Source organism: Bos javanicus, chromosome 26 (assembly GCF_032452875.1).
Source record: "Bos javanicus breed banteng chromosome 26, ARS-OSU_banteng_1.0, whole genome shotgun sequence".
NCBI classification, from domain to species: domain Eukaryota; kingdom Metazoa; phylum Chordata; class Mammalia; order Artiodactyla; family Bovidae; genus Bos; species Bos javanicus.
In genome coordinates this window covers 42404479-42476567 of record NC_083893.1, presented here as the reverse complement: position 1 = coordinate 42476567, position 72089 = coordinate 42404479, and the positions used below count along the sequence as shown (strand labels likewise).

Here is a 72089-nt window from a genome sequence, read left to right as displayed (position 1 = left end):
ACTCCAATAAAAATATTTTTTAAAAAAGAAAATTCATGGTCAAGAACATAGAAATTTGGCTTGACAGTGCCCAGAAACCCATAGATAGTCCTTTAGAGCCTGAAACACCTACACACTGAGCTCAGAAAGCAGGTGGGTGGACCAGGGAAAATGACCAGGGAGCAGAGGTCACCACCCTGCATGTGTGGAGGCAGAGGGGTGATGCCAGCTACTACTCAAAGTTCCCATGCGGTTCCTCAAACAGAACAGACAGCACCTCCAATCAACACCACTTTTGTGCTTTTCTTCACATGTTTCTCTGGGTTCCAGAAACAAGCATTTTGCCTGTATTGGCCCTGAGAATATAGATAAGATAGATACAGATATAGATATATCAGACTCTTCAAGTTCAAAACTTCACATTCTTTTCAGTCAGGTAACGAACATATTCAGTCTGTTTTAAAAGCTGAAGTTTGACATATGCCTTAAGAAATCTTTAAACAGGAACCCTCCTACACAGTTGGTGGGAATGTAAGCTCGTACAGCTACTATGCAAAACAGTGTGAAGGGTCTTCAAAAAGACTAAAAACAAAGCTACCATACAATTCAGCAATCCCACTCCTGGGCATATATCCAGACAAGACTGAAATGCAAAAAGATACTCGCTCCCCTGTGTTCATAGCAGCACTATTTACAATAGCCAAGACATGGAGACAAACAAAATGTCCATGGACACATGAATGGATCAAGAAGACGTGGTGCAGATATACAACGAAATATTACTCAGCCATTAAAAGGTCTGTAGCGACATGGACGGACCTAGAGATTGTCATACTAAGTGAAGTCAGAAAGACAAACATATCATGTGATATGACTTATACAGACAATCTAAACCATGACACAATTTAACTTATCTACAAAACAGTCTCATATACATAGAGCACACACTGCTGGTTGCCAAGAGGGGGAAGGGAGGAAGGATGGATTGGAAGTTGGGACTAACAGATGCAAACGATGGGCTTCCCAGGTGACGCTAGTGGTAAAGAACACGCCTGCCAATGCAGGAGCCTTAAGCGATGTGGGTTCAATCCCTAGGTTGGGAAGAGTCCCTGGAGGAGGGCATGGCAACCCACTCCAGTATTCTTGCCTGGAGAATCCCACGGACAGAGGAGCCTGGCGGGCTACAGACCATAGTGTGTGCGTGCTCAATCATGTCCGACTCTTTGCAACCCCATGGACTGTAGCCTGCTGGGCTCTTCTGTCTATGGAATTTTCCAGGCAAGAATACTGGAATGGTTTGCCATTTCCTACTCCAGGGAATCTTCCCAACCCAAAGACCAAATCCACATCTCCTGTGTTTCTTGCATTGGCAGGTGGGTTCTTTACCACTGTGCCCCCTGGGAAGCCCAGCTGTGGAGTAATCATCATAGTGTGTGCCTGAGCTGCAAAGAGTCCACAGGGCTGCAAAGAATCAGACATGATTGAATCGACTGGGCACACATGCACAATGCAAACTATTATATACAATATGGATAAACAACAAGGTCCTATTGTATAGCACAGGGAGCTATATTCAGTATCTTGTAATAAACTATAATGGAAAAGAATATGAAAAAGAATTATATTTATCAGTTCAGTTCAGTTCATTTCAGTCGCTCAGTCATGTCCGACTCTTTGCAGCCCCATGAACTGCAGCACGTCAGGCCTCCCTGTCCATCACCAACTCCCGGATTCCACCCAAACCCATGTCCATTGAGTTGGTGATGCCATCCAACCATCTCATCCTCTGTTGTCCCCTTCTCCTCCTGCCCTCAATCTTTCCCAGCATCAGGGTCTTTTCAGATGAGTCAGCTCTTCGCATCAGGTAGCCAAAGTATTGGAGTTTCAGCTTCAGCATCAGTCCTTCCAATGAACACCCAGGACTGATCTCCTTTAGGATGGACTGGTTGGATCTCCTTGAAGTCCAAGGGACTCTCAAGAGTCTGCTCTAACACCACAGTTCAAAAGCATCAATTCTTCGGCGCTCAGCTTTCTTCACAGTCCAACTCTCACATCCATACATGACTACTGGAAAAACCACAGCCTTGACTAGATGGACCTTTGTCGACAAAGTAATATCTCTGCTTTTTAATATGCTATTTAGGTTGGTCATAACTTTCCTTCCAAGGAGTAAGCATCTTTTAATTTCATGGCTGCAGTCACCATCTGCAGTGATTTTGGAGCCCCCAAAAATAAAGCCAGCAATTGTTTCCATTGTTTCCCCATCTATTTTCCATGAAGTGATGGGACCAGATGCCATGATCTTAGTTTACTGAATGTTGAGCTTTAAGCCAACTTTTTCACTCCTCTTTCATTTTCACCAAGAGACTCTTTAGTTCTTCTTTACTTTCTGCCATAAGAGTGGTCTCATCTGCATATCTGAGGTAATTGATATTTCTCCCAGCAATCTTGATTCCAGCTTGTGCTTCATCCAGACCAGCGTTTCTCATGATGTACTCTGCATAGAAGTTAACTAAACAGGGTGACAATATACAGCCTTGACGTACTCCTTTTCCTATTTGGAACCAGTCTGTTGTTCCATGTCCAGTTCTAACTGTTGCTTCCTGACCTGCATACAGGTTTCTCAAGAGGCAGGTCAGGTGGTCTGGTATTTATCTCTTTCAGAATTTTCCAGTTTATTGTGATCCACACAATCAAAGGCTTTGGCATAGTCAATAAAGCAGAAATAGATGTTTTTCTGGAACTCTCTTGCTTTTCCAGTGATCCAGCGGATATTGGCAATTTGATCTCTGGTTCCTCTGCCTTTTCTAAAACCAGCTTGAACATCTGCAGGTTCATGGTTCACGTATTGCTGAAGCCTGACTTGGAGAATTTTGAGCATTACTTTACTAGCGTGTGAGGTGAGTGCAATTATGCGGTAGTTTGAGCATTCTTTGGCATTGCTTTTCTTTGGGATTGGAATGAAAACTGACCTTTTCCAGTCCTGTGGCCACTACTGAGTTTTCCCAATTTGCTGACATATTGAGTGCAGCACTTTCACAGCATCATCTTTTAGGATTTGAGATAGCTCAACTGGAATTCCCTTACCTCCACTAGCTTTGTTCGTAGTGATGCTTTCTAAGGCCCACTTGACTTCACATCCCAGGATGTCTGGCTCTAGGTGAGTGATCACACTACCGTGATTATCTGGGTCATGAAGATCTTTTTGGTACAGTTCTTCTGTGTATTTTTGTCACTTCTTCTTAATATCTTCTGCTTCTGTTAGGTCCATACCATTTCTGTCCTTTATTGAGCCCATCTTTGCATGAAATGTTCCCTTGGTATCTCTAATTTTCTTGAAGAGATCTCTAGTCTTTTCCATTCTATTATTTTCCTCTATTTCTTTGCACTGATCACTGAGGAAGGCTTTCTTGTCTCGCCTTGCTATTCTTTGGTATTCTGTATTCAAATGGGTATATCTTTTTTTTTATCCTTTGCTTTTCATTTCTCTTCTTTTCACAGCTATTTGTAAGGCCTCCTCAGACAGCCATTTTGCTTTTTTGCATTTCTTTTTCTTGGGGATGGTCTTGATCCCTGTCTCCTGTACAAGGTCACGAACCTGCCTGCGACGGCACCGGAGCAGCCAAGAGGAGCTACCCTGCGTCCAAGGTCAGGGACGGTGGCTGAGAAGAGCTACCCCACATCCAAGGTAAGAGAAACCCCACAAAGACAGTAGGTGCTGAGAGAGGACATCAGAGGGCAGACAGACTGAAACCACAATCACAGACAACTAGCCACTCTGATCACACAGACCACAGCCCTGACTAAGTCAATGAAACTAAGCCACGCTGTGCGGGGCCAGCCAAGACGGACGGGTCATGGTGGAGAGGTCTGACAGAATGTGGTCCACTGGAGAAGGGAATGGCAAACCACTTCAGTGTTCTTGCCTTGAGAACCCCATGAACAGTATGAACAGTATGATATTTATATGTATAACTGAATCACTAACCTGTACACCAGAAATTAACACAGCATTATAAATCAACTATGTTTGATAAAATAAATGTTAAAAATTACAGAAACTCTTAAACAAGAACAATGTTTATGATCTTGGGTATTTAAGCAAATAGCAAATTTGTGATAATTACTCAACTCATATTTATTAAGCTGTGATTGTGAGCAAGGCACTGTACTAGGCTCAAACAAAGGCTCATAGAGCTTCTTAGAGAGAAAGATTCTACAGAAGAAGATAATTAGTAATGCAAAGCAATACGTCGTAAGACGTTCAAGCTGAAAGAAGCTTGAAGGTCATTTACTCTAATATGCCCATTTTACAGATGAGGAATCAGATTCAAAGTGACTTGCTTAGACTGTGGGACAATCAGAGCCACAGCTCTTCCATCGACCATGTACTATGATGCTGTGTGCCGTTTGTTGTAGTTCAAGTTCCAGAGTCTTTGAAACGACCCGACGGCAACCAATCTACAGGTGAGAAAACTAAAGTTCAGAGGGTTAAGTCATTTGTCTGAGGTCACACAGCTAGTGACAGAGGCCCCCACAGATTCCAACCCACCTCCATCTGCTTCCAGAGGAATGTCTTTCATCCGTTAGCTCTGCAAAGTTAAAGAAGTGTGTCCCATGTCCCCATCTGCATGGGGAACACCAATTTATCCTTACAGACTTGCTGACTTAGTCCTGTCTTTCATAGCGCCTCCCCCAAGTCCCCCAGGCCACCTCTATCTCACTGTGCTAGATTCGTGTCTGTGCCCCACCCGAGGCTCTCATGTTGTATACCCCTAGCCTGCTGCAGGGCAGATGCCCCAAAATCTTAGTGGAAAGAATCCAGTGGATCTGCCAAACTCTAACTCCAGGGGCTAATTCTGGGGGTGTGGAGCGGCCCTTGCCTTTAGGTTCCATCTAGACCTTCCACGCACACAGCACTCCGGGCAGGTGGGGACTTGAGACAGGCTTCCCGGCTCTCTTGCAGTCACAGCCCCTTGGGGGGTGAAGGCTATTACGTCTCAGGCCCCCTGCCCAACACACCTACGCAGTCACTAGAAACCAAACGCCCTCCTCCAGGAGACTCTCTTCTCCTTGTCCCCTTCCCCTCCTCTCCCTGGACCCCACCCCTTTCTTTTTCCCAGCCCCTGATGCACACCAGATGCCTTGACTCCTCTCCAACTCTTCCCATGCTGAGGGGAGGGAAGGAGACCCAGCAGAGAGGGGATGGGGCTCTTTGAAGGTCAGTGTTGGCACACCTGCCAGACCATCAGATTTTAACACCACAAGGATGGCTCCCATGAACACCTCTGTTGAGTCCTAGGATGCATCTTGCTCTGCCTTGAGTGACATTACTAAATGCCCTTTTGTTATCCTGACTTCAGTGAGTTCCCAAGAGGTAAGTGGATGTGTGTTGGGGGGAGGGGATGTGGACAGCAGGAAATACCGTTCTTCCACTTAATGAAACCTGACTAGTAATGAAGGCAATTTAAGGGCACAACGTTGGTCAGTTGAATGATTAAAAAGACAGTATTTTAGAAAAAGTAACTTGCCTGGGGTTTCAAGAAAACTAAATGCAATTACTCTCAGTAGTGATAAGTCATCTCCTGAAAATTCCAGCAGATTTGGAATAAATATTGATATGTCTACTTTTATCCACGATGGCGAAATTGAAAGCTCCTGAGAATATAAAATTCTAATATCAGTGTCTCACCAATTTGCTCAAGTATCAAAATACAATGAAGATATTTAGACTTAAATTACAAAGGTACAATGGGCTCCTTTTATTTCTTTTTTGATAATTCAGTGTGTGTGTGCATGTGCGCCCTCACTCACTCAGTTGTGTCCAACTCTTTGCGATCCCATGGACTATAGCCCACCAGGCTCCTCTGTCCATGGGATTTTCCAGGCAAGAATATTCCAGTGGGTTGTCATTTCCTTCTCTAGGACATCTTCCCAATCCAGGGATCGAAACAGAGTCTCCTATGTCTCCTGCAGTGGCTGGTCGATTCTTTACCATTTGAGCCACCTATGAAGCCCCTTAGACAAATCAGAACACAGTTCAAAACTTACCATTCCTCCAGGCAACCACTGTTAACACCACAAAACCCCGGACCTGAAATTGTTTTAAAGAGCCTGTTGATTGAATGCCTACATGCGCTAGCCTTGGTTTTAACCATTTAATGAAGGTTGTTTGACCTAATTACCCAAAGCCCTGACAGGAAGGGTCATTAGCCTGTTTACAATTGCAGAGTCTGGGTTCAGGTCAAATAACCAGTCCCGGTGTATGCAACTCAGTGGTGGAAGCATCAGGAGTCTAACCCAGGTCCGTCTATACATCCTGCTGCTGCTGCTAAGTCTCTTCAGTCATGTCTGATTCTGTGAGACCCCATAGACAGCAGCCCACCAGGCTCCCCTGTCCCTGGGATTCTCCTCCAACCCACTCTATCTCCTTAGAAAATGCCGATGTTTAGGAAGAAGTCATACCAACCCTTACACAGCCTGGAATAGTGAGTTTTTTCTATCACAGGAGGATTTTTTTTATTTTGTTTTCATAAATCGTCATCAGCCTACGTATCTGTCACTTCTGCTCATTCACCCGTTGCTGTCTCACCTCTTCATCACAGGATACCAAAAAAGTGTGGTTTGAAATGTCTGCTTTTGAGACTCTAGGTGAAGAGGCAAAGGTCATGACCACTTACTGGTGATATGAAACATGGTGAAGCCAAAGGTAGCTCCCTGCATTCCTGGTATCTTCCCATGAGTCCACATTTCTACCCAGTTACTAAGACAAACCCCAAGCTCCTGGCCTGAAAAGCCCAGCAAGGACCCATAGCACTAGCATATATTAAGGGAAAAAAGTGCAAACTTGAGGGGAAAGGGTCAGCCACAGTAGTAATAAAAAATGCAGATTAAAAAACTGAAAATAGGATTTTTGCCTATCTATCAAATCAGTAAAAATTTCATAAATAATAGGACTACATACTGAAAGGAAATGATAAACTTTGCTTGTGGGAAAATAAATTAGTACATCTCTTTTAGAGACTAGTTTGGCAATACATAAGTGTGTCAGTTGCTCAGTCATGTCCAACTCTTTGCAACCCCATGGACTGTAGCCCACCAGGCTCCTCTGTCCATGGAATTCTGCAGGTAAGAAGACTGGAGTGGGTTGCCATTCCCTTCTCCAGGGGATCTTCCAGACCCAGGGATCAAACCCGAGTGTCCTGCATTGCAGGTGGATTCTTTACCATCTGAACCACCCCGGAAGTAATACATAAAAGAAACTTAAAAATGCTCACCTTTTGAATCAATAAGTCATTTGGGGCCCTAACCCAACCAAATAATCTGAATTTTTTTTAATTTTATTTTTTAACTTTACAATATTGTATTGGTTTTGCCATATATCAAAATGACAAGCCACCTATACAAACCCACACAGCGAATAATCTGAAATTTTTTAAATGCTTTGTTTACAACTTTGTTTAATGAAATCATATTTACAGCAATATATATACACAAAACATGAAATAACCCCAAGCCACAATAATAGATAATGGTTAAGTAATATGTGATATAACACATAAAAAATAGAATATAATAAAATATTAGGCAACCATGAAAACAGTAACTGTAAAATGGTGTATGAGATTCAGTTTTTTAGTTACATGTGTTTACTATAAATACACAAATATAAGAAAAAAGAACACAAAGAAAAAGAAATACATTAAAATTCTAGCAATGGCATTCTCTAAGAACTTGTATCAGTTTTATTTCTTATATTCTTATTTGACCTTTTTACATTTCATCCTTACTGTCAAAAAAGAAATAAGCCTTTAATACTATATTTACAGAGCACTTATGATATGTAAAAATAGCTGTGCAGTTATATATTGTGGAAAAAACAAAAAGATGATTTCAATTTTTGTATTTAAAAGAAAGGAATTCAGATATTACAGTGGGTGGTCTTATGAATGATTATATTTCTTCTATTTTTTCTATACTTTTCATTTTCTCTAAAATATCAACACTATTTTCATATGTATAAAAAAATCTATAATTTTGAAAAGTGGTTTTATTAATCACAGGTAGCCATAAAGTGAAAATGAAAGTGTTAGTTGCTCAATCGTGTCTGACTCTTTACGACCCCATGAACTGCAGCCTCCCAGGCTCCTTTCCATGGAATTCTTCAGGCAAGAAGACTGGAGTGGGTAGCCATTCCCTTCTTCAGGGAATCTTCCCAACCCAGGGATTGAACCTGGGTCTCCTGCATTGGAGGCAGATTCTTTACAGTCTGAGCCACCAGGGAAGCCCAGAAAGCCATAAAGCTGACTGAAAATTCTAGCTCGAGGGGAATACTGGAGGCAGGCTCTGACCTGAGGCTTCTTTCTTTGTTTAAAAGCAAGAACAACAAACAAAATGGTGAGACACGGCAGCCCAAACTGAGGCTTTTTCCTTAAGCTGATCAGAAAATTTGAGAGAAGAGTAAGAAGGGAACAACTTTTCCCCACGTATGCATGTATTTGGGACGCTTGCAAACCCCACTGTCCTGCCCGCACCCACTCTCTGGAGACCCTGGCAGGACCAGCAGCTAGGTGTCTCTTGCAGCGTGTCCATGTGTCCAGCCTGACCCTCATGGACTGACCATTCTTGCAGGAGCTAAGCAAGGAGGGCATAGAATCACCTTCTCTCTCTTCAGGGTGAAAGTGGGATTCCCATCCCAAAGGGCAGTTATTCTCCCATGAGGAGGAGGGAAAATAATATTTTGCTTAGAAAATAATCTCATGATTGCAGCAAGTTGGAGTGCGTTTCCGTCTGTGAGATGCAATGAAAATGCTGTCTGTGTGATGGCAATGAAAATGCAGGAGACTGTAAGAGACTCGGGTTCGATCTCTGGGTTGAGAAGATCCCCTAGAGAAGGCCATGGCAACCCACTCAGTATTCTTGCCTGGGGAATCCCATAGACAGAGGAGCCTGAAGGACTGTAATCCATAGAGTCACAAAGAGTCAGACACAACTGAAGTGACTTAGCATGCAGAAAGCACTTGGCAGGAAAGACAAACAGCCCAGGGGATAAAAACAAACAAGATGAAAGAAAAAATAGATTTTTAATAAAAAAGAAAAAGAGGAAATTCTCTATTTCTCACTGTAGTAGGAAAAAGAATTATGTCTCCACACAACCCCAGATGCATCCTCCTCCCTGCCTGGGTCCCCTTCAGCCCGTTGCACGGAGTCACCGAACTTCTGAGCCCCAAACCCAAAGGGAGACTTTGATTAGGGTTTACACTGAGCAGTGGGAGCTTCCCTGGTGCCTTAGACAGTAAAGAATCTGCCTGCAAAGTGGGAGACCAGGGTTCGATCCCAGGGTCGGGAAGATTCCATGGCAAAGGGAATTGCAACCCACTCCAGTATTCTTGCCCAGGAAATCCCATGGACAGTGGAGCCTGGCAGGCTATAGCCCATGGGGTTGCAAAGAGTCAGACATGACTGAGCAACCAGCACTTTCAACACTACATTGAGGAGTTTGACCCAGAGGTCATTATGACATCACTGTTATCCAATGATATCACTGTTATCTGCACAAGATTAATTTGCTTAAAAAATAATCTTATGACTGCAGCAAATCAGAGTGCATTTCTGTCTGAATAAAGAGTGTGTTATGGGACTCCCCTGGCAATCCAGTGGTTAAAACTTCTTGCTTCCAGAGCAGGGGGTGAGGGTTTGATCCCTGGTCAAGGAACCAAGATCCTGCATGCCATACGGAGGCCAAAAAAACAGAGTGTGCTATATATTGAATGATCAAGCATGTCGTCCCTGGGGCTCAAATCCAGCATCCACCACCACCACCACCACACCCCTAGCTGTGTGATGACTGGGAGTAGCTATTTAGCATCTCTGAACTTCAATATCCTGGTCTACAAAGTGGGGTTTGAGGACCGAAAGCCATCAGGCCACATGAAACACTCAGAGATGGTGTGCCCAGCTACACGTAGTCATGAGCTGGTAGAAGGGAGTCGCAGTTCTTGTGTCTGAATAAGGGCGTCCAAAGAGAAGTTCGTCAGTAGCCCACAGGTTCGTCATCACCAGGCTGAGGACCTGATTTCTCAGCAGCACCTTAAGGATGGGTCTGGGACAAATGGAAAGCCAAATGACTCATCACCCAAACCAGAAACAGTTGAGAGCGTGAAACAGCACCATTACTTTTAAGGCAGAGACAACAGATGAAAGCAAGACCATCCCAGACCAACCAAACCTGTGTGTTCACCCTGGCCAGCCAGATAATGCTCCCAAAACTCTGCTCTTTCTTTCTTTTAACTCTTATGTTGGGCTTCCCTGGTGGCTCAGATGGTAAAGAATCTGCCTGCAAATGCAGGAGACCCAGCTTCAATCCCTGGGTTGGAAAGATTCCCTGGAAAAGGAAATGACTACCATCCCCTGCCAAGTATTCTTGCCTGAAGAATTCCATGGACAGAGGAGCCTGGCAGAGGTACTGTCAGTGTTAGACACGACTGAGTGACTAAAAAAAATTAAACAACTCACATTAAGGGATTGATTGACTGAGTTAACCATTTACCACTCTCTCCTACAGTAAGAGTTCAGGTGAATTGAGATATGGGGGATGTAAGAGTTTTTTTGCATCTTTATCAAGGCATAATTTACATATAATAAAATACACCCGTATTAACTGTACCCTGGAATGAATTTTGATAAGTATATACACCCAAATAACCATCATCAAAATCTAAAGCTAGAACATTTTCATCAGCCCAAAATATTTCCTTTTGTGACCTTGCAGTTGGTCTGAACACAAAGCCCCAGCCCTAGGCAACCACTGACCAGACTAGCTTTGCCTAATCTAGAATTTCAAGTGCATGGAATCACACATTAGGTACTATTTGTGTCTGGCTTCTTCTGTTCGGCATCATCCATGTTGCCTGGACCAACGGTATTTTTATTGCTAAACAGTATTCCTTTGTGTGGATCCAGCATATTTGTTTATCCATTTACCTTTGATGGATATTTGAATCTATTATGAATAAAGCTTCTGTGCATATTCTTGGAAAAGTCATCTTGTGGGCATACGATTTCATTTCTCCTTCATAAATACTAAGAAGTGGAATTTGAGGTCATAAGGTAAATGTTTGTTGAAGATATTTTATAAAGTGGTTGTCCCAGGTGGCACTGGTGGTAAAAAATCAACCTGCCAATGCAGGAGATGCAAGAGATGCCAGTTTGATCCCTGGGTTGGAAAAATCCCCTGAAGTATGAAATGGCAACCCACTCCAGTATTCTTGCCTGGGAAATTTCATGGATGGAGGAAGCTAGCAGGCCAGAGTCCATGGGGTGGCAAAGAGTTCATTATTCACTCCCACCAAAAATGTGTGAGAGTTCCAGTCGCTTTTGTATTCTCACCAATACATATTAGTAATATTATTAGTAATACTGTCAGTCATTTTCATTTCAGCCACTCTAGTGAATGAGTAGGGTGGCTCATGACTTTAATTTGCACTTCCCTGGGGACTAATGAAGCTGCACTGCTTCTGATGCACTTACTGACGATTCACTCATCTGCTTCTGTCAAATAGCTTTTCAAAGACTTTTAATAGTAAGTTGTGGGACTTCCGTGATGGTCCAGTGGTTAAGACTCTGCACTCCCATTGCAGGGGGTACAGGTTTAACCCCTAGTCAGGGAACTAAGATCCCCCGTACCACGTGGTGAGGCCAAAAAATTGAAAAACTAATAATAAATTTATTTTTCTTCTTATTATTGAATTGTAAGAGTTCTTTGTATATTCTGAATATTAGACCTTTGTCAAACACATATGCTGCAAATATTTTCTGTCTAGGACTTGTCTATTCATTTTCTTAATGGTGTCTTTCAAAGAGCAGAAGTTTCACATTTTAATGAGGTTCAATTTATCAAATATTTTTTAAAGTCTGCACTTTGTGTGGCCCAAGAAACTTTGCCTACTTCCAAATAACAAAGTTTTTTTGTATTTTTTTTCTAGAAGTTTTATCTTTTCCATTTAGATAGATCCACTTGAGTTAATAATTTGTCATGGTATGAGTTAGGGTTGAAGTCCATTTTTTCCGTGTGAATATCAGGCTCTTCCAACACCATTGTTGAAAAAGACTGCCATTACCCTGCTGAATTTTTTAGGTATCTTTGCCAAATCAGTTGACTATAAATATGTGGGTGTATTTCTGGACTCTTTATTCTGTTAATACTGACATTATTTTTACACTTGTGCTGATACTGCAGTCTCCTGTTTACTGTAGGCTTATGATAAGTCCTGAAATTAAATAATGCAAGTTCTCCAACTTTTTTCTTTAAAAAATATATATATTGGACTGTCCATTTCTTTAAAAAAGAAAAAAAGAACTGTGAGCCTTTATGACTCCACTGAATCAGTAGATTTATTTGGGGAGAATTGGCAATGTTGAGTTTCTATCCATAAGCATGGTATATCTCCCCACTTATTTAGAGTTTTTAAAAATTTATCAGTAATGTTATACTGAATTTTTCATCATTAATGGGTGTTCAATTTTTAAAAAATATTTTCCCTGCATCTTCTGAGAGAATCCTATGACTTTTCTACTTTATGCAATGTAAAAGGTGAGTTCCAGTTTAACATATTTTTAATGTTAAACTAATCCTATATTTTGGTATAAATCCCAATTGATTGTAATGCATTATCCTCTCTATATATTGCTAAATTCAATTTGTTAATATTTTGTTAAGGATTTTTGCCTCTATATTCATAAAGATTACTGAATTGTAGTTTTGGTTTGTTCTTATAATGTCTTCATCTGATTTTTAATCAGGATAACCACAGTTTAATGAGAGATAAATCTGGATAATGAGAGTGAAAGTGAAAGTTGTTCAGTCGTGTCCGACTCTTTGCGACCCCATGGACTATATAGTCCATGGAATTCTCCAGGCCAGAATACTGAAGTGGGTAGCCTTTTCCTTCCCCAAGGGGTCTTCCCAACCCAGGTCTCCCGCATTGCAGGCAGATTCTTTACCAGCTGAGCCACAAGGGAAGCCCAAGAATACTGGAGTGGGTAGCCTATCCCTTCTCCAGGGGATTTTCCCATCCCAGGAATCAAACCCGGATCTCCATTGCAGGCGGATTCTTTACCAACTGAGCTATCAGGGAGTGATAAGGGCAGAAACAGGGACGGGAAAGCAAGGTGAAATGAGCACATTTATAAAATGAGACCCAACTGAATGGCCACATATAAACGGAAACTTCACTTAGTTACAATTTCAATTTGAGTTTTAAAATATGAACTCAATATTGGACTGGTTTTACTTTAAAACAAAACAAAAAGCATCCATAACTAAGAAGGCAATAATTAACTCCCCTTTCCTCTAAAACAGTTGAATCTCTCCACGGTCCAGAGTTCAGATCTGTACACCACACTTAAAGACAAATTGGACTGAATTCCAGGGTACCACCACCAGGATGACAAATGGCCTTGAAATTATGAAAGGATCAGAAATGTTCCCACAGTAAAGGGCAAGAGAGTGAGGAGGAAGGACAGGCTGGCTGTCTTCAGGTTTGTGAAGGGTGGTCATGAAGGCAAGGAATTAAACTTGTTTCCTATGGCCCTAGAGGGTAGATCAAGGGCTTTGTAACCACTATGGCCACCCCAAAACTCAGTCTCAGGTGTAGTAAGTCTCCCTTCACTGCCCGATTTCAGGAAGAGGTAGCCCAGCCAATGGTGGATGCCGAATAGAGAATTTGAATCTGCTTTGGCTAAATACTTCACGCGCTGCCCCAGCCCTGTTCTTGACAGCCTCACGCCTGTCAACCACTCCTTAAACAAAAGCATTTCTGTGCAGCTTCCACACTGTTTGCCCAGGAAAGAAAAATGGCCCAAATCCTTACAGCTGTGGTTGCCAAACACCAGGACGAATGTTTGATAAAGTTTTGGTGAATTTTTAAAAATAGAACTATCCCATCTGTCTTTCATAAAATCAAATTTGTTCACTTAAAGGATTCTCCTTTATGCCGAGATTATGCCCTTACTGCTTTCACTTGGTATTGAAATGTCTTTTATGAAATGTTGGTGATAGTAGATGATCTTGTCCTTATGTGTTTACCCAACAAAATTAAAATTGGCGACTCTTTCTCAAACTTTCATGTTTTACAGTTATTAATTAATTTTTATTTTATTATTATTTTTGGTCGCACTGGGTCTTTATTGCTGCTTGCAGGTCTTCTCCAGTTGCAGTAAGTGGAAAATACTCTCTAGCTGTAAGGCGGGAGCTTCTCATTGCAGTGGCTTTTCTTGTTGCGGAGCACAGCTAGGCGCACAGGTTTCAGCAGCTGTGGCCTGTGGGTGCAGCAGTCGCGGCTTGCTGGCTCTGGAGAACAGGCTCAGTAGGGGTGGCACACCGGCTTTGTGGCTCTGAGCCACGTGGAATCTTCCCAGATCAGGGATCGAACCCACGTCCCCTGCACTGACAGGCAGATTCTTATCCACACCCCACCAGGGAAGTCCCAGTTATTGCTCTGTAAAATACAAAGTGTACAACAGGCCACTTAGCTAGGTCACCATGAGGACCTTGTATTTGTATCAACCAACTTGTATACAACTTATGGAGGAGGAAATGGCAACCCACTTGGGTATTCTTGCCTGAAGAATCTCATGGACAGGGGAGCCTGGCAGGCTACAGTCCATGGGGTCACCAAGAGTGGGACATGACTTAGCAACTATACAGATACAAATTATATTTACCTGAACTAGATCTTCTTGAAGTGTATTCCATGGGGTAGTGGGGTGGTGGGGGGGAGGAACTGAAACAGTTTATGTCTAGATTGCTGCCTGTCTGTGAAATACCTAAACCAGGGAATAGTTTTCATAGTTTTTATCAGATCTTCAAAGATGACCAACCCCTAATTTAGTCTGAGAATATGGAAGTTAAGTTGAATGATTGAACTGAAATGACCTCTAAGATCTCTTCCCAGGTCTACAATTCCAACTGTTTTCAAAACCTGAAGTATGGATGGCTCTCTGTGCATGGACAGTTATCTGAATACACTTAGGGAGCCCTGGACAGTCAGAGAACATTCATGAAGTCACTGAGAAGCCAAGGGTATAAAGGAGATCCACCTCTCTCTAACTTCCTCCCACCTAAGACTCTCCCTGAAAACTCCAAACTCCAGAGTAATCTCTTAAATTCCTAGAGTGAATGAGGTCATCGCAGAACATAAACTCTCCCACACTTCATTTATTAAGTCACAATTATTCTTACTCTAATGAGACATTAAAATGTGATGGCATCAGTGTATAAATATTTGAGTTGCCAACTCACGGTCTCTGCTTAAATTCTTCTTTTCTGGAACACACTTAGACCCAGTTAGAAAATGTGCTTTCAGATTCTGCAGTGTAGAGAAGTACTGCCAGTTCTGGGGAAGAAGTTTTCACGATAGGACAGCTTTAAACACGCCGGCCAGTTCTACTCTGAGACGCTAGAGCAGCCACAACGCTATACAATGTGGCTTTCGTTCAAGTGGCAATTAGCAGAAATTATAGACCAAGGGCAGTGTCATTGTGCAAAGGATTCAGTCAAAGTAGACCCAGACCAGTGTTCATTAGACCAGCCAAAAGCTGGAGAACCCTCTTTTAAAAAATTAAACAAGCTCTCAGCCTATTTGCTCCAGTTATAACCATGCTGAGGAGTACGCTTCCTCTCACTTACAGATAGTACCTGGAGGACATTCTTGGGAGGGGGAGCTCTCTAAGTGTTGGGTCTTTGATCGACAAATGCATTCAAGGGGAAATTGCCGGTGTGATTTTATTCATTATTAGGAAAATGAACGAGCTGGATTGTGCTGTCTTGTAGCTCCTGTGCCAGTTATAATAGCATCTCTGGTTATTTTATTTTAAATCAGACATTAGAGGATGAGGATCCATGCTGGTTTCTATGGGGTGGGAGGGAGAGAGTCTGAAGAAGAAGAACAGAGTAATTAAAGGGAAGATATGGAAATTGTGCAAAGCACAAGTCACAGTCTCGGACGTGAGAGGTAGTTCAAGGCTCACCTGGTCTACAAGGGGCCCCAGTTCAGTCCCTTAAATGGCCATTAAGTAATAAACCAAGTCCCCTGAATTGCAGTATCCACTCATGTACTTGAAGAGAACCACTGTGTCCAGCCAGCTACCCCGAGTTGTTGCCACACAGGGCAATCTCTGTTTTTATGTGTTTCTGGGTTCCTGGATTCTTCACCATCCCCTTTCTTTCCTCTGGCATGTTCCGTGTCTCTCATCATTCCACCCTCATCTAAAATATGGAAACTTAACCCTGGAGAAGGAAAGCCTAGAAGCCTCTGGTAACCACTCTCAAGGCTTTCAAGAGTCAACAAAAGGAGGATGCTCTTGACTCTTCCAAACTCACAAGCAAACAAGTAACCCCTATGTTGTCTTTGAAGGAGCTCCCAATTCTGCAGGAACTCAGGTATGTGAGCTCCTTCCTAGTTGTCTGCTGTGCTTATTAGGTGTCCATGTGATATTGCAGAAAGCCCACAAACCAGGCATGGAAAGCCAGCTCTGCCCACACTTTCTTGAGTGGCTCTAAGGATGGCATCCCCTGGCCCTGAGCCAGTCCCTCCCCTGGACTCTCAGAAGGACTGGACTCCTGAGGCTCCCAATGGGTTGGGGCATCTGCAGAGTTACTGCTGGTAGGGCTCAGGAACCACTAACTCATGGAGCCTTGTCTAGAGACTAAATGAAACGGCAGCTGTCATCCCAGGAAAAAGCTGATGCTCAAAGGGCATCTCTGAGCTGAAAACCTTGGGACCCACAGGACAAGATGATTCCCAAGGTTCTGAAGCTCCTTGCAGCTTAGCTGCCTCTTAGAAGGAGGAGTCCTGATGGGATGAGTTATCTTCTCCAGGTCTACTCTGCCTCTAGACGAGAATTTAGAGAATCTGCTACTGTGGGTGAAACCTTTCCACCTTCGGCAGAATTGTTGTGTTGTGTTGTTTTGTTTTTAATTTAAATTGGGGGCTTCCCTGGTGGTCCAGTGGCTAGGCTCTGAACGCAGCAGGCCCAGGTTCAATCCTGGTCAGGGAGCTAGATCCCACAGGCTGCAACTGAGAGTTCACCTGATGTAGCTAAAGATCCTGCATGCCGCAACTAAGACCCAAGGAAGCCAAATAATATAATAAATTAAAATCTAAAAATTAGAAGTCAAATGTAAACTCTTAACTCTTAAATGCACTTCATAATGGTGATTTTTAGAGATTCCACCTCAAGCAGAGCCCTGCATATTTTGTCAAATCAACCTCTGCACCTTTTTTAATGTGGTTTACTACAGTGATAAAGAGCTTGAGTTTAGGAACCAAACAGACTTGAGTTTCTAACCTGGCTTCATTACTTACTTAGCCGTGTGATCTTGAGAAAGTTACTTGATCCTCTGAGCCTTAGTTCCCTCACCCATAAAATGGACATAAGCATCTGGGTCTTCAGAGGTGTGGTGAGAAGTGAGATGCCTCCTGTGAAGCACTGAGCAGGTCTAGCCCCCACTATCAGCGTGACCTCTTTGGAATTCCATTGGATCATGTTTATTAAGCCAGATGCATACCTTGGGTTTTCGGATTACATAGAACCATGTCTTCTATAGGAGGTTTATACCTGACAGAGGAATCTAGCCAACTTCTCACATTTCCAAGTGAGGAGTCACACTCTCACAATTAATTGCATAGACAGAAATGGCCCCTGGGTAAAATCTGTGAACCCAGCACCCCCTCTCCAAATCTCCAAGGACTCCTCTCTCCTCCCCTCTGTCCTCCCCTAGCTGGATACCTGCACCTCATCTCCTCTCAGCTGGAAGCTCTTTCTGGAGGAAGGGTCCCCTCCTTCACTTGAGCCTGACCTCTGGTAGCTTCAGAAGTAAGTCCTCTTTGCCTTCTCAGAGCACACAGGTCAGCTCCTCTTGAGGAGACAGAGGGAAAGCCTGCTAATGTGATATGGGGAAGAGATTCCTTCAGCTCAGCCCAGGATCACCCCTTCCTCATCCCATGAATGTCCAAGAGCAGATGTGATGAGAGCATCCCAGGCCAGGGGACCGACCTGTGCAAAGGCCCTGCCTGGAGGCGGAAGTCCATGCTGTCCAGCTTAAGAGAGGTGAAGGGCCCAAGGCAAGACCAGACCTTCAGGTCCTGGCCCCATGAGCACTATTCTTGGCTTTATTATTACCTCCTCAAAATGGAAGACATGGCTTCATTTGCACCACTAGAGTCCTTGAGAATGAGGCAATCCATCCCTGAGGCAATACATCCCTGAGGCAATGCAATGTTTCACAAGCTCAAGTTGGTATGCAAATAAATGCAAATGTGGCACCAGTTATCCTTAAAGATGCAAAGTACACACCCCAGGAGAGACCTATTAGCACACTGTATGTCTGTCATGGTTCACAAGGATCGTTATGTTTCATTACAGCTTTCTTCCTTAAATCAGAGTCCAACTCCATGAAAGTATTTGCCAGGTCTGATTCAAGAAATTCAACCTGTGTGTGTAATACAAATAGGCTTTCATCTCCTGGAGCTGGTCATCAAGTCAACACTCTTGACTTCACAGCTCTTTGTTCTTAACGGTCCTAGGAGAAAAGTATCAACATCAGAAAGACCATTTGAATTTTCCCCTACTTGTGAGCAGGCTGAAGATACAGGTGAGACAAGGGGGCTTTGGAGCCAGAGTCTTGGGTTCTAGCACCTGCTCTGCTGCTGGTGATCATGGGACTGACAGGTCCTAGCAGCAACTCTCTGAGCCTCAGTTTCCTCATCTGTAAAACACAAAGATAATGATCACTTTGTCTCTCTTTCAGAGCCTTAGAAGATGAATCATTCTTCCCTTCCCTTGTCTCCCAACCCAACTCTACTTCCCAAAGAGGAAAGACAAAGAAATCAGGCTGGTGCTCTGTGGATTGTTGTGTGATGGCTGTTGTTTTGGGAAGAGGAGAAAACACGTGCAGAGTGCCTTCTTTTGTTGTCAGTCGCTCAGTCATGTCCGAGTCTTTGCGATCCCATGGACTGCAGTGACGTACTGGAACAGTACGAAGTCAGCCGGGCACAGGGAAGCCTTTGCTGGTCCCATCTCCGTGCTAACGATTTGTGGTGTGTGGCCCTCGGCCTTGGTGCCTTTTCAGGCTGCTCCACCAGGATCTATTTGCATGGCTGCCCCCTGGCATCAGCATCTGTTTCCAGGCATTCTTCAGCAGGAGAAAATTCTTGCCTTTGGTGCAGAGGGGTGGTAATGATTCAGACACTCCTCTACCCTAAACAGATTGCAAATTTTTCCTCAATGGGAAAGAGGATACACTATAAAATATAACATTTCCTTAAGGGTTTGTGGGTTTTCTTTCTTACAGTTAATCATGTTTTGAAGCATTTAGGAAAGAAATACAATGCATCTATTTTTTTTCTTTTTCTTAATCATGACCTAGTAAGTTCCCCTCCAGATGGAAAAACTCTAGATTTGTAAATTAAGACCATCGTATCTGCCTTCTTTCCAATGTTTCATTTGGTTTTAGAGCTGGAAAGGGCCTTGGAAACCATCTCGCTCAATGCCTTAACTTTCAGATCCAAAGAACCAGAGCCCAAAAGGATGAAGTGACCTACCTAAGGTCACATAGCTTGTTAGAGATGCACCTGAGTTGAACCACAGGCTTCTAGATCCACCATATACTGTCTCATTTCTTACTGTGTTGCCAGAAAGAAAAAAAAAAAAAAGCACCTTGGGAAGGAAAATGAAATAAGGCTTCTTTCTGAATGTTTGTGTATCACCCACAATTGGCAGGCTGGACTTTTAGTATGTTTGCAATCGTCTGACTTAATAGGTGGACTATGTGAGACTGAAATTTACTCAGGGGGAAGTGTTGAGGAAACCCCAATTCCTGCTATCCACTGAGCAGGAGTCCCACAGGATGTCAGGGGAACACCAACCCAGGCAGTGAGGTCAAACCTATGAAGTCAAACATATTAAGTCATAGGCAGCAAGTTTCCAGGTGTAGCAAGTTGTACATGAAATATACATATACTAAAAAACAGTATTCGTGGTTTTGCCAAAATTCAAATGTAACTGGGAGTTCTACATTTCATCTGACAACCCTAACCAAATAGGTTTTAAAAATACAACATTCAAATGTAAATCCCAAATTGAAAGCTACAAAAATAGCTGCTCCAAACTGTCATTTTGAAACCAAACTGCTTCTCACATGGGCAACCCTACATAAGATGCTTCGGGTAATTCTTGATAGGAATTTAGTTATATACTCAAGGTGAAACAGTCTCCAAAGTGACATAAAAATCTACTAAGAAAGCTAAATTTCAGGTTTGTCTCTCAGTTCAACAAAGAGGCGCTGCCCACGTGTAGACAATCTCTCTAGTCTCCCTGTCTCCCTCCTGCTTCTTGCCATTCAATCCTCAAAACACCATCGTCTGGTCCCTACTCTTACTGTGTGACCAGGACCGTTCTTGCCAAGGTACATGACAACTGAATACAGTATACACTCATTATTTGTGACAGTTATGTTCCATGAAGTCACTATGAATACTGAATTAGCAAATACTGAATCACAGCTCCTATGGGAAATACAGAGTTAGGTTCCTGCAAGCCTCTGGGCACATTTTCAAATATCAGTATAAACACAGGCTTGTTGTATGTGTGTTTCTGATTAAAAGAATATTATTTAATACATATGGTTTATTCATTAACACTGAACTCATGGCCGGCAGCATTATAACTCGTGCCTGAATGCAACGTACCGTACATGTGTACTTTCATAGTAAGGCCCATCGTAGCTTTCCTGCACTTAGGAACCCTACACACACTTCAGCACAAACTCACAGGCTGTTTTACGATCGCCAACCAAAGCACAAACAATGTAAAAATCATGGCACTAAATAGATGGAAAAGGACACTTATTACAAGTGACCATGGACTCCACCAAGCCGGGCAGCAGTCCTGGGAGCAACCTCACTGTTCCCCGTTTCCAGCTCCAGCTTCTCCAGCCCCTGACCACTGGCCCTGAGACTTCCCCTACTTCACCTCCTATTAACTAAAGCAGATGAAAGGAAGGGAGGAAGCACGAGAAAAGAGACGCAGGTGAGAATATGGGTGATGACTACAGAGGTGTGCCTGATTCTGTGCTAAGGGCTCCCCCCATCGCTTGATCTAATCATCTCTAGCCTTGCGCTGGATACACAAAAGTGAGAAGTTATGTACTTTGTCCAAGGTCACCTTTGATAGTTGAGTGTCAGGCAGATTCCAAATTACCTTTGTTTGGTCATTCCAGTTACCAAATTCCAATTCCAAACTATCTTTGTTGATCTGGAACCTCACTCTAGATCAAGGCCTACCAAACTACGACCTGTGAACTAAACGTAGGCCTGTTCATCTATGTATCATCTCTGCTGCTTCTGTGCTACCAGGGCAGAGTTGAGTCACTGCAACAGAGAACTCGTGGCCTGCAGAGTCTAAAATGATTACTTTCCAGCTCTTCTCAGTAAAGCTTGGGCATCCCTGCTCTCGATCACTCTGAGATGTTGCCTCTTGGTGATGAAACCAGAGAGAAACTGTACTGTGGGGGAGTCCAGCAGGCTGTAACCAACCCCCGACACAGGTATCAGTTTCCCTGTTTGCAAATGAGGAAACCAGGGTGTTAATCATTCAAGTGCTGCCCAAGATCCCAACGCCTAAGTGGCCAGGCTGGGATTTGAGACCACATAGTATTTCCTCTAAAGCGAATCCTCAGGCCGCCAAGACCTAGAGATGAAGCCAGGGCATGTTTGGGCCCCAGGACTTTCACTTCTGGCCTATCTTCATGCATTCACGACAGATCTACAGCATGGTGCAAAGAGCCCAATCTCTGTCTTGTACATTAATTGTTCCTAAAAGAATGCCCCAATTCACAAATGCTGATTTTGATTAAAATCATCAAGATGATTTCCTACTTCCAAAATACTGACAAAATAGCTTTTTTATCTATGTAGACAAAAAACTAAGCGAGGATTATTTAAATCAAGATTATGTACAACACACATCCTAATTACTACACGATTACCTAGCTAAAGAGTGGATGTTAGTGGATGTTGTTTTCGGCTGGCAGTCAAATCCAAATTAATAGCATTCTAGGCTGATCTGGATCACAGATAAAATTAAATTAATGTGACTCCAAGCCAGCTCTATTTATAAGCAAAGCCCAACTACAAAGAGAAAAGAAACATTTTAAGATGCAAAAATATGCCTCTGAACACAAGCCAAACATGGATTTTTAATTAAAGCACCAAGATTTTTTTTTCCCTACCAATTGTTCCTTTTGGGTGTCAGCTAGACATGTCAGGGCTATCCTGGAAATCGGGCCTGAGATTCTGAGGACAGCTGTAGGTCAGAGAGCAGTGCGGACAGATTTTCCCAAAGTTCAAACAAAGGAGACTTACACGATGGGAATCTGAGCCCCAGCTTCCAAAAACTCCCTGTGCGCCAAGATGAAAGAACTCTAGGAGGAAAAGAGAAAGAACTGAGACTTTTATTTTGAAACAAGTTATCTCACTCCCAGCCCCACCTTATCGCTCCAACCACACCCAGGAATGAACAAGAGAAATAAATGATGGTCTGACCCAAGAAGACTCATCCCTCACCGGTACCCAGAGTTGCTTTCCACTCTGCCCCTGGAGGAGGGCTTGGCAACCCACTCCAGTATTCTTGCCTGGAGAATCCCCATGGACAGAAGAGCCTGGGGGGTTACAGTCCATGGAGTCGCAAAGAGTCAGACACACTGATCGACTAAACAACAATAAAAAAAGCAGTCTCTATAGACTGAATATGTTATTGTTGATCAACCACTAAGTTGTGTCTGACTCTTTGCAACCCCATGGACTGTAGGATGCCAGGCTCCTCTGTCCTCCACTATCTTCTGGAGTTTCCTCAGATTCATGTCCATTGAGGTGGTGATGTTATCTAATCATCTCATCCTCTGTCATCCCCTTCTCTTTACTCTTTCCCAGCATCAGGGTTTTTTCCAAAGAGTCAGCTCTTCACATCAGGTAGCCAAAGTACTGGAGCTTTAGCTTCAGCATCAGTCCTTCCAATGAATATTCAGGACTGACTTCCTTTAGGATTGACTGCTGTGATTTCCTTGTAGTCCAAGGGACTCTCAAGAGTCTTCTCCAGCACCACAATTTGAAAGCATCAGTTCTTCAATGCTCAGTCTGCTTTATGGTCCAACTCTCACATCTGTGCATGACTGCTAGAAAAACCATAGTTTTGATTATAAGGATCCTTTTTGGCAAAGCAATGTCTCTGCTTTTGAATATTCTGTCTAGGTTTGTCATAGCTTTTCTTCCAAGGAGCAAGCATCTTTTGATTCCATGGCTGCAGTCACCATCCATGGTAACTTTGGAGCCCAAGAAAACAAAACAGACTGAGTATATGAGGAAATTTATCATAGCATCTTCCCAACAAGCAATTCAGACCCTGGGATCCCTAGGGCACTCCATGCTGCTCACAGAACATTGGAAGAACTCAAGAATGACTCTTGACTTGACTGAGTGGTCCTGCCTGAAAATACACAGGCCCTCTTTCTACTTGGGAAACTTATAGCCAAAGATAAACAGCATGAAGATGGGAGACCTGTTTCTCTGAAAAGCAATACAGCAATCCAGCAGAATCCCTGAGGTTTCCCTCTGTACCTTGGTTGATGGACGATCACAGGAGAGTTGAGATATTCTTCAGGCTGATGCTGAAACTCAATGTAAAAATTCTGACCCATATTCTTTCTTCCATAAACCATATGGCCTATGGAGGTTCTACCTTCTGAGGCTACATGTCTTTTCAGATACTGAGGTTGTACATGGCCACCCAAGGGAGTGGATACATTAAGGTTCCTCTCAGAGGACCCTTTCATCTAAAACCAAGAGACCGGTGGCTAAGAAGGACCCCTTTCATTCTGGTCACCATGAGACAGTCGCCTAGCATGGCCTCACACCTCTGGTTTTTCTAGATTGTAGGAAGACTAAAGATCTGGCCTTCCAGCCTCTAGTGCATGAGATTTTAATTTGCCAAGTGCAGCCTTGAAAAACAGAGTAATTTCCCTTCCTTCAGTGCTCAGAACCATCAAACGAGAAAACCTTTTCAGTTTTAACAGCTTCATCCCCTTGGCTGGTGATGGTACATGCAGACTTCCTTGCCAGTTCATCTGGAATCAGGCTCTTTGGAGCATCAGACCAGACCGGAAAGCTATAAAATGAATACAGATCTCTGAATGACAAATTGGCATGCAATCTTTTTCCAGCCCGGCATCCAGGGATGGGGTTGGCTTTTGTTGAGTGCATGGTGGGGAGAGTTTTGCGGTTGCTTTTAATTCAAGAGTTTTGCTTTTGCTTGTTTGCTTGCTTGCTTATTTGCAGGACTAGTTTATTTATTTTTTGCTTTTCAAGGTTTCCAATCTCCTTTGTGAAGAAAAGACTGGCTCTGTCATCTCTTGTCAGCAAGATCGGGGACAGCTTCTATATTCGATGTTGAAAGATGTAACGGAAATCTAGCACTTGAAAAACCTAAGTGATTTAGACAAAGAACGACCATTTCTGCTTGTGAAGAATCTGTGGTTAGCCCAAACTTTTCAACAAGACATTATTGATTGAGAACTGAAGTCAATATACCCAAACATATAAGCCACTGGACAAGGACTTAAAAATGAGAGACATTTCAGAGGTTTTCCTCAGCCCTGCCTTTCACAGCTGCCATCCAACAACAACTTTAAGAACAAACTTAACTTTTCTAAACAAAAATAATTTCATCATTTTGTGTGGCATTAACACCCCGCTACTTCGATATGTTATCTATATTTTTCTTGTTGACATCCAACCAATTCAGAGCTAAAAATCCATCCTCTGGTTTTTCTGTGGGTCGTAAATCATAGAAAGGTTATATTTTATGAAAGCTGAAGCTGGGAAGTAAACAGCATATTTATATCCAAAGAGTTTCATCCATTAAGCAGCAGTGACAGGGCCCTGTGGGCCAGAATCTAGTTTTCTTACTTAAAAAGCTTAGTTCTTCTGTAGACTCCTGCAGGGACCTATAACAGTTGGAATTGGGTTTTTTATGCCTTTGAGGCCTCCGAATGAATGTTACACTTTTCCATTATTTTCTTTTTTCTTTTGAGAAAACTAGGCTACCTGCTTATTGCCTAAAACCTACACCCCATGATCATACTGTTGTAAAATCTGTCTTCTGCTCCTTCCTCCCACATCTGATCAACATCCCCAAACTTTGTTTAGAGAAAGTCTGAGTGTCCTGTGAGGTTATGCTGCATTTGTTGAGATGGGGGAGGGTTCCCTGAGATGATTTAAGCCAATGGGGGGCACACCGAATAAACTTCAGCCCAAGGGGCACCTGCCAACTCTGACCTCCTCTACCTCTACAGAAAAATAAAAATAAAAAAGCTTAAATCTTAATATCTGCCTTGTTCTAGCTTGTAAATGCCTTAAAGTCTTCCAACTATTTCACACGATGGTACATGGCTGAAATACCAAGACGTAAGTCCAGATCTTGCATTTCGTAATACTGTCTGCTGTTAAAATGTTACTGCATCTGCCCCTTGGGCTATTAAAGATGATGCACCTGACCTGTCTACAAACTTGTGATTTGTGGGCAGGATTCCAAATCGAGATCTATGCAGATAAGCATGTAGATTTCACACCATTATTACATCAGGCAAGGAAGTATGGTTCAGAATCAGCAGTGATCGCCCTGAAACTAGCCAAATAATCACTGACAATTAAGAAAATGAAGTATCTGAGTCTCAGTGCTCTTTTTAGCCACTTCGAACATATATTTGTTCTTTTGATGTCCGGTGTGAATAGGGCTGCTTTATCTGACTGCTGATGGGCTAAACAATGCATCTGAGTTGTAATATAGAACTCAATTTGCTGGGACTGTCATCTGAAAGGCCTGGACAATTTATCGAACACTACAGATGAAAGAAAGAGAGGGGAAAAAAATTTAAAACTGACCACTTCTAAAATGAAGAAAATAGGGCAGTAAAGGGTATTGTAATATACTTTAATCTTCCTTAATGTAGAAAAATATGAAATGCCATTAAATCTTCCTTTGAAATGGATGTGGTCTCATGGCTTGAGCACCCAAATCTAGTTAATGAATCTATTTTTAAGGCAAATAAACAGGAAAGAAGCAGTGAAGGAGTGATCTGTGCATTATACGACTAATTCAGAAGATGAAAGGCAGAAAAATTAAAGTTAAATTCACACAAATATTAGAGGTAAGGAAAATGTTGCAGGTGTAAAAAAGGAAAGCCTGCATTTCCCGTGGGTGGGTGTTGGAAACAAGCAGACACTTTCCTCTCAACAGCAAAGTCGGGAGAGATAAAAGTGTTTCAGGAGGCCCAATAATTAACATTTTAAAAGGTTTTCTTAATAAAAAAATGATTCCACAATAATAACAATTTAATCATTTTACTTGAAAAATTAAATCGATTGCAAGCATTCATTTGTGAGGAAGTGGCGTTTACAGAATTTGGATGACCTTATCCAATCAGATCTCTACTTTAATCACTTTAACTGGAGCCGATATACAAAAAGAAAGCTGGCAACAGTCTGAGATTCAAAGGACAATAATCTGGGGAGATTAACAGTCCTCCACAAAGGGCCCACACCACCTACTTATCCTTCATTCTTTGTTACAGCCAGAACATTACTAATGGAACTCAGACCATGTGCCGAAGAGTCTGTTGGGGAGACGGGCTTTATTAAGGAGTCTCATTGGTGTCCGCACCCACCCCATGTGGCAAAATGGCCTTGGGGGCATACTATCCCCTCAATAAAATAAAGAAATTTTTAGCACATTAATGCAGTGCTGAGGGTTGATCTTGTCCAAACTTAAATTATAAAGGATGCCAAGGTTTACTACCTATTAACTTGTAGAGCATTATAAATGATATTTTGTCGCAAGACCAGAGTATACAAAACATTTTTCACAGACATTGTTTAATGTGGTCTTCACATCACAGCCCCTTTTCTCGAAAGAAAAAGATACCCACTCTCTCCTTTCTCTGCTTTGGACACCTCCTAGGCAAGCAGGGACACCCCCACCACCTGACTGTACATGTTGAAGGAGACAATGGACATCAACACATCTCTCAGAATCCCAGCTCCTAATTGTAGGGAACCTGAAGACCCAGCTTGGTCTAATGTCCACTTTGGTCCAATCCATGGTCAGGGAACAGATCACATTACATAAATGTGGCTGCAAGATGGGGGTAATCCTCAGAGAAGGGGAGAAGGGCCTGGAAGACATCTCAAAAGTATCTTTTGCCCAGAGCTGGGGAACACAAAAATTAAGAGCATGACTTCAGATGCCAGATTTCCCAGCTGTGTGATCATGAGCAAGGGTCTTAACCCCTGTGTACCTCTGTTTCCTCATCTGTAAATCGGGGTGATAAAGTCACCTATCTCGTGTACTGTACTAAGTCGCTTCAGTCTTATCTGACTCTTTGTGACCAGTGGACCAAAGCCCACCAGGCTCCTCTGTCCATGGGGTTCTCCAGGCAGGAATACTAGAGTAGCGGGTTGCCCTCCTCCAGGGGATCTTCCCAACCCAGGGACTGAACCCACATCTCTTAGGTCTCTTGCACTGGCAGGTGGGTTTTTACCACTCAGTTCAGTTCAGTTCAGTCGCTCAGTCGTGTCCAACTCTGCAACCCCATGAATCACAGCACGCCAGGCCTCCCTGTCCATCACCAACTCCCGGAGTTCACCCAGACTCATGTCCATCGAGTCAGTGATGCCATCCAGCCATCTCATCCTCTGTCGTCCCCTTCTCCTCCTGCCCCCAATCCCTCCCAGCATCAGAGTCTTTTCCAATGAGTCAACTCTTCGCATGAGGTGGCCAAAGTACTGGAGTTTCAGCTTTAGCATCATTCCTTCCAAAGAAATCCCAGGGCTGATCTCCTTCAGAATGGACTGGTTGGACCTCCTTGCAGTCCAAGGGACTCTCAAGAGTCTCCAACACCACAGTACAAAAGCATCAATTCTTCGGCGCTCAGCCTTCTTCACAGTCCAACTCTCACATCCATACATGACCACGGGAAAAACCATAGCCTTTTACCACCAGTGCCCCCTTATTTTACAGGGAAGATTAACGTGGGGATTAAATGAGCTAATAGAGGAAACACTTTTAGAACTACATCTAAATAGATAGCATTGGGAATGTATTCCTTACAACTGTTGACTATCATCACCATTATTTTTGTTTACCCCATTTTTTTTAACTTGAATAAAGTGAACTTAGAAAGGTTACATGCCAGGCTCACAGCCATGAGGGGTGGCCTCTAACATCAATCTTCTTCAAGCTACTGCCCTGCTTATGCCCTATTAGGGCTGGACTGTGTATGCACCCTGGCAGGCTAATGTTTTACCCCATTCATTCATCCCTCAACAACTGTGCCCAGAGGTCCGTCGTGGCCAGGGAGAGAAGGGAGGTCATGAGACAGCATCACACCCTGCACTGGACGAGTTGCTGTTTAGTTGCTCAGCCGTGTCTGACTTTTTATGATGCCACGGACTATAGCCCATCAGGCTCCTCTGTCCAAGGAAGTCTCCAGGCAAGAATACTCGAGTGGGTTGCCATTTGCTTCTCCAGGGGATCTTCTTGACTCAGGGATCAAAGTCACATCTCCTAAATTGGCAGGTGGATTCTTTCCCACTAGGTCACCTGGGAAGCCCATGCACTGGACTAGCCCATTTTCAAAGCCAAGGCTGTGTGGTCTGCCAGACCCATCCTCCCAGAAAGTTCATTAGCTCTGGTCACTCAGATTTGCCGCCCCCCCACCCCACACACACACACACACTCGACCCCGGCAGGCTTTCCAGAGTGTTCCTTCCAGCTGCATTCACTCCTCTGCCTGGGAGCAGTGTAAGAACCCTGAATTTCTCTTTCACAGTATGTTCCCGTCAGTGTGAAGTCACCTCACAGGACCCAGCGTTAGTGGTTTCTCAATCAATGGCAGCCATTACAGTTCCGAAAGGTCTGAAAGTGTTAGTCACTCAGCCATGTCTGACTCTTTGCGACCCCATGGACTGTAGCCCACCGTGTCCTCTAATCATAGAATTCTCCAGGCAAGAATACTGGAGTGAGTAGCCATTCCCTCCTCTAGGGGACCTTTCCGACCCAGGGATCGAACCCAGATCTCCCACGTTGCAGGCAGAGTCTTTACCAGCTGAGTCAGCAGAGAAGACCCATTACTGTTACGAAGGGGAAAACAAACACTGTCGGAGCAACCTACAGGCTCCTAGCAGTCGGGGCCAAAGTGGGGTCCGTGTTGATGACTTCACACCAAGCCTTGGGCTCAGGCTCCAACAAGAGCCTCTTGGTGCCAACATGACCAACCATTGTGGACTGGGCACTGGCCAGCCTGACTCACAACACACTCTTGTTGTCTAAGAGGGAGGGACAGGGCCAGGATATCCCCAGCTTTGCTCTAGCTCAGGGCTCTTCTGTGTTCTCAGGGGGCCTTCCAATATTTGACTCAAACTAAGCTTTTTATCATATATAGTTTTTTAGCATAACCACATGCCTTCCAAAATTGAATGCAGTCTGTGTGTGTACTCAGTTGTGTCCAACTCTTTGTGACCCCATGGACTTCAGCCCTCTAGGCCTCTCTGTCCATGGAACTTGCCAAGCAAGAACACTGGAATGGGCTGCCATTTCCTCCTCCAGGGGATCTTCCCAACCCAGGGATCAAACCCACGTCTCTTGAATCTCCTGCATTGCAGGCAGATTCTTTCACCACTGGGCCACCTGGGAAATGCAGTGGAGACACTAATACATCAACTAGGGTTGCAACTTGTTTCTGAACACATCTCAGAAAAAAGGTTCTCTTTCATTACTGTTTAATTGATTCAGTTCAGTTCAGTTCAGTCCCTCAGTTGTGTCCAGCTCTTTGCAACCCCATGGACTGCAGCACGTCAGGACTCCCTGTCCATCACCAACTCCCGGAGTTCACTCACACTCATGTTCATTGAGTTGGTGATGCCATCCAACCACCTCATCCTCTGTCGTCCCCTTCTCCTCCTGCCCTCAATCTTTTCCAGCATCAGGGTCTTTTCCAATGAGTCAGCTCTTCGCATTAGGTGGCCAAAGTATTGGAGTTTCAGCTTCAGCATCAGTCCTTCCAATGAACATTCAGGACCGATCTCCTTTAGGATGGACTGGTTGGATCTCCCTGCAATCCCAGGGATTCTCAAGAGTCTTCTTCAACACCACAGTTCAAAAGCATCAATTCTTCGGTGCTCAGCTTTCTTTACAGTCCAAATTCACATCCATATGTGAATATTGGAAAAACCATAGCCTTGACTAGACGGACCTTTGTTGGCAAAGTAATGTCTCTGCTTTTTCATATTCTGTCTAGGTTGGTCATAACTTTCCTTCCAAGGAGTTCAGTTCAATTTAGTCATGCAGTCATGTCCAACTCTTTGTGACCCCATGAACCGCAGCAGGCCAGGCCTCCCTGTCCATCACCAACTCCCGAAGTCCACCAAACCCATGTCCATTGAGTTGGTGATGCCATCCAACCATCTCATCCTCTGTTGTCCCCTTTTCCTCCTGCCCTCAATCTTTCCCAGCATCATGGTCTTTTCAGATGAGTCAGCTCTTCACATCAGGTGGCCAAAGTATTGGAGTTTCAGCTTCAGCATCAGTCCTTCTAATGAACACCCATTGGACTATAAACACTATTTATTGTCCAACTCTCACATCCATACATGACCACTGGGAAAACCATAGCCTTGACTAGATGGACCTTTGTTGGCAAAGTAATGTCTCTGCTTTTTCATATTCTGTCTAGGTTGGTCATAACTTTCCTTCCAAGGAGTAAGCGTCTTTTAATTTTAATGGCTGCAATCACCATCTGCAGTGATTTGGAGCCCAGAAAAATAAAGTCAGCCACTGTTTCCACTGTTTCCCCATCTATTTGCCATAAAGTGATGGGACCAGATGCCATGATCTTTGTTTTCTGAATGTTGAGCTTTAAGCCAACTTTTTCACTCTCCTCTTTCACTTTCATCAAGAGGCTCTTTAGTTCTTCTTCACTTTCTGCCATAAGAGTGGTGTTATCTGCATATCTGAGGTCATTGATATTTCTCCCAGCAATCTTGATTCCAGCTTGTGCTTCCTTCAGCCCAGCATTTCTCATGATGTACTCTGTATAGAAGTTAAATAAGCAGGGTGACAGTATACTGCCTTGACATACTCCTTTTCCTATTTGGAACCAGTCTGTTGTTCCATGTCCAGTTCTAACTGTTGCTTCCCAACCTGCATACAGGTTTCTCAAGAGGCAGGTCAGGTGGTCTGATATTCCCATTTCTTTCAGAATTTTCCAGTTTTTTGTAATCTGCACAGTCAAAGGCTATGGCATAGTCAATAAAGCAGAAGTATATGTTTTTCTGGAACTCTCTTGCTTTTTAGATGATCCAGAGGATACTGGCAATTTGATCTCTGGTTCCTCTGCCTTTTCTAAAACCAGCTTGAACATCTGCAGGTTCACGGTTCACGTATTGCTGAAGCCTGACTTGGAGAATTTTGAGCATTACTTTACTAGCGTGTGAGGTGAGTGCAATTGTGCGGTAGTTTGAGCATTCTTTGCACTGCTTTTCTTTGGGATTGGAATGAAAACTGACCTTTTCCAGTCCTGTGGCCACTTCTGAGTTTTCCAAACTTGCTGACATATTGAGTGCAGCACTTTTACAGCATCATCTTTCAGGATTTGAGATAGGTCCACTGGAATTCCATCATCTCCACTAGCTTTGTTTGTAGTGATGCTTTGTAAGGCCCCCTTGACTTCACATTCCAGGATGTCTGGCTCTAGGTGAGTGATCACACCGTCATGATTATCTGGGTCATGAAGATCTTTTTTGTACAGTTCTTCTGTGTATTCTTGCCACCTCTTCTTAATATCTTCTGCTTCTGTTAGGTCCATACCATGTCTGTCCTTTATTGTGCCCATCTTTGCATGAAATATCCCCTTGGTATCTCTAATTTTCTTGAAGAGATCTCTAGTCTTTCCCATTCTATTGTATTCCTCCATTTCTTAGCATTGATCGCTGAGGAAGGCTTTCTTATCTCTCCTTGGTATTCTTTGGAACTCTGCATTCAAATGGATATATCTTTCCTTTTCTCCTTTGCTTTTCACTTCTCTTCATTTCACAGCTATTTGTAAGGCCTCCTCAGACAGCCATCTTGCTCTTTTGCATTTCTTTTTCTTGGGGATGGTCTTGATCCCCATCTCTTGTACAATATCATGAAACTCCATTCATCGTTCATCAGGCACTCTATCAGATCTAGTCCCTTAAATCTATTTGTCACTTCCACTGTATAATCATAAGGGATTTGATTTAGGTCATACCTGACTGGTCTAGTGGTTTTTCCCACTTTCTTCAATTTAAGCTGAATTTGGCAATAAGGAGTTCATGATCTGAGCCACAGTCTGCTCCCAGTCTTGTTTTTGCTGACTGTATAGAGCTCCTCCATTCTTATATACAAGAATATAATCAGTCTGATTTCTATTTTGGCCATCTGGTGATGTCCATGTGTAGAGTCCTCTCTGGTGTTGTTGGAGGAGGGTGTTTGCTATGACCAGTGTGTTCTCTTGGCAAAACTCTATTAGCCTTTGCCCTGCTTCATTCTGTACTCCAAGGCCAAATTTGCCTGTTACTCCAGGTGTTTCTTGACTTCCTACTTTTGCATTCCAGTCCCCTATAATGAAAAGGACATCTTTTTGGGGTCTTAGTTCTAAAAGGTCTTGTAGGTCTTCATAGAACCATTCAACTTCAGCTTCTTCAGCATTACTGGTTGGGGTATAGACTTGGATTACTGTGATATTGAATGGTTTGCCTTGGAAAAATGAACAGAGATCATTCTGTCGTTTTTGAGATTGCATCCAAGTATTGCATTTTGGACTCTTTTGTTGACTACGATGGCTACTCCATTTCTTCCAAGAGATTCCTGCCCACAGTAGTAGATATAATGGTCATCTGAATTAAATTTATCCATTTCAGTCCATTTAGCTTGCTGATTCCTAGAATAAGCAATGTTGACGTTCATTCTTGCCATCTCCTGTTTGACCACTTCCAACTTGCCCTGACTCATGGACCTAACATTCCAGGTTCCTATGCAATATTGCTTTTTACAGCATCAGACTTTGCTTCTATCACCAGTCACATCCACAACTGGGTTTTGTTTTTGCTTTGGCTCCATCCCTTCATTCTTTCTGCAGTTATTTCTCCACTGATCTCCAGTAGCATATTGGGCACCTACCCACCTGGGGAGTTCATCTTTCAGTGTCCTATTTTTTTGCCTTTTCATACTGTTCATGAGGTTCGCAAGCCAAGAACACTGAAGTGGTTTGCCATTCCCTTCTCCAGTGGACCACATTCTGTCAGACCTCTCCACCATGACCCGTCCATCTTGGCTGGCCCTATATGGCATAGCTGTTTCATTGAGTTAGACAGGGCTGTGGTCTGTGTGATCAGATTGGCTAGTTGTCTGTGATTGTGGTTTCAGCCTGTCTGCCCTCTGATGCCCTCTCTCAGCGCCTACTGTCTTTGTGGGGTTTCTCTTACCTTGGATGTGGGGTATCTCTTCACAGCTGCTCCAGCAAAGTGCAGCTGCTGCTCCTTACCTTGGACGTGGGGTATATCCCCTCGGCCGTTTCACCGCTATGCTTAAATCTTAAGGTATGCCTTTTTTTTTTTTTTTACCATTTGCAAGCAGGATTTATTCACTGCTACAAATAAATAAATAAATAACCTAACCTGAACTGGAGCTGAGGCTGCTGTAGGTTGCAAAGGTAACTCATAAACTCAAATTCAAAACAGTTTTATGGTTCATATTGATTGATTTTAAATATTGTTCACTTGAACTTCTAAAATAAATTTATACTGCTAAACTGTCCTTTCTATCTATATAACAGATGTTAGTTATCCCAATAAAATTAGGTTTGAAAAAAGACTAAAAGCCTCCTAAGAAATTTCTAACAAAAAATAATTTGGGGGAATAAGTATGTTCCAAACAGTGCATAGGACATTTTTTAAAAAATATTTTTAGTAATTTTAGTGTTATGTATCTGAAATTCATTTATCTGGGCATTTTATATTTTACCTGGCAACTCCACCCCAAATCCAAACGGACTGACTCACCATGTTGGGATATTTGTTCAGCTTGGTTTGATTTGGTCTGGTTTTACTAATGCTGGTTTAGGTTTTGTTTTTTATCAGCGTCCCTGCCGTCTCTCCTACCCGGGGAAGTCCTCAGCTTTCTCAAACGAGTAAGACGACGAACAGCCATCATTCCACCCACCTTCCAAAGGGTGGAGACATCAGAAGACAACGAAAGGGGAGAAACCTGGAAGCAGAGCCACCAAGAGGTGACTCTGAATGAAGACAAAACGGGGAGAGCAGTGGGTTGCTTAGGGGAGCCATTTCCCCTTCTTTGATGGGAACCCTGGGCCATGAGCCCTCTGTTTAAAAGACCATGCCGGTGCTCTCTTCCCCAGCACATATACTAAAACGGGAATGATGCAGTGAAGATTAGCATGGCTCCTGCACAAGGATGACACGCAAACTTGTAAAGTGTTCATATTTTTTATGGTTACCAAAGGGGAAAGAAGAGGGGGGAAATAAATTAGGAGCTTAGGATTAACAGATACACACTACTATATATAAAACAGATAATCACAAGGAGTTACTATATAACATAGGGAACACTGCTCAATATTTGTAATAACTTACAGGGAAAAGAACCTGAAATAGAATATATATATATATATACGTGCAGGCTCAGTCGTGTCTGACTGCGACCCTGTGGACTGTAGCTCACCAGGCTCCTCTGTCCATGGGATTCTCCAGACAAGAATACTGGAGTGGGTTGCTTTCCTCCTCCAAGGGGCCTTCCCAACCCAGGGATCTAACCTGCATCTCCTGCATTGGCAGGTGAATTCTTTACCATGGCACCACCTGGGAAACCTCTATATATACATATATATATAACCGAATCACTCTGCTGTATACCCAAAACTAACACAGCACTGTAAATCAACTATACTTCATTAAAAGAGAAAAAGCCTATAGGTACACGGACAATGAATTAAACACTCAATATGCAAACAGCTCCCATAAGTTAAAGAGGAAGCTGTCAGGCCCCAGTAGAAAAATGAAAGGACGTGCCTGCAGTGCAGCAGGATCCAGCGCCTACTAACCATGCACCTCAGGGGGGCTCCTCAATGTCACCAAAGCTCGCACAGACCATAGGGTCTATGAATGGGGTTAATATGAAGGTGAAATGAAACAATGCACCCCATAAGACATTCAGTGATGACACTGCTCCCTTGTCAGTGAAGCTGTACTTAATCATTCCGGAGAAAAACTACACATAAATAAGCAAAAAAAAAAAAAGAGAGAGAGAGAGAAATTTTACTTTACCAGAAATAAACTGAAATTAAAATAATAATGAAGCATCATACTATACTTATGAAATTGGCAAAGATTTTAAGGACTTTAACAACATTATTTAAAGGAGCAAAAAATATTCATAAGTACTCAATGAATGAAGAATGATTCAATAAACAATAAGAGAATAAACATATAGAGAATGGTTAAATAAACAGGAATTTTTAAACAAATAAGGGAATGGTTAAATAAATTATGAAATTCTTTATGCTGCACATTATAAAAATGACCATATAGTATTTTTGTAACAAGGAAAAAAAAATGTTGGTTAAAGAAAAATGACACTGAAATACTGGGAAATGAACGTGGGTTGGGAAGAGATTTACAGAACGTTCTTTGCGCGTGTGTATAACAAGCTTTTTCGTCCCCCTCCTCTTCCTCTTCTCTGTCTCTGTGTTTCCTTGCCTCTGTCTCTGTTTCTGTCTCTCTCCCCCTCCTCCTTCTTTCCCAGAAAGAACAGTGAGTCCCAGTTTCCTACAATAAACTGCCTTCAGTGAGGGTCTTACAAAATCCTGGGTGAGGGGAGGACGGTTATGAACTCAACATTCTATTTTGAAACACCCCACATGGAACTTCCAGTCTTCCTGTTAGACCTGCTCCTTCTCCAGCTCCTTACAGACAATCGTCATTCTTATCAAGAGCTGGGGGCCGCCCAGAGAAAAGGGAGACCTGGCCTAATTGTAGAAATGCCAAGAGAGCTCACGCTGGACCCTCCCAGGCCACTGTCCTTAATCCTACACCAACATGCAGTGGCTGCATCTCCCAAAACAAGATGTAGCAAAGCACCACACCTGAGGGTCTGCTCAGGGAGCCCTGAGTCTGACAGGTACATGGACACTAACTTACAGTACCCCAGAGACGCGATGAGACAGCTGCTGTCATGGTGAGGTGCGCGTAGCATGATGAGCACCAGGGGAATAGGGAAAGGGGTCCAGGAGTCTGGGGCAGCTTCACAAGGGACATGCAGGAGCAACTGGAATCTTTGAAACAGGGAAGAATATTCCAGGTCAAGAGAACCACGTACTCAGAGCCACCAAACTCGAGATCATGGCAGATCTGGGACCCCGCGGGTGTTTATTGTGGGGGTGGGGGAGATTCGGTTGGGCCAGGCCAGGCAGAGCCCTGAATGCTCAGTAAGGGGCACCGGCTTCATCCTGGTCATGCCCATGATACAAGGACAGGAGGAGAGACAGGATCAGCTGGACAGGACAGGATACAAGGACAGCCAGGATTAACTCGATCACTGGCCCCTTCCCTGCCTGTCCGTGCTCAGGAAAGCTCTGCCTCAACAGATGCTCCCTTCAGAGGGGTTGGTTCAAACACCAGGCAAGGAGGTTTCCAAGTAACAATCATCACTTCAGCCATCAGGATAACCATCCTTCCCAAGCACAAGGCCACAGACCTTTACTAGACCTGCCTGGAGCTCCCAGCCATGGACCCCAAGGAGATGCTCATCTGAACAGTGGCTGAAAGCTGTGTCCCTGCTCTCACCAGGTCCAGCGTGCAGCCCAGGCGCTCTGGTGGACTGGCAGTGGCCTCTGTCCCCATCTTGATCTCAGGGGTCAGTTGCAGAGGCCTGGAGCCCCTCTGTCCTCCACCCGGGACAAGGCGTGCCTCCAGCCGTGTACAGCAGATCCAAGGAAACAAAACAAAGCACCACCATTAACTCCTTGCCAGCACCGGCCCTGCTTCCTTTAAATCCAATTGCAATCTCAGAAGCCCGACATCGCCTGAAACAAAAGCCTCACTGATGCCTGGAAGATGGCTTTGGCGAAAGTAGAGCTCATTTCAGAAAATCAAAGCAAAGAAAAATATTGAATACAATTCAGGGGCATAATGCATTATTATGGGCTTTTATGGATTTTATGTATAATTTCGTGTAAAGTTAAGAGGCTGAAGCGATCTCTTACATTCACTGTATTATCAGCCCAGCTCCAAACAATGTTCCACATCTTATTATGTTCACAGTTGACACACTCTCAGACAAATGTGCAGCTGTCTTACTCTGCTATTCATTTCCTCATTACTATTTTATAAATATATGATTAACAGTTATTGCAGCTGCCTAATTCACATTTATTGCAAATGCAACCCCACAAATGAATGCTCAAAGCAAAGAGATGTGGTTTTAGAGTAATTTAAATTTTACAGTTCCATTTACCCTGCTTTTTAATTTACTGCATAATGACCCCATTAGAATAAAGCACATCTGGAAGTTCTTTGGGGAACATTTAATTTTCTGTGGCTTCAGTACTAACAGAACTTGTACCATAAAGCCCACAGATGCCTGGAAGACTGTACAAATTTCCACGTTTTATGCCAAGATGCTGGTTAATTGTACAGACGAGACAACTATAGCAAAGAGTGAAGATTTTCTTCCCCGGGTTGAAAACTGAAGATGACGACCCAGGATCCTGCCCTTGGCAAAGTTTGTACCCCAGAAACCTGAAAACAGCTCCCTGCTTTTTGATGTCCACTTAGCCTGGTTCCTTTGCAGGAAAGGAGGCCACGTGGGGCTGTGAGTTCTCCGGAGTTTCTGTTGCTTCCCCGCACCGGCCGCACGACTTTTTCCCCAATCCTCTTTGACCCTCATTGTGTGAAAGGGAAAGCAAGGTAGTTTGCAGAGCTCCGGATGCCTGAGCGGCTGGGGTATGAGCTGGGCTCAGCCTGGTCTTCATCTGCTCCCAAGGAGGCTACGCATGCAGCCAGATTCCAGCAGGTCACATTAACGGAGTCGTTCAGAGTATCCGAAATTGATTTGAATATTCAGTACAGATCACTGCAGCAGAACTCATGTATGAGAAATAATGCGAATCCATTGCCATTGATTAGCTAATTTATGTTCTACAACTAATCGAAGCACAAATCTCATTAGCCACAGGTCAGTAAGGCTCGGAGAGAAAAAGATAATCATTTTGGTAGCCTAGTTGGCTGTAAAGACACAATTAGAAGCCAGCCGGTTTTCCAGGCTTCTCTGCCCATCCTCCCAGCTCCTAGGCCATCTGCGAAGGGAATGAGAGGTGGCTCTTCCCCTCGGTTCTGCTGGCCACTGGGAAGAGATCTTTGTCTGTAATCATCCAAGGTGCTTCTTTCATTTCATGCAATAACAACGAACACGGCTTCACTGCTTCTAGACATCCATAGAGCCTGTAAGCTATTTAGAGCCACCACCTGCAGTGAGAGCACAATGTTAATTATTACCTTTTCCATATTTAAGCATTGGGTAAATGGAAAGTTTCAAGACTGGGACAGGGAAGTAGGCAGTGGGGGATGGCCAAGGCTTTCCAGATTCTGATGTGACAGGTATTTTAAAAACCTGTCTTTGTAAAGCACAGGGAAGCCAGGCACTATCCAGTTAGGACTTGCAATTTGAACCTTGAGTTCTGCTCAGTCAATTTTGGGCAGAAATTTTTAACCAGTCTTAAATATGGAAGAGACTTCTCTGGTGGCCCAGTGGTTATGATGCCACGCTTCCAGGGCAGGGGGCACAGGTTCAATCCCTAGTTGAGAAACTAAGATCCCACATGCCATGCATGTGGCACTGCCAAAGGAAAATTTTTAAATTTTAAAATAAATAATATGAAAGATAGGAAAATGACAGAGGGAGGGAGCAGAATTCTCCTTTAACTTCACAGTATTAAGCAAAATTCCCAATATTGATAAAAATAGGAAGGTCAGCAGCAAATTACTCCTGCTGCTCCCTGCTGGCAATGTCCACAGGATGGCAATTTTTTTTTAAAGGACGTGGTTTCAACAGTGTAGGAATAAGCAGAAAACCGAGACTCCCGACAGACTAGCCTTCTGCTGGTCACACAGACTCTCTACAAGTCTTTTGGCATATAAGACAATGGCTCATACTGGGGACCTTTGCTAAATGACCAGGGACAGAATCCGAAGTGAGGGCTTTTGAATAAACAAATAGGAAAACAACACACCAAAATCCAGATGTTTTCACCGACCCATGATTTCCGGGTCATTGCAATGTCTTTCTGGCATTATAAAAGGCATTACTGTCGGCTGGCCATAGCATCTTTCCACAGTGTTAATCCACGTTCTCTTGAAACAGGACCATCCACATTCCTTCAGGTCTACTGTACTGAGAAGCAAGGCATTTTTAAAGAAGAGAGTTGGGAGCAGAAGAAACAGGCATCTCATCTTCCCCCACGGGGCATGTGTGGTCAGTCATGTTTGACTCTTTGTGACCTCATGGGCTGTAACCCACCAGGCCCCTCTGTCCATGGGATTCTCCAGGCAAGAATACTGGAGTGGGTTGCCATGTCCTATTCCCGCTAAGACCTGGACCTAATTGCACAGGGCAAAGAGCCTTTACACATGCCTTGAAATTGAAAGAATACTCTGCACTTCCATTCTTTAATTTTACTTCCTTGAAAATTTTCCAGAACTATTGCCGTTTTGATAGACTAGCTCCCTCCCACTCAAAGCCACCGTATCCCCAGACATGTAGGAATTAGAATGGCCCATAGTTGATTCTGACAGCACCACATTCTCGCAGAAAAGTTAACTGTCTTGGGACTGAAACTTGCTGACGTTACCCCATGGCAGCGCTTTTATTTTTATGTTAAAGAGTCTAATAACAGCCTACACTGTACAACACTACCATCAGACATCACGTGGGAAGACAAATCCCAAGAGATCACAGTTGGCCAAACCAGTTCCCATTCCCCGGAATTCCAGGCTCTTATCTTTCATATATGACCATGCCTGCAGGGCACCAACTCCCATGTGGGGTGGTTTACTCGCTAAGTCATGTCCAACTGTTGTGACCCCATAGACTGTAGCTATGGGGCAGGCTCCTCTGTCCATGGGATTTCCCAGGCTTTAAGAATACTGGAGTGGGTTGCCATTTCCTCCTGCAGGGGATCTTCCCGACCCAGGGATCAAACCCGGGTCTCCTGGATTGCAGGTGGTCTCCTGCATTGCAGGCGGATTCTTTACTGACTGAGCCACCCTGTGTAATCCCCCACCTTCCCAGGATGTCACCAAATGTTACACAACCTTGGCAGGAGCCTGGAACCCCTGTCAGGCTTTACTCTTATGAGAGTCACCTCTTCTCTCCCTCCAGCATGAGCTCAGCCTGTCTGGGTACATTGCACAGTGGCCTCCTCACTCTTCACCTTCCAGGGAGTCTACCAGCAACAGTAACTGCAGCCAGTCAAGTCCCAGTCCTTCCATACATTCTTGTTATTTCTGTTTTTAATTTCACAATACTCAACACACAAAAGAATAGATGGAGCATGTGTGTGAGTTATGAAGCATAATAATAACATACACATTGTGAAACCAGCACCCACCAGGAGACAGAATGTTACCAACACAGGCAATGTTACCAATTTGCTCCATGCCCGTTCATCCCCTTGCCTCTTTCAAAGGGGTAGCCTCTTTCAAAGGATCTTGAATTGTCTGCTTATCATTTTGTCATTCAAACAATATTCTTCAGTGTTAATTGGTTTTTGCATTTTATAAAAATGGCATTTTACTCTATATGCTCTTCTGCAAGATGTTTGGTTCACTCAGCAAATCATTTCTAAGATTCATGCAGGTGTTTGTGGGTAGCTGGAGCACGTTCATTTTCATATGCCTATAATGCTCACAGTCTATTTAACCATTTTCTTATCAAAGGATGTTAAAATGGTTTACGATATTTTGTTTTTACCCACAGTGCTGCTGTGAGAGTGCTCAGAGCGCAGGTCCTGCTGCACACCAACAGGAGTTTCTCTGAGGTCCAGTGGACACCAATGAGTCAGGTGCTGGGTTGTACATACTTAGCTTTACAAGATGATGTCAATTTATTTTCCAAAATAGTTTTCCAATTTACGCTGTCCAGCAACATGTAAGTGTTCCCATTCGCCACGTCCTCATGTATGCATGGTGTCAGACTTCTTGGGTTTTTGTCAACCCAGTGAGAACAAATGGTAGGTTTCTGTGAGGGGTGTGTGTATGTATCGGTGTGTGTGTCTAAATAGAGATATATCTTTGTTATCTTGATGTGATGAGGAATAGTCAGGAAAAAAATCAAAGAAAACTTCAGTTAAGTGATCATATGGAAAAAGCAAGACTACTCATAGTAGGCTACTGGTGGCTTGATAAGTTTTTTTAAGCTGTATTGAGATATAATTCACATATAAAAAATATTTCAAATGTTTGTGATGAATGGATTTATGTATATATTGTGAAATGACCACAATAAGGTTAGTTAATCCATCCTTCATGTCATGTTGTTTCTTTGTGATTTTAATTTGCATTTTCCTAATTACAAATGAAGTTGAACATCTTTTTGCATGTAACTGGCCAAACTTTTCTACTATTTCATAAAATGTCTTTATAAATAAGTCTTTTTCCCATGTTTCTATCACATTGTGTCTTATTATTTCCCATTTGTCTATACTCTGAATACTTATCATTAGTTATTTATGTGGTAAATATCTTATCCAGCTTTTTGTTGAATTTTAAGGTAGTCTAACTTATCAACCTTTTTGCATTTTGCTAAGAAACCCTAGCCTACCTTGAGGTCACAAAGAGATCTCCTTATTTTCTTCTTAAAATACTCAAATGTTGCCTTTCACATTTCATCTACCTGAGAGCGATTCTGTATATGGAGGTAGGAAGCCCATTTCATTTCTCTCGTGTGGCTAACCAGTGCTCGCACACTTTTTACTGAGTAGTTCATGCTTCCCCACAATGGCCTGCAGCGTCATCTGTGCGTGGTTTGCATCCAGGCTTCCTATTCAATTCCATTAGACATCTGTCTATTGCTGGGCCAGTACCACACTATCACAATGATTAGAGCTGTACAATCTATCCTGATGCTTGATTGAGCAGGCATTCCCCACTCCCTTCACACACACGCAACATGTATTTAGCTATTTTCAGTTTGGTCGACCCATTTTCCAGTAGGGAAAAGAAGGAGGAGGAGGAATAAAAGGAAAAAAATAATGGAAGCTGATTTCTGTGTGCCAAGCTCTGTGCTAAGAATCTGACATATATGATCCCATTTAAACCACAATACTCTGCAAGATACTTATTTTTATAAATAAGAAAAGCGAGGTTCAGAATGGCTTCATGACTTACCAGGTTCAAACACCAAATAAGCAGCAGAGATGCAAATCCTAACTCAAATCCATCGGACTCTCAAGCCAGTGCTCTTTCAGTTTCACTGGGAAGCCGAGGTTCCCAGAACCGTGTTGAGAATCTCTGCTTTAGATGCCACCAGACCGTCACCTTCTCTCTGCCCGGCTTGGAAACCGCATCTGGGTGTCTGAGGGCTTGGTGAAGCTGACTTGGCTCCTCTGAATTCCTGCCCAGACACACCTCACCGCCTCCCCCTACCCCAAGACTGTGCTGTGAGCCTGGTTAATTGTCCTTTGTTGAGCATTTCTCTCTAATTGTGAAGCCTTTTCTGCTCAACCTGGATTGTGGAAGGAAGAGAAGGAGGCAAAGTGGAAACTATTCCAGATGAGCTTCAACTTTCCGCCTACAGCTTTTGCCAAGAAACTCAAGAAAATGCCCGGCACTGCCCTTTTCAGATGAGAACAGCTGAGCTCCCTGAGCACATAATAAACCCAACCAGCCTGGTGGATTCACTAGCGTTAATTACATGGTTGAGGTTAAATATATTTTATGGACAAAAGAAATGATAGACGGGGTCTTTGCACAAAAGATTTCAGCTCATTTGAGGTTTAACCATTTTTAAATTTAATAATTTTTTTAAAAGCCACGATTGAAAAGGTCAGATCTAATTCTGCTGCCAAACCCGAGGCTGCAGCTCGGAGCCAGCGAAGGATGACTCAGGCCGGCGGGACGAGACAGCTGGACGAGGCAGGGGCCGGCCCCCATGTGCGACTGCGGGTTCGTGCAGAGATCCACTGCATCAATTAGGGCCGGTTTCGTTTCCTGGCAGGTCTCGTGGCAAATGTCTCATTTGCTTTTCCACTTTTATCATGGTATTTTCCCTTTCAGCGTTCATTCACAGTCCTGATCTCCTTTGCCAACTGCCCTGCCTATACCTGTGAATTTATTTTTAAATAGTGTTAAAAGGCCTGCCCTTACATTTCAAAACCAGTCCAGAACACAACAGGATGCTGTCTGGACCAGTGAGGCACGGTGGTGAGTGATACACATGTTGACTTGCTGGCCACTCAGCCATTGGAGAAAAGTCAGTCCATGAGTCAGGAAGAGATAGCAGGAGACTCTGCTCTAAAACCCACCACTCCGGGAGTTCTTTCCACAGCTGTTCGGGTTCCATGCCGGGACCCATAGCACAGGTGCATAGCCTCAGCCCCTCCCACACCCCATTGGGTTCACCTAGAGCCCCGGGTCGCTGGGCCAGGTGAGGGGTCTGCAGAGGAGGTGGGAGGGGCCCGCACACCCAGGACTCTGATTACAATCTGGGCCACAGCCCCCAGGGCCCCAGCTCTAGGGGACCATATTCCATCCCTTGCCCAAAATGGGCACATGCATGGAAAGTGCAGCCTGAAGCTTAATTCTCCAAAAGCGCCCTTAAAAAAAAAACTGTAAAACATCATCCATGAGACAACAAAATCCATCAAACTGTAACTACCACCAAAGTCCTCTTTGGAATTGCTGTCAACCACCCAGGCTCTCGTCTTGCCCTGAGTTTGAGGGGTCCAGTCTCCACTCTGTGGCCAGATGATGTTTCTAAAGCACCCGTCTGATCATCCCCCTCTCCCCTGCCTCCCTCTCCATAAGGCTCCCCGTGGCATTGGGGCAAAGTCCACCATCTTAACCTGGCTCACAGGCGGCTCTAGGACCAGGCCTCTGCTGCTGCCCCTGCCTCTCCTCTGTGGTCCAACCATGCTCAATGCTCTATCGCTGTGCTGGATCTTAGGACAGGCTGAGCCCTTGCCCTGGAACACACTTCCCATCCCCACCCCTAGCAAAGCCCTACCAGCTACCTATGAGCCCCTGGTAGACAACCAGATGCCAAGCTCTGTACTAAGCACATGGATGATATTACCTGCTTTTGTTGTCCGCGGCCCCAGGACGCTGATTTAAAGGTGGAAAAACTGAGGCCCAGAGAGGCTCGGTGATTCATCCGCTGCCCCACAGACAAGGCCGGGCTAGGAGGCTGAGGGCCGGCAGGGTCTTCCTAGTCCACTCTCCACCCCAGGAGGTAGGCAGAGATTAGGGCACTCCTCTGTACCCCCAAAGCCTTCTGTGCTGATCTCTAGAAAGCAGACTCCTTGAAGGTATTTGTCTTTGTGTCACCAGCTCCTAACCAATGCCTAGCACATCACAGGGGCTCAGTTAACATGTACCAAAAGAAAAAAAAAAAAAAAAAAAGGATGAACCATTAAGAAAGGTATTTATTGGTAAATGGAGTTGTTATGTAACAGCCACAGAAGAACATTGCAGAGCTGTGTGCCAGGAAGTCATTGTGGAGAATGCCATCAGTACACAGTGTCTATGGGGACATAGCCACTCAGGAGTCCAACGATGGCTTGAGAATTGGAGGGCTGACCTTGGTAAGTTTTGGTCCCCAGTCTCTCCTCTGGTGACACCCAGCACACTTCCTGGCCAGCTTTCAGTGAGATTAGCTGTATAATCAGGGCCCCAGTTTGAGTATTCTCAATTAAACATGTTATTAGAAAGATAAATCAGTTCCTGATTCAATGTATTTTTGAGGCACATGCATGTAAATTACATTTGTCCAGATGTTTAGCAGGTCCGTGCCAAACCATTTAAAACATAAAACAGATAAGTTCCTTAAGCCTAATTTTCAGCTTCCCAAGGATCAGTCCTCGGCAGATGGCCGGGCAGATGAATGCTGGAGAAAAATTAAGGGCTGTCTGTATCTTTCAAATTGACATGGAGAGCAGTTGGGTTCTGCTAGAAACTAAGAATGACCACAAAATGTAATTATGATTGTAATGAGAATGGGTTAAGCTTAAACTATTTCTCATTTTCATTGCAGTCACTGCCACAAGATGGAGTGGAGATTAATGCCAGGCCATTTCCTGTGCTTGTTATACTCTTTGTCATTAGAATAAAACATCATCATTTGAGCATCTCATGTATACTGAGAAGGATGGCCAGGGAGGAGTGGCCACACTGAGCACCAGTCAAATCTCTGTGCTCCAGTGGCTCCCCAGCAGTTGGCACAGGGAATGGGGTAGATTCACGGTAGCCCAGGGCACCTGCCCCATGTCAGCGTTCTGCAACCCAGACTAAGACTCGAAGCCTCATTCTCTTCAACTGCAGAAGGGGGATAACTGTGCAGTTCTTCTTCCAAGGGCTGCTACAGCTCTCCACAGAGAAATGGCTTGTGAAGGGCTTTGCAAACTGTAAAGCACTGTTCGAGCACAAGGGAGGAAGATAACACGGGCACCAGCTTCTGAACTAAAAAAATCTGAGTTCGTTTCCCAGATCAACAGGCCTAATTGTGTGAACTCAATTAAGACACTTGACATGGAGGGTCTCCTCACCTGTATAATGAGATTAAGACTATACACCGCATTTGGGTTTTGTGAAAAGTAAATCAGATGACGAATATCACACGCCTAGAGTGGAGCCTGATGTACGCTTATTGTCCCCTGGATGGTGGCTGTGATTGTGAGTGATGCTTGTTGCCAATGTCATCGTCTTCATTATTAGATGCAGACTCACTAATATTCTAATGGAATACGTGACAGTGCTGAGAAGTGTTCACTCAAGTCAGGGGTTTTGCATCGCAGAATTCTTCATTGGAACAAAGTCTTACCTAGAAGTCTCACCTGTGAACAGGTGGGAGCAGAGCTGCTTTGGTTGGAGAGGAAGTGAGGGGCCCAGGGCCCATCGCCCAGCTGCTGTCCCTAGCAGCTCCTATGAGGGCAGCTCTGGAGAGCCCGAGTACTAAGTAAACACGTGGCTTGGTCTGGATCTTGCAATCTGTACCTGCTGCCTGGCTCTCTTGAGCTCCTCCCCATCCTCTGTGGGCCTCCTCCAGGGTCATTTCTATTTGACACCCCCAAGCAGAGTTAGTCCCTGTCCCTTGTGGGTTGAACTGGTATTTAGCAGTTGGGAAAGACCTTGGCAGCCACTTATTTTTGCAAAGTTGTATAGCAACAATTGTCAATTCCCCCAAATTTATCATCACCCCAAAAAGAAACCTGTGCCCATTAGCTGCTGCTCTCCACTCCCCTCCCCTCCATCGGCACCTGTCAAGCGCTAGTCTATTTCCCATCTCTGTGGATTTGCCTATTCTGGGCAGTTCACACAAATGGTACAGGGCCTGACTAGTAGTAATAAGCATCTAAGTGGATGTAAGGATATAAGAGTAAGAATTTCCATTTAAAAATATGAAGTATTTAAAAAGATGTCCTCAGCAAATATCAAGTGCTTTTTGATGTGATAAAATACAAAGTACCAAACACTCCCTGTGCAGTATCCTTGGCCCCCAGCTGTTCACTAAGCCTAACTTCTGGCCCGCAGGAAATACAGCACACAACGATGCAAGTGGAAGGACATACAAGGAGCAAACAGACAAACTCAGGACGCAGAAAACTCCAGATGACAACAGATCACTTTCTCCAATGGGTCAATAACCTGCAAAAAATAAGGTCTGTGAGTGAGAATATTCTAGAATAAAAGATACTTAAGAGATAACTGGGAGGTTTCATTATTTGCTTTAACGTAGACCCCCAGCCAAACCTTTCCTAATGGCCTTCCTCTCTGTAGAAGGACTGGACTCCTAGCCCCTGGGGAGTAGGACAAGCAAAGGAAAGGTAAGAATATGGGCCGTGGACACATCACAGATGAAGCTTGACATGCCTTTGCATGTCATTCCATCTCTTTTCCCAGAAATGGGCTGTTCTTTCAAGCTGGGCCTGAGGATAAAGTGCTGAAACCAATTTGTGACACAGGTGGAATGTGAGCCAAGAAAGAAACCTTTGTGGTTGGAAGTCACTGAGATTGCGGTGGGCGGCGGGGAGGGGGGTGCTGTAACTTATTATGACAGCATAACATGTCCTAAACTGAGTAACAGCAATCCCTATCAAATATTAACATGAAATTGTAGTTATTAAAGAATGCCCATAATTTGTAGAAGTGCATATTTAAGATGGTAGGGATGAAATGCCCACACAATAGGCAAAATTCCAAGATGGCCCCCAAGATCCATACCCCCTGCTGGTTCCACTCTGAATGACGCCCTCCCCCTGAGGTTTGATAGCACTCATGGACTCAATGAACAAGAGCTCGAGCAAACTCTGGGAGAAAGTGAAGAACAAGAAATCCTGGCATGCTGCAATCCATGGGGTTCCAGAGTCAGACATGACTTAGCAACCAAACAAAAACAATCTGAGTGGGAAGAAAACCTGTGAATATGATGCCGTAGCACTCCCATGAGAGGGTGTAAATCAGCTGACTTTGAGTTAATCAAAAGCAAAATTACCCTGGGTGGGCCTGGTCTAATCAAGTGAGCCCTTAGCCAAGGGTAAAGTATCAAAGAAATACTCCTGCTGGCCTCAAAGGAGATGCAATCAGCAGTGCAGTGAGCTGCCTATGGGACTGCCTCTCGTTGCTGAGGGCCTCAGCCCTACAACCACAAGGAACTGAATTCTGCCAACAACCACACTAGGCCCAGGCCACCTCAGGCCAGGCTGACATCTGGATTGCAGCTTTGTGACACAGAGCGGAAGATCCAGCCAAGTTGTGTTCCGATTCCTAAACCTTGGAAAGTGTGAGATAACAAATGTGTGTTGTTCAAACAGCTGAATCTGTGGCTGTTTATCATATAGCAATGGACAAGGAACACAGTGTCTATGATTTGCTTTAAAATAATTCAGTAAAAAACACGGGAGACAGGCAAAGCAAACGTAGCAAAATCTTTCTTGGGCTTGAGTCTGAGTGATGGGTAGATGAAGCTCATTATCTGTTCTGCCCACTCTCCTGAAGGTCTGAATTTTTTCATAATAAAACATTTTAAAGGATGCCAGGACGTAATTTCCCTTACAATAAAGATCCTGACAATTCTATCCATCACTGTAACCCCAACAACTAGCACAGTGCCCAGCACATAGTAGGTGCTCCATAAATCATTGTTAGATGGGTACATTACAGTGTATGAACTCACAACTTTTTTTTTGCATTAACTCCATTTTACAGATACAAGAACTGAGGCCCAGAAAGTTTGTGACTCAAAGTAATGTGTAATGGATAAGAATAGGATTCCAGTCTTCCCGTTCCTGACCCAACACCCATCAGGTCTCTCTTTGGACTATAATATCTGCCATCCAGATTTTCTTTGGGATTTAAATAGCTGCTGTTTCATTCTGGTTTATCGGGAGAATTTACGCACGCTGCCTCAGTCATATTGAGACATCCCTTAGAAAACCCAGCCAGGCAGGTTAAATGTTAATTTCCTTTCTACTGTGCCATTGTCTAACCTCCTTCCATGAATCAAAGTGAGTAAAAAGGTTCTTCACTTACTGACATAAAACAAATTGAACAAATTATGTTACTTAACTGAGGAACAACTAGTCCCGCCAGTGATTCCAGTCCAACCTGAGCTGAGCCTTTTCTCCTTATTAACATTCACTTGCAAATGAGGTTTGGGTTTTTTAACCTAATGTCGCATTGATCTCATTAGCATATCTGACGCATCACATCGGTGATCCTATTCCCAAGCACCGCTTCTAGGTAACACAGCCGCCTCTGCCTGCTTCTTAGCAGCCTATGAATCACACTCGTAACCAGGCCATGAATCAGAGCCGTAGGTGGAAGCCATTTCTAACGATGACATCAGTAACTTGGGAGCACACAGAGGGCTCAGAGTGAGCAAGAACCTTCCCAGATGTTAAATAACCTGCACGGACTGCTGCATATTTCTTTTCCTTGAAAAATGCTGACCACAGAGAGCGGGAATTTTAAGCTCTCATCCAGGGCTATTTTGGCTTCCACTGGAAGGACCATCAGGGGGACCCTGGGGGAGCCGTGTCTCTGAACTCAGGTAATGCACAGACACACACTGGTTGGTTATTGTTGGAAGGGCTGCTCTCCACATGGGAGTGGATGTGAACAGCCTGGTGCTCTCCTGGTGAGGCTGGAAGGCAGGATACCATCTCTCTGGGGACTTGATGGCCCCAGAGAGGGTTGTAGTCTGTCCACTCACTGTGTATTTGCGCCCTCTCTAAATATTATTTTCTTATTTTTGCAAAATGAGGATGGCAATAATCATTGTTGTTAACCCTATTTCATGTTTTTTTGGAGATTTCTTTTTGTTTTTGACTGATGCACAGCATGCAGGATCTCAGTTCCCCAACCAGGAATTGAACTTGTGCTCCTTGCAGTAGAAGCATGGAGTCCTAACCACCGAACCACCAGGGAAGTCCATCTTATGAACCCTGTTTCGTAAATGAGGAAATTGAGGCTCACAAAGGAAGAAGTGATAGGGCTGACCCTGGAGCTCAGATCTGCCCACCTCCCAAGCCCGAGATTCCTCTCTCGAGGTCTCAGGAGCATCCTGTCACAGGAGGAATGGGCTTCTGGGAGGAGTCAAGGAGCTAACAAATGACATTCCCAGCTCCCATCAGTAACTTGCTCCCTCGGCCTCTCACGACGCTGCATGACCTGAGGAGCAATCAAAGGAGAGGACTTAAAAGCCACTTTAAATTTCAGACCCATTCAATTTTGGACTATCACTCGTGAGGTGTAGCTTCTAGATGAAGTTTCTAAATGACTAATCCTCTTCTTTGTCCATTTCAGGGGAAAATGAATGTTGCAGCTAACATTTGACATCAATCGCCCAATCACATGTTGTCACATCATTACTCAGCTCTGTGACAAAGGCAGAGGAGAGAGTTCTGAGGCTGAGAGTGTGCAGCGGGGCAAGGAACCAATTCAGGGACCCTGGCCATGATGGAAGAGGGAGCAGGATAAAATTTGGATAAAGAAGTGCCGTGTAATGGGTCATGTTGAGGAGGAAATGGGAAGAAGAGGTTTTTGCTTTATCTGGATGGCTCTTCATTTCACATCTGATTTTTTTAATTCTGTCTGTATATCTACTTGATTCCAGGATGCCATTGATGAGCCTGTCTGTAAAGGCAACTGGTCACCAGGGCAGAAATGGTAAAGTGTCCGTTACTAAAGTTCAAGGGCAGGCCAGGTTCACCACCTGCAACTTCAAAATCAGGTCTACCCACCCCTCCTGTTCAATGCCTATGAGGAATAGTTAGGGAATTTGGGATCGACATTTACACACTGCTATATTTTAAATATAGCAAGAGAAAGGAAAGGAACCCTCTGAATCTAAATCAAGACGAGTGGAGCTGAAGTGGAACTGCCATGGCTCAGAAACACCTTTGACATCTTCTCCTGATGGGATAACAGGTGAGAGGCTCTGAAGATCATTGTGAGAGGTGTGGGACCAGTGGCTTCCGTTGGCCTCCATGTACACATTTTGCTATAATGGTTTATCTATATAGGCCCCATTCCTTTGTGGCTCAGCTGGTAAAGAATCCGCCTGCAATGTGGGAGACCTGGGTTCTCTCCCTGGGTTGGGAAGATCCCCTGGAGTAGGGAAAGGCTACCCACTTCAGTATTCTGGCCTGGAGAATTCCACGGACTGTACTGTCCATGGGGTCGCAAAGAGTCAGACACAACTGAGCGACTTTCACTTTCTCCATCGTGACCCAACTTGGCGATGATATTGTTAGTTAGGGCATGGGCAGCTTTGGCCAGGAGAGAGCAGGTGTATAATGGATATTAGTATTCACAGAACAGTCAACGCTTCATTCCTTCTTTACTCTCTAAAGAAGAACACAGCGAACCCAGGGCTTTTGGACCCTTGACAAGCTCTTCATTCGTACAGGGCTTCCAGAGGCAAGTGTGAAGGTGACCAAGGTGGACAGTTGGATAAGCCCACCCTCTCCCTGGACTCCACCCCAGGGATATCCTTTTAGGGCCATGACTTTGGTGAAACAGCTTGGCTAGTCCCCACGGTCCTTATTTCATGGAAAGCATGAACATGGAAGGCATGTTCTATATGATGGACTGTCAGAGGTAGTATTAATAGGGAACAGGGCCCTAGTCATAGACTAAGGTTTTCTACACTAATTCTCATAGACATACTTTCTCTTTAGAAGTCCTTTTTCCATAGGTTGCAGTTTCCTGGGATGCAGTCTTAATAGATCCTATTGAGCCCCTGGAATGAGTGGCAGCAGTGGGGGTGGGGGGATGGGGGAGTAGGGGGGAGTGGGGGGCGGGGAGTGGGCTGCAAAGGCAGCAGAGGCCTGAAGGTAGATGTGACAGTCTAATAACAGATGAGGAGGTTTGGGACAAAGTGGGAAGACCAGAAAAATACTGACATCTCGAGTCTGGGAAAATGATGGTCCCATCTCCTAAGGAACAGAGGAAAACCACAGAAATGGACATGCTGCTGATGGACATCCCAGGGGAGAACTGGCCCAGAGAGAAAAGTCTAGGCGGGAGCCGCAGTTGTGATGATGACCCTGTAGAGGAGCCCTGGGATCCCACGGGCTGACCAAACGAGGCACACACACGTAAATATTTACTTGGAACCATTTCTAAGTCTGCATAAAGGGGGAAAACTTTAATTACACACAGAAATGAATGGAAATGTGACCAAGACCCTTAGGAAAAGGAGACCTCTTGCCCTATAGGTTCTTATGAAAACACATTGGCTGTTCCCTCATCATTTAATTGGGGGAAGCAAATTTCCTCTCAGATATAAAATATTGACATGAATTGCTTATTTCCCTGAAAGTTCTAACTTCAAATGTGTAGGTTTGTGTTTTCCCGTAATTAGCATGCTGTATCTATTCAGAATAACTACAACATCCCTTCCTGGTAATGAAAAGTGATTAATTACCAATTACAGCAAGTATCCAATTTCGTGCCATTTACCACTGGTCTGTACCACTGAATTGCTAGCGTTCTAATTGCAGACATTAAAAGTTCTAGGTAATTATTGCTGAAAGATCAGTAATATTAAAAAATATTGGTTGTGGCTATTATTACATTTGCTCTCAACGCAATCACGACTTAAATTTATGCCTGAGCTACCAGCCGTTTCATCAGGCTATTTCTCTGACTAGTTTGGAACAACTGGGTTTTTTTCACCCTTTTCTCAGAGTCTATTACAACAAGTCTATTAACAGCTCTGGGCTCCCCACTTTGTAAAGCTTTCGTTAAGTGAAACAAGCTAAAAAATCACTAGTAGGTACCTTTAGTGAAGTAGGCAGGTAATTATCTCATTTACAGATAACCGCATGCGCTTCATTTTTCAAAGCACAAAGAGAAGACTAGCTCTAAATGACACTTTTCCATCCTCATTACAGTCACTAGAGAAATATCAAATTAGGAATTTTGTGCAAATGCCAACGTGAACTCTGACAGCAGCCATCAACAACGGGGACATTTGGAGGAAATGTCTTCGTGCCCAAAGTGGAAACCAAGGACGAGTCCTGGGAGCTTGAAAGGGGGATTTTTTTTTTTTAGTATTGCTTTGTTTCAGTCCTTCAAACACCTGAGTTGTACCTCTGCATGCCTTGTGTGTCTGTGAGCATGCCAGACACAGCTCAGGAAACTGGAGGATCCATGCAAGCCAGGCGGGCCTGGGCTGCCAAGTGTGCCAGAATCACCAAAGCCAACAACTTAGCTCGCTCTGTGCCTCCACAGACCCACAGAGGGAGACCAGAGAGAAGGCTAAATACCATTCAGGGAGTCCTGCATGAGCTAACACGAAGGACAACACAGGAAAGAGGGGGGCCAATTCCATGAGGAGGGAGAATCAGGCATTTACAGATAGAGGCTGCTTCAGTCAGGCATTGAAGGATGAATAGGAGTTCATCAGCTCCATACAGAAGAGTAGGAAAGGTTCCCCTAGTGAGAGTTCATATCCAGAGGGCACTGGGACTTGCTCTCCTCAGAATAAGAGACGATATATGGAGACCAGGAAGTATCCAGTTCAATAGGTCATTAAATTTGGAATTGTTTCAGAAAGGTTCTCAATCTGGCCCGTTTTGTTGCTAACAACAAAATATGATCAACTATTAAAGCACTCAACACAAAGAACTGACCAAATAAACTACTAATGGGATCAAACACAAAACATTAAAATGCTCAGAGAATTGTTTCAGAGCGAGAGACACAAGGATATAGACAGAATATCTCATGTATGTAAAATCACATGCACAGAAAGCAGGAAATACAATACCTGCTACCAGAGTGGGCCCCGCATAGACAAGAAGGCTCTTCTCTTTTCCATACTTCTCTGTATTTTTCAAGTTTTTCTATAATGAACTTGCATTTATGATTTTTTTAAGTGAAAAAGATGCACATAAGACAAACCCTAGCCAAGGCATAGAATCCAGAAGAAACACAGAAAGAATATAGGAAGGAGCCCCCACCTTATCAAGTGACCCACCCCTGACAAACATACTCAGGAAAACAGGCCAGGACCTGAAGGCACTTCAGATCTGCAAAGAGGTTTCTTTAATTACTGAGTAGATACTTAGATTCTGTACTCACAAAGATTTTTTAAAACTTCCATCCCATTAGAGTTGAACTTTGCCCCCACCTGCCATACCTCCTCACCACGTGCTGGTCTTCAGAGATGCTCTTTTGAGATGACCTCATTATAATAATAATGGGAAGCAATAAGCTTGAAATAACGGGGTACCCCAGGGCGAGGACATCCCTCCCAAGGGATCCAAGAACTTCTGGCTGTCATCACAAGGACGAGGGGTGGAGATTTATTGGTGCATGAAGCATCCTACAGCCCTCCAGGAAGGGGTGTATTTCGGGGTACTTTGTATTCATTTTGGGCACATCTACTGTGTATGTGGTTTTCTTCTTTACCTGCTGTATACAGCAGGCAGGCCCGCTTCGAGGGAAAGGAGGGCTGTAAAACCCAATTGATTGATATGATCCATCACCATTTTTAGGGTCCGTTGCACAAACTATTTTGACAGTCGAAGCTCATAAATTAACGAGCAAGCCCAAAGTGACACCATGAAGAAGATGTCGTGGCCGCTCCAATTTAACCGCTGGGTGATAACTCAGAAACTCGGGGTGCGGAAGGTGCAGACAGCTGCCTCCCTCTTTTGTTCCTGCTTAGCTAGAAGATAAATGTCTGAAACTAAGGACCCCGGGCACTCAATAATAAAAACCTTTTAGAGAGGAGAGACTTGCACTAGTTAAAAGAAACCTGTTCCATTTTTCTGGGGGGGAAAATGGAAGTAAGGTTTCCCAATGGCAGACATCAGCCCTTTTATTGAGACTAAAAAGTTTGAATCCACAAAGGAAGAGAAGGAAGGAAAGAAAATGGAGAGAGGGGGGAGAGAGAGATAAGAGTGGAAAACAAAGCCGACAGAATCATAATTTAAGGCAGCGGGAGAAATTGCTGAGAAATTAAAGCGAATGAAGCTTTTGCATCTGGGAGTCATCATGTAATTTCTAGGGTGTTCACGAGATTAATAAGAAAATCTGTGGCTCCAAATCCCCCAATGAGCTATTACAGGACTTCACAACACTCTGTTTGCTCAAAACAAATAGTGGCTGCAGTGTTCTAATCTCTAAAGAGAAGGAAACTCATATGTGAGTGGGAGGCTTAGATTTTAAAAGGGTTTTATATATATATACACAGACATCACAGAACAGAGCGCCCAAAATGGACCTTTTGTTCACATCCAAAAGTAATTATTGCCAAAGACAAGCGATGGTATAAGAGATCGCCCTTCCCAGAGGCCCGGTGGAAGGTAGAACTGATTAGAAATAGAATCACAAGTCAAATCCCAACATCCATTTAATAATTGAGTAAAATGTACTTGTCTTCCTTCTCCTTATGAAAGTAATTCCCTGAAAAAAAAAAAATCAAGTGGACAGAATTACCTACGTACAAATGGCACCCTTTCAGCTGAATGGATAGCACTCCGTATTTCAGTTGGAGCAACTTTTAAATTACTTGGAGAATTCATGGAATGTTTTTCAGTTTGACAGCTGTCGAGCCGAAAAGCATACTGTTATGTAGGAAGCAAACCTTCCAAAGATTTTTTTTTTTAATGGATTGGAAATTAAAAGGGCTTCAAAATGCCCTTTAGAGACCCAGCTTGGGGTCTGTGTTACAAGGAGACTTTTTCTTACAAGTGCTGAGAATTGGGACTGCAAGCACAGGTCAGAGGCACTTGGATTGTGTCTACATGAAGCCAAAACAAGTGTTTGAGAAGTGAAAGATGCAATCAAGCTAGCGGGTTATTGTGTCTACACAATACCAAAATGCCGGGTTGGCCGGATGTCTTCTACCAACCCTGAAGTCAAAGAAAAGAAACCAGAAAGGACCACGGAGAGATCACCCAGTGGGGAGGAGGAAGCCAAAGGGCCAGAATGGGGGCGGGGGGGAGGACTTGTCCAGGGTCCCAGGACCAAGGAAGGGACAGAGCAAAGTCAGATGCTAGGCACCAACCTAGGTTTGAGGGATTCTCCCAAACCAATGGTGGTGACCCCAACGTGGCATTTTCATGGAGCAGGAGAAGCCATTGAGTTGTCAGATTTAGTGAATAAAAATTTAGGGTGATTGGTTACATTCTAATTTAGATAAACAATGAATGCACATGTGCTCAGTCGCATCTGACTCTTTGCAACCCCATGGACTCCAGGCTTCTCTGTGCATGGAATTTCCCAGGTCAGAATACTGAAGTGGGTTGCCAATTCCTCCTCTAGGGGATCTTCCCAACCCAGGGATTGAACCCCAGTCTCCTGCAGCTCCTCCACTGTAGGCAGATTCATTATAATGGAGCCACTTGGGAGGCCCAAAACAGTGAATATTTTCTTAGTATAAAGATGTCTCACATGGTTTGGGGGGGCAGAGTTAAACTATAAAACATGCTCGTTGAGTATCTGAAATCCCTTGGGGACAGGGACAGAGTCTGATGATACCTCTCTCCCCCCATCCCATAGCCCTGAACCTATGGTAGATGGAGTCAGTGGGCTTAAACAGCCTAAGAGATCAAGACTGGAGACAGACAAATTCGCCGAAAGAGCAAATCTCCTTAAGTTATAGAAGGCAGGGAGAGACGGAAGGAGGTGATCATGTGGTAAGGAGCTGAATGATTCAGATACTTTCTACAAAGGGTCCCATCAACCTTCAAGACAGGCCTCATTACCTGCCATGGTTCACGGATGAGGACACAGCAGTGCAGACAGGGCCTCACGGAGTGGCGGGAATGGGCCTCGTCCCAGGTCTGTGACTCAGAACTTCTCTGTCCACAGAATTCATAACAGCAGCAAACCTGGCTGGAATATGACTACGCATGCCAGACACCACTCCAGACACAGTGGGAGTTTATCAAAGTTCAGCTTCTCAACGACCGTATATGATCGATAGATTCTTCTGCCCACTTTCCAGTAGAGAAAGCGCAGCACAGAGCAGTGAAGACATTTGCCTTGGGTCACACAGCCCTGAGCCTCCCTCTGCAGCACCTCACCATCCAGACACCTGCCTAGGGCTTGCAGTTCATACAAACACCGCCAAGCCCCCTCCAGGGCTCTGAGCAGAAGGCAAGACTCAGATAATGCTGTTCTGGCCTCCCTTCTGGCCTTGTCCTCTTGCCTGGACTTGCAGGATAGCGAGAACCCCCCTCAGAACAAGCCTGCTGTGGAGCAGAGGCATCAAGGGAGGGACTTTCTTGTGAACCAGGAGCTAAGACACCAAGCTCCCAATGCAGGGGGCCCGAGTTCAATCCCTGGTCAAGAAACTAGGTCCCACATGCTACAGCTAAAGATCCTGCAAGGCCCAATGAAGATGGGAGACCTGGCCCAGTCAAATAAATAAATATTGGGTTTTATTTATTTTTAAAAAGACAGGGAGGGCCCCGGACGTGGTGGATTACAGCCCACAAGCTCCCTCCTAACTATAGAAATCCTCTCTCGCCCCTTCTCCATTCTGAAAACATTCAGGTTTGCTAGGAATTTTGACACAACTGCCATAAGCCATAATGTCCATTAGATGAACATTAACCTTTTTGATTATCTTGCTTCTAGAACAAATGGACAGTTCTCCTTATAGGAGCTAAAAGAATATGCTTCTTGCCTCCAAGACCTGCCAAACGGACTCCTGCTTGTGTTCAGAGATGCTTCCTAAGAGGTCACATTTAGCAGGAGTTCTCTGGTGCCTTTCTAATTCCCGGTGATAATTCAACACAGAACTGCTAGTACTCCTTCAGGCCCACGTGCCCAGCATGCTGCCCAGACTGGGCAGAGAAGACATAGCTGGGCCCCAGGCAGGCCCAGGAAGGGTGTCGTCTGCACAGGTCTCCACAAAACATCGCAGTCCAAGGTGTGGTTCTCACCCTTAGCTTCCGAGAGCAGGGGAGGCCAGAGGTCAAGCCTGCAGGCAGGGGGCTGTGCGTGCTCACCACCTGGTGCCACCACCTTGGGTGTCTTGGGCAAGGTTCTTGTCTAGAGGAGGCACAGTCTCTTTTTCATCGTCATAACCCATATCAGTTCAGTTCATTTCAGTTCAGTCGCTCAGTCATGTCCGACTGCAACCCCATGAATCGCAGCACGCCAAGCCTCCCTGTCCATCACCAACTCCCAGAGTCCACTCAAACTCATGTCCATCGAGTTGGTGATGCCATCCAGCCATCTCATCCTCTGTCGTCCCCTTCTCCTCCTGCCCCCAATCCCTCCCAGCATCAGGGTCTTTTCCAATGAGTCAACTCTTCACATCAGGTGGCCAAAGTATTAGAGTTTCAGCTTCAGCATCAGTCCTTCCAATGAACACCCAGGACTGATCTCCTTCAGAATGGACTGGTTGGATCTCCTTGCAGTCCAAGGGACTCTCAAGAGTCTTCTCCAACACCACAGTTCAAAAGCATCAATTCTTCGGTGCTCAGCCTTCTTCATAATCCAACTCTCACATCCATACATGACCACAGGAAAAACCATAGCCTTGACTAGACAGACCTTTGTTGGCAAAGTAATATCTCTGCTTTTCAATATGCTATCTAGGTTGGTCGTAACTTTCCTTCCAAGGAGTGAGTGTCTTTTAATTTCATGGCTGCAGTCACCATCTGCAGTGATTTTGGACCCCCAAAAAATAAAGTCTGACACTGTTTCCACTGTTTCCCCATCTATTTCCCATGAAATGATGGGACCAGATGCCATGATCTTTGTTTTCTGAGTGAAAAAGCCAACTTTTTCACTCTCCTCTTTCACTTTCATCAAAAGGGTTTTTAGTTCCTCTTCACTTTCTGCCATAAGGGTGGTATCATCTGCATGTCTGAGGTTATTGATATTTCTCCCGACAATCTTGATTCCAGCTTGTGCTTCTTCCAGCCCAGCGTTTCTCATGATGTACTCTGCATAGAAGTTAACTAAGCAGGGTGACAATATACAGCCTTGACGTACTCCTTTTCCTATTTGGAACCAGTCTGTAGTTCCATGTCCAGTTCTAACTGTTGCTTCCTGACCTGCATATAGGTTTCTTAAGAGGCAGGTCAGGTGGTCTGGTATTACCATCTCTTTCAGAATTTTCCACAGTTTATTGTGATCCACACAGTCAAAGGCTTTGGCATAGTCAATAAAGCAGAAATAGATGTTTTTCTGGAACTCTCTCGCTTTTTCCATGACCCAGCGGATGTTGGCAACTTGATCTCTGGTTCCTCTGTGTTTTCTAAAACCAGCTTGAACATCTGGAAGTTCACAATTCACGTAATGCTGAAGCCTGGCTTGGAGAATTTTGAGCATTACCTTACTAGCGTGTGAGGTGAGTGCAATTGTGTGGTAGTTTGAGCATTCTTTGGCATTGCCTTTCTTTGGGATTGGAATGAAAACTGACCTTTTCCAGTCCTGTGGCCACTGCTGAGTTCTCCAAATTTGCTGGCATACTGAGTGCAGCACTTTCACAGCATCATCTTTTAGGATTTGAGATAGGTCAACTGGAATTCCATCACCTCCACTAGCTTTGTTTGTAGTGATGCTTTGTAAGGCCCACTTGACTTCACATTCCAGGATGTCTGGCTCTAGGTGAGTGATCACACCATCATGATTATCTGGGTCATGAAGCCCTTTTTTGTACAGTTCTTCTGTGTATTCTTGCCACCTCTTCTTAATATCTTCTGCTTCTGTTAGGTCCATACCATTTCTGTCCTTTATCAAGCCCATCTTTGCATGAAATGTTCCCTTGGTATCTCTAATTTTCTTGAAGAGATCTCTAGTCTTTCCCATTCTGTTGTTTTCCTCTATTTCTTTGCACTGATCGCTGAGGAAGGCTTTCTTATCTCTCCTTGCTATTTTTTGGAACTCTGCAGTCAGATGCTTATATCTTTCCTTTTCTCCTTTGCTTTTTACTTCTCTTCTTTTCACAGCTATTTGTAAGGCCTCCTCAGACAGCCATTTTGCTTTTATGCATTTCTTTTCCATGGGGATGGTCTTGATCCGTGTCTCCTGTACAATGTCACGAACCTCCATCCATAGTTCATCAGGCACTCTGTCTATCAGATCTAGTCCCTTAAATCTATTTTTTAACAGATAATCAGTCAAGAAGTAAACCCAAACTGAACTGCAAACTTCGTTGGGCTATCAATTAGACTCAACATCCAGATATGAAAAAGTTGCATTTACAACTAACAGTGGAAACATCTGCCCTGTAACCAAAAAAATGTATGCCACAGTAGAGAGGCTATTGTGTAAAGAAATGAGATCTACAAAAATAGTGCTGAGCAGACCAATGACAACATTTCTTTATAAGACATGAGGAAACATACTCAGTTGTGCATAAGAAATTGCCCACAAAGAGGTTGCTAGATATTCTGCTGCGTTTTTCCATATGTCCTTTTCACTAAACGGAGTGAGGCATCCCAGGTCTAAGACCTGCAGCCCACAGCCCCTCTGCAGCTGAGCCACTGAGAACCAGGGCTGGCAGAGCTCTGCTCCAGAAACTCTGAAGTCACCTAGCGCCCCCTCCGCAGGGTCATCCATGCCTGCCAGCATCCCGTTCCCTGGGGGCTGGAGTGCAACGCACCCCACAGTCAGTGTCCCTGAGGGACACCACCACACAATTCCACAGGTATCAGGACACCAGCCACACACCTGGACCCCCAGGTCACCTTGCCTTCCTGGCCAGGAGGGCCAGAGCACAGGATCTTTCCTCCTTCTCTTCAAGTGTTCAGTTGACTCATTTATGGAAAAGGACCTTCCACAAGGAATCTGTGTTAGTTTCCTATAGCTGCTATATTAATTACCACAAACTGGGGGACTTAAAACAAGATTAAATCTAGCCTGTCACGGTTTTAGAGGCCAGAAAGCCAAGACCAAGGGATCAGCAGGACTGCGCCCCCTCTGCAGACTCCAAGGAGTCCATTCCTCACCTCTTCCAGCTCCTGGAGGCTGCTGGCACTCCTTGGCTTGTGGCAGCATCACCCTAATCTCAGCCTCCATCTCCACACTGTCTTCGGCTCTTCTGTCTTGCTTGACTCTTCCCCTGCCCCTCTAATTAAGACACACGTGGTTGTATTTAGGGTCCACCCAGATAATCCAGAATAATCTCCCTATCTGGAAGTCCTTAACTTAACCGCATCTGAAAAGACTCTTTTTCACCTCACACCTGTCAGAATGGCTGTAATCGAAAAGAAAAGGGACTCCCTGATGGTCCAGTGGTTAAGAATCTACCTTCCAAGTGAAGGGGCACAGGTTCAGTCCTTGACTGAGATCTAAGGTCTCACATGCCTTGCAGCCAAAAACACAAAACATAAAACAGAAGCAATATTATAGCAAATTCAATAAAGACTTTAAAAAGGGTCCACATCAAAAAAAAAATTTTTTTTTTAAGCAAAGAGATAACAAATGCTGGTGAGGATGTGAAGAAAAGATAACAAATGCTTGGGCACTGTTGGTGGGAATGTACATTGGTGTAACCACTATGGAGAAAAGTATGGAGCATCCTCAAAAAGCTATAAAGAGGACTACCTTAGGATCCCACTTCAAAGAAAACAAAGTTGCTGTTCCAAAGAGACATCTGCACTCCCACAGTTCATTGCAGCATTACTTACAATACATAAGACATGGAAATAGTCTAAGTGTCTGTTGACAGATGAATGGATAAAGAAAAAGTGGTGTATATATACAAGGGAATACTATTCAGCCGTGAAAAAAGAACATTTTGCTATTTGTGCCAACATGAATAGACCACTGAGTGAAGTACTGTTCGGTCTCACACATGTAAAATTTTAAAACACCAAACTCAGAGAAATAGAGAACAGATTAGTAGTTGACAGAGGTAAGGGAAGGAAAATGGGTAAAGGTGATCAAAAGATGCAAACTTCAGTTAAAAGATGAGTAAACTCTGAGGATGTAATATGCAGCCTGGTGACTATAGCTGACAACACTGTATTATATATCTGAAAAGTGCTAAGAGAGTAGGCAGTAAAAGTTCTTCTCACAGGGGAAAAAAATTCTTGTAACTTTGTGAGGGGATGGATGTTAACTAAAGTTATGGTAATCATTTCACAATAGATACACATACCAAATCACTATCTTATACACCTTAAACTTACACAAATGTTATATGTCGATTATCTCTCAATGAAACTAGTGGGGAAAGACTTTTTTTTTTGGCAAGGTTGAGCCTGCACTTGGAACCAGCCCATCCTAAATCCCTCCCCAACCCAGAGGAGTGTGTGAAACCCTTCAAGCTCATCTGGCAGAAAGACCTCACCAATCAGCACCCTTTGGGACGGCTCCTAAATATGTGTGTTGGATTGGAAGTGGGGAGGGGGGAGGTGTCTAGTATAGCCACAAAACCAATTTCAATCTCTTTTATTTAACCAAATCCAAGTCCATTGTTAATAGTGGTCAAACGGATTTTTGTCTTCCACCTTGCAGGCATGGGTATTTAAAACTGACTCCCGGCCCTCCCCTCCCAAGAAGCCCCTTGGATGTCCCCAAGCTCTGGACCTGGCATTCAAGCCCCACCATCCACACCCTCAGAGCCTTCCTGCTCCCTTGGCCTGCCACCCACTCCCTTTCCAGCCAGCAGTGACTACCCAGCCAGCCATAATTGCTAAAGGAGACAGGCGCTTGTTTGCCGCCTCATCCGGGAATGATTAAAGGTAGAAGTTTTTCAGACATTAGCGACAGAAAGAGTATAGTTAAAGCTGCTTTAGAAAGGGAGAGGCGTATAAAGAGATGGTGCTCAAAGCACTATTAAAAGCATCATGCTTGTTAAGACCAGTAAAAAGGCAGGGAATCGGCGAGGGAAAGGCAGCTTCCTCTCCAATTACTATGAGGGGCACACACCTCGAAGGTCTCTTTGAATTGCGGCCGCCAGCCCCTGCCCTCTCCCCTCCCTCGCCACCCCCTCCACCGGGCCATTCAGCGGTACATTAGGGAGGAGGGTGACGGTGCTCCCCCAAGTTCACTTCTCGCTTGTTACAGGCGACCCATTTAGAGCTGAATGACTATGTTCAGAGACAGCTCTAAATGACACCCTCCTCCTCTTCACGAAGCCACTTGGTTTTGTCTTTTTTTTTTTTTTTTCGCCTGTATCCTGGAGAAATAATTGATAAACCGAATGGCTGTCCACCTTAAAGCGGGCGCCTCCCTGCCACCTGGTTAAAATTCCTCCTCCTCTCCCCACCTCCCTACATCCATTTTGCTCCTGTGCTGTTTAAACAATACTTCATCAAATGCAGCCTGGAGCAAATAAGAAAGCTCAGTAGAGTAAATAAAAAGTCAAAAAAAAAATCACCGGCTGGAGGGTAAGTACTTTTATTCCTGTACTTTCATTGCCTGGGGAATTATTATTCCACTGCCCGATCTGGGAGGGAGGGAGGCCGGGGAGGACTGTGTTATTCACAAAATGGATTGCTTCTCTCCCTTTTCACTCCTCTGGCTCTCGAGAGCCCACTGATTACAACCAAGTGTGGCCATCTATTCCGTCTTATTGACAAAGGTCCTTAATTACCGCGGCAGCAGTAATACCTGCTATTAAATTCTGCTAAACAGAGGCTGCAAATTAGCTGTGGATCTCGGGCACCTTTTGTGTGTGATTACGGGGAGGGAGGCGGGAGAACTGACCCTAGCCAGAGCAGCGGGGAAACCTTTGTTTATCACCTGCGGTGGGGGCCAAAATGTGAAATTAAAAGCTCTCCATCAGCTGAAGGCCTTTGGAAGGCCCAAGGGAAGAAGAAAAGAAAAAAAAACGCAACAGGCCAAGCAAACTGTGCTTACCGGTATTTATAAGCATTTTGCTCAACCACAATTTACACTGACAGTTGATTAACCGAAAGCTCTGCTAATTCTGTAGGTAACTAATGCAAAGTCCAAAATGGCAAAAATTTAGGCCACGTTTTCAGGTATATTCTGTATTTCACGGAGGCCTTTAACCTGCGTTTAAGAGCCTGTTTAATGCAATTGCAGACCATAAACACCTGTCACTTATATTCTGAACCTTTCACATCACTCCTTCTGGAGACCCTGGATTAATGAAAACCATTCCAAACATGGTAGCTCTCATCGGCAGCCACCTGATTTATAAATTCAGTCCTGACGCCTGCTTGGTGTTTCATTGAAGGCAATTATTTGGGGGGAAATTTCATTTAAACATATTCAGTTTTCTTTTCCATTAAGGTTCAGGTAGGTGAGCTGCCCTGAGCTTGCAGCGAACAATGAGTGGTCAGAATGCAATAACTTAACACAAAATGCTTAACATCAAGATAATTAAATTTCATTAAGGTTTTAATCACTCTGAATGGAGGCTATTAAAATTCATGGGGTTCCTGGCACACGGCAGACAATGGGCCCTGAGCCCAGAACAAGCCTGGAAAGGCCACTTCTAGCCTTGTCCAGGAAACAAGTAACTGGGGGCAGAGAGCTTTTCCTCTAACTACCCACAGGCAGTAACCAGTTCTTAGAATGGGGGTCCTCTCAAGACAGGGTGCCCCCATCCCAGCAAGTACTGAACTGACTCTAACTCCCCACTAGCCCTCCAGGCCTCTCGTTGGTGCTCAGTACAAAACTCCACCCCTGCCGCTCGTGATACAAGGAAATCTTTAGATGGATGCCACTGGGCCCCATGCCATCCCTGCACAGATGAGGCGAAACTGGGCACCTTCTTGCTCAAGTCTGGACTCAAACACCACTTCCTCTGGGAAGTGCCTGATTCTAGACAAACGAAGGTGCTCTCACTCCCAGCATGGAGGCAAGAGGGCTCCTCTGAAGTCATTATCTTATTACACAGTAATTATTTGTGTGATATTCTTCCCATAACACACCAGGTCCCATGAAGCAAGAGACAGTGTCTTTCTCATATTTCTAGGTTTCTAGACTCTAGTAATTTTAGGTGTTTGGTAATGATGGATATACGGACAGGGGAACAGAGGATGGATGGATGGATGGATGAATGGACAGGCAGATGAATGTTTAGATGGATGGATGGATAGATAAATTGATGGAAGGATAGATAAGTTGATGGAAGGATAGATGGGTGTTTAGATGGATAGATAAATGGCTGAATAGATGGATAGATAGACAAATGAATGGGCAGCGAGATTGTTAGGTACCAAAGACCTAAGATCACAATGGAGCAAAGCCCAGGCTCCTTGACTCCATCCCTAATAAATGCAGTTGTCTCTTTTGCACACATAACTCAGCTCAATCTCTTTCCTTAGACTGAGGTAATCTCATATTTCCCTGCTTATTCATACCGGGTCCTTGGGTCCTTTCCAGAAGCTCCCATAGATTGCTTTTTTCATCATGGTAATGGATTTTCTCACTGCTTCACATTGATTCATCCATCAACTTCCTCAACATCTTCTCTGATAGGAACAGTTCCCCTTATGGAGTATTGGAAAGTTCCAGTCTCTGCAGTCTGATACTTCCAGTCTCAGCAAGTACTGAACTGACTCTAACTCCCCACTAGCCCTCATGGTTAAGCCTCATGGCACAGCCGGCCAGAGTGAGGGCAATAAACTGATAATAACATAATGAGACCTACCCCTTGTTCACACACTAGGATGGGGCCCCACCAGATACTCTGGTCCAATATCCTTCAGACAACATGGTACCTAACTGAAAACATCTGTTTGAACCTATACTTTCATCTCACTGATTAAAATCCCCTCTTACCAGGCAAGATGCATCTTCCGACATGGATCCCAAGCAAAAATTGGAGAAGGCTTACAATTCTAACGTTGCAAATGCTCAGGAAGAGAAATATGGATGACATGCTCTGGGAGGCAGAGCAACAAGTGCAGAGGGTAGGTAGGAATGTGGTAGGCAGAGTTGAGAAGTACAGTCCCAGCAGAGGGCCACAGCAAGCTGGAAGAGCCACGCAAGTGTATACACAGGAGAGGTGAAGCCACAGAGCCATCACAGGGGCTCAAAGCCTGTGACCAGGACTCCCGGCACAGCTGTCCTTGTTCAGCCCTTGGTCTCTTGTGGTCCCATGTGTCAAGGATAATTTGCACGGCCTCTGATGGGGAGGAGGTCACAGGCCCAGGGAATAGTGACTACAAGCCGATCCTGGAAGAAATGAAAGAACTTGGGGCATCTGGGGGCTGCCAACCAGGGGTTGCGGGAGGAGAATTCCATCCAGTTTCATTCAAGAGCCTGGAGAACCAGGCCTGGAGACTGGACTTGATTCTTCAGGGGACTTATTAAAGGATTTTTAGCAGAGAAGTGATATGATCAGGTCTTTGTTTAGAAAATCCTGTGCATTGAGCATGTAGCAAGTATCAGTTCAGTTCAGTTCAGTCGCTCAGTCGTGTCCAACTCTGCAACTCCATGGACTGCAGTGTGCCAGGCTTCCCTGTCCATCACCAACTCCTGGAGCCTGCTCAAACTCATGTTCATCAAGTCGGTGATGCCATCCAACCATCTCCTACTGTGTCATCCCCTTCTCCTCCCAGCTTCAATCTTTCTCAGCATCAGGGTCTTTTCCAAGGACTCAGTTCTTCGCCTCAGGTAGCCAAAGTACTGGAGCTTCAGCTTCAGCATCAGTCCTTCCAATGAATATTCAGGACTGATTTCCCTTAGGATGGACTCATTTGATCTCCTTGCAAGTATGAGAGAAATCAAAGGAAAGAAGTCCAGTTAGGAGTTATGCAGACTAGAGACGATTTCCAAAAACTCTTCTTAAAAAGAGAGGATTTAAAAAGTTCCATGCCTAACAGGACACATACTGGCAGGTTAGGGGGCCCAACAGGTAACACCAAAACCTATTCTTCTCTGTTTATAAAAGGAATCATCTGTGAGCCGCCACTCGCTGGCGCACGAGGTTCATCACCATACAAGCTGAGCCTATCTTGCATCATGGCAAACCTTAGCATATTGTATTCTATTCTCCACCATCTGGGCTAATTCCAATCTAATGTGATTTCCGTCATAAAACCACAGCCAACAGACCCCAGCATTTAGAAATATCTGGAGTTGCAATAGAGGAACCAAAGACCCACCCCTTTCAAAGGGGAAAGGTCAGCTCTAGGTCTTTTCAGAAATTATCAGAAGGCACTGATTATGTTGCTAGCAAATGGCACCCACTCCAGTTCTCTCACCTGGAGAATCCCAGGGATGGGGGAGCCTGGTGGGCTGCCGTCTATGGGGTTACACAGAGTCGGACATGACTGAAGCAACTTAGCAGCAGTAGCAGCAGCAGGGCAACTAGGAACTTGAAAGGAAATTAAACAGTATTGACTAAAAGATTTTCCTAATTATCCCATTAGGGATAATCCTGGTTTCTTTTCTCTTCATGATCTATTCCTCCCAGAAGCCTACCTGATACAGTATGTTTTGTGGTGTGTTTGGACTCTGAACTTTGGAATAAGGCCAAAAGGATAATTTAGTGATTTTTTTTTTCCCCTCTGATCAGGCCTACACAGCAAAAATGTATAACCCATGATCCAGTGCCTCACATCTGAGACAGAGACAACAACTTTGTGTAACACATATACCCGGTTTGGGGCAATATTTACAAACTCAATTTGCTTACAGATAAAAGTTCAGTTTCAACACACTAAGAGAAGTCTACTCGTAAAGGATACTTCTGCATAGCAAATAATGACTTCATTCCCAATTTCCATTTTACCTCCCTACTTTGGAATAACTTTTATAAAAATCTGCATTGAGTTTCCTCCAGCAACATTAAGACTTAAGATTCTGAAGAACTTTCTCCCTTCATTATATATAGAAATATGTACATAAAATGTAACCAGAAAATCCAACACACAGATGGACTGTAAAAAAAAGAAAGGGAAATATCCACATAGAAGAATTAAAGAGGGCCTTCAAAACCATAGCTGTTTTTCAGTCACTAAGTTCTGTCTAAATCTGTGTGACCCCATGGACTGCAACACGCCAGGCTCCTCTGTCCTCCACTATCTCCCAGAGTTTGCTAAAATTCATGCCCATTGAGTCGGTGATGCTCTCTAACCATTTCATCCTCTGTTGCTCTCTTTTCCTCCTGCCCTCATCTTTCCCAGCATCAGGGATTTTCCCAGTGAGTCGGCTCTTTGCATCAACTGGCCAAAGTACTGGAGATTCAGCTTCAGCTTCAGTCCTCCCAGTGGGTTGATTTCCTTTAGAATTCACTGGTTTCACCTCTTTGCAGTCCAAGGGACTCTTAAGAGTCTTCTCTAGAACCACATTTTAAAAGCATCAACTTTTTAGCACTCAGCCTTCTTTATGGTGCAGCTCTCACATCCATATATGACTATTGGAAAAACCACAGCTTTGACTATGTGGACCTTTGTCGGAAAAGTGACGTCTCTGTTTTTTAATATGCTGTCTAGGTTTGTCAGAGTTTTCCTTCCAAGGAGCAAGCGTCTTTTAAATTCATGGCTGCAGTCACCATCCACAGTGATTGTCGAGCCCAAGAAAATAAAGTCTGTCACTGCATCTACGTTTTCCTCTTCTATTTGCATGAAGTGATGGGACCAGATTCCATGATCTTAGTTTTTTGAATGTTGAGTTTCAAGCCAGTTTTTTCACTCTCCTGTTTCACCCTCATCAAGAGGCTCTTTAGTTCTTCTTCACTGTCTGCCATTAGAGTGGTATCAGCTTCATATCTGAGGATGTCGATATTTCTCCCAGCAATCTTGATTCCAGCTTGTGATGCATCCAGCCCAGCATTTCACATGATGTACTCTGTGTATAAGTTAAATAAGCAGGATGACAATATACAGCCTTGTAAGCCCTTCCCAATTTTGAACCAGTTTGTTGTTCCATGTAACGTTCTAACTATTGCTTCTTGATTCAAACACAAGTTTCTCAGGAGATAGGTAAGGTGGTCTGGAATTCGTCTCTTTAAGAATTTTCCACAGTTTATCATGATCCACACAGTCAAAGGCTTTCACATAGTCAATGAAGCAGAAGTAGACATTTTTCTGAAACTCCCTTGCTTTCTCCATGGTCCAATGAAGGGTGGTAATTTGACCTCTGCTTCTTCTGCCTTTCCTAAATCCAGCTTGTATATCTGGGCGTTCTCAGTTGCACACACTGCTGATGCCTAGCTTGAAGGATTTTGAGCATAACCTTGCTAGTATGTGAAATGAGTGCAAGTGTGCAGTAGTTTTAACATTCTTTGGCATTATCCTTCTTTGAGATTGGAATGAAGAGTGACCTTTTCCAGTCCTGTGGCCACTGCTGAGTTTTCCAAATTTGTTGACACACTGAGGGCAGCACTTTCACAGCATCATCTTTTAGGATTTGAGATAGCTCAACTGGAATTCCATCACCTCCACTAGCTTTGTTCATAGGAATCCTTCCTAAGGCCCACTTGACTTCATATTCCAGGATGTCTGGCTCTAGGTGAGTGACCACACCACTGTAGTTATCCGGGTCATTAAGACCATTCTTGTATAGTTCTTCTGTGTATTCTTGCCACCTCTTCTTAACTTCTTCTGCTTCTGTTGGATCCTTGCTGTTTTTGTCCTTTATTGTGCCCATCTTTGCATGAAATGTTCCTTTGGTATCTCCAGTTTTCTTAAAGAGATCTCTAGTCTTTCCCATTCTATTGTTTTCCTCTATTTCTTTGCAGTGTTCACTTAAGAAAGCTTTCTTATCTCTTCTGGCTATTCTTTGTAACTCTGCATTCAGTTGGGTATATCTTTATCTTTCTCCCTGCCTTTTGCTTCTCTTTTTCCCTCAGCTATTTGTAAAACTTCCTGAGACAACCACTTTGCCTTCTTGCATTTATTTTTCTTTGGAATGGTCTTGGTCACTGCCTCCTGTACAATGTTCTTAGCTCTTCAGGCACTCTATCTACCAGATCTAATCCCCTGAGTCTATTTGTCCCCTCCACTGTATAATCATGAGGGATTTGATTTAGGTCATAACTGAATGACCTGGTGGTTTTCCTACTTTCTTCAACTGAAGCCTGAATTTTGCAATAAGGAGTTCATAATCTGAGCAACAGTCAGCTCCAGGTCTTGTTTTTATTGACTGTCATAGAGCTTCTCCATCTTTGGCTTCAAAGAATATATATAACCAATCTGATTTGGGTATTGACGATTTGGTGATGTCCATGTGTAGAGCTGTCTCTTGTGTTGTTGGAAAATGGTGTTTGATATCATCAGTGTGTTCTCTTAACAAAACCCTTAGCCTTTGCCTTGCTTCACTCTGTATTCAAAGGTCAAACTTGACCGTTACTCCAGGTATCTCTTGACTTCCTACTTTTGCATTCCAATCCCCTATGATGCAAAGGACATCTCTTTTGGTATTAGTTCTAGAAGGTCTTGTAGGACTTCATAGAAGAGTTTAGCTTCTTTGGCATCAGTGGTTGGGACATAGACTTGGATTGCTGTGAGGTTGAGTGGTTTACCTCAGAAATGAACCAAGATCATCTCGTTATTTTTGAGATTACACCCAAGTACTGCATTTTGGACTCTTTTGTTGACTATGAGGGTTACTCCATTTCTTCTAAAGGATTCTTGCCCACATTAGTAGATATAATGGTCATCTGAATTAAATTTGCCCATTCCCATCCATTTTAGTTCCCTGATTCCTAAAATGTTGATATTCAATCTTGCAGTCTCCTGCTTGACCATGTCTAATTTACCTTGATTCGTGGACCTAATGTTCCAGATTTCTATGCAATATTGTTCTTCACAGCATCAGACTTTACTTTCACCACCAGACATATCCACAACTGAGCATCATTTCCACTTTGGCCCAGCCACTTCATTCTTTCTGAAGCTGTTAGTATGCTAACAGCTGCTCTTCACCAGTAGCGTATTGGACACCTTCTGACCTGGGGGAGCTCATCTTCCGGTGTCATACCTTTTTGCTTTTTCATACTGTCCATGGGGTTCTCATGGTAAGAATACTGGGTTGCCACTTCCTTCTCCAGTGGATCATGTTCTGTCAGAATTCTTCACTGTGACCCGTTGTCGGTCTTGGGTGGCTCTGCACAGCTTCACTGAGCTACACAAGCCCCTTTGACATGACAAGGCTGTGATCCATGAAGAGCAAGTGGTGTGATAATGTGATTTATAATAAGAAATATATATTGTCTCATCCTCATTCCTGGCACAGAGTTCCTAAAGGCCTTGGAACGTCCTAAGTGAAAAGAATTATAAAGGTGAAAAGAGTATCTTTTGTTATTCTTAACAAACTTCTTTCAACCATACCTGAGCTTGTATTAATGAGGTGTTTTTTAAAAGTTCCCCAGATAACCACAGGATAGAGGTTTGTCACCAGAGGAACCAACCATGTGATTTGGGGTTGAGACTTTCAGCTTCACCCCAACAATGGCCAATCATGCCTACATAAGAAACTGCCCCTGAAAATCCCTCAAGTACAGGACTTGGTGAGTTCCTTGCGTGGCAAGCACATGGAGGTACCGGGGGTGGGCAGCCTGCCCACCTCAAGAGGACGTGGACGCTAACGCTCCTCCCCCACGCTCTGCCTCGTGCTTCTCTCTCACCTGGCTTTTCTGAATTACATCCTTTACAACCAACAGACAAACATAAAGGTTTCCCTGAGTTCTGGAAGCCATTCTAGTCAACACTGAACATGAGGAAGGGTGAGGAGAACCTCCAGGCTCCAGTTTATAGCCAATCAGAGGCACAGGTGACAAGCTGGCCTGGCCGTTGGTGTGTGAAGTGGGAGAAGGGAGGGGCAGCCTTGTGGGACTGGGAGACCTAATGCCATCTCCAGGTAGGTAGTGTCAGAACTGAATTAAACTGTAGGACACTCAGACAGTATCCACAGAGAATTGGAGAACTGTTTGGTGTGGGAAAATGCACACACTTGCTGTCCAGAAGTGAAGAATTGAGGGCAGAGTCATGAGTATGACAGAGAAAAGGAGATTTTTTTCCCCCTTCAGATAGGAAATGTATGAGTCTGGGACACCTTGTTGTTCCAGAAATAAAAAAAGTAGCAAAAGACTACTGGAGCTTTGTTAAAGGACACAAGCACTAACTTGAGGAGCTATAAAAAAAAAAAAAAAGTTGGCTTTAGGAAAAAATAAAAACCAAACACTTCACTGGTCACTTTTGTGGGATATTGATACATTAAATCATTATTCTGAAAATTGGTACATAAACAGAAAATACTAGAAAATCACCATTGTGTAACATATAAAACATAGACATATCTCCGAGAGACTACAAGTTTAGTTCCAAACTACCACTGCAA

General features: G+C 44.0%; 1 non-coding gene across 1 annotated transcript; it reads left to right on the top strand.

Annotated features, from left to right (window-relative positions):
• The first annotated feature begins 34512 nt into the window (after window positions 1-34512).
• On the top strand, window positions 34513-34619 carry LOC133239686 (U6 spliceosomal RNA). The gene has a single exon (XR_009733936.1). It is a non-coding gene; the product is annotated as a U6 spliceosomal RNA (small nuclear RNA).
• The last annotated feature ends 37470 nt before the right edge of the window (window positions 34620-72089 follow it).